The sequence below is a fragment of the Ctenopharyngodon idella genome, chromosome 5 (genome assembly GCF_019924925.1).
Source record: "Ctenopharyngodon idella isolate HZGC_01 chromosome 5, HZGC01, whole genome shotgun sequence".
NCBI lineage: Eukaryota > Metazoa > Chordata > Actinopteri > Cypriniformes > Xenocyprididae > Ctenopharyngodon > Ctenopharyngodon idella.
The window spans coordinates 9,260,642-9,321,589 of NC_067224.1; the positions used below are offsets into that span (position 1 = coordinate 9,260,642).

The following is a 60,948-nucleotide window of genomic DNA, read 5'->3' on the forward strand; positions in this document are numbered from 1 at the left end:
AAGCACTTGTCTGTAAGGGAGGTCTTTGGGAGTAAAATTAGAAGCATCTCAGTTACTTTTGTATCCTCAGTTCCCTGATGGAGGGAACAAGGCGTGGTTTTCTGATACTTCAGAAAAGGCCAATGAGATTTAACGAGTGTTATTTGCATGCGCCACTCCCCCGGACATACGGGTATGAAAGGAGATGGCATGCATCCACTCATTCAAGTTTGTGCTGAGGAGCCAAGAGCATGTCCCAGCCATCCAGCAGGTAGTTCAGCATTGTGGCAGAAGAGACACTAAGTCTCGTGCCCTCCATCAGGGAACGGAGGTTACAACAGTAACCGAGACGTTCCCTATGTGTCACTTCGACATGGTCTCGAGAACTAACACTAGGGGTCACTACGGAAAGCACCATAACCGCTGAGCCACTGCGTGCTAGGTAACAAGTGCACTCGTGGCATTGTAACCTACCCAGCGCCCCATGTAAACCGTGTAGTCCTTCATACCACTCGGGGAACGAAAGGGCAGTACTTACAATGGGAATAGGTCACTTCAGCCAAAATGTACTTTTCTGTCCTTCTTCTTTCTTTTTTAGGGAAATAATCCACGGCTGTGCAGACCAAAGCACTAAGGCAACACTCTTCCTTCCAGATGGGAGAACGAACACTATAACCACATCCTGCCCTAGGGGAGGTTAATATGTGGAGAATACATCACATGGACTTACCATCTGGGAAATACCACACGTGGAAAGAAGTCCCTGCGGTAGTTCCTACCTAAAAAGGGAGGAACTACTACAAATGCAGCGACTGGTGGCAAAGACAGAGCTCTGGCTAGGGGAGGACATGGTTTTACCATCAGGGAAACTGTAACGTGGACAATACATCATATTGGATTACCATCAGGGACTACACGTGGAGCACCTAGCCCCAGTATACAGGCTGATCTGAAAGGGCATGCATCACGAGGACTGGGCCTTCTGTCAAATTCCTCGTCTCAAGGCAGCGGTTGCAAGTTCACCACTTGGTTGTGCTTCCCTAAATACTTACCATCCACTGTGTTGTGATGTGCCGCTATGGTGGCCACATACACTTTCAGGGTGGAAGGGGACAACCGACCCTCCAACCTCTCTAGCAGGAAGGAAAGCACTGACCTGACTGCTAATGTCTGTGGGTCTTCCCCTCTGGAAGCACACCAGTTAGCAAACTGACTCTAGCCTGAGTGATAGTGTTTATCACCACTGGTGATAGCCCACTCAAGTCTTCGGCATCCAGAGGTCTGGGCACATATGCCAGATTATGCCCTGTCCCTGAGAAAGGAGGTCCCTCCTCAGGGGGATTCACCAGGGATGGGCTGTCGCAAGGAGCATGAGCTCAGAGAACCAAATCCTGGTGGGCCAATACAGTGAAACCAATCAGGCTAACTGGAGGAAAGGCATATTTGAGCAGACTCTGGGGCCACCTGTCCAACGGCACTGTAAGTCTTCGCCATCAGAGACAAAGTGAACTTACAGGCTCTGGACGGGAGCCTAGGACAGCTCTGCCAGATGGAATTGCACATAAATCCCCCATTTACCCCCTGACCGCACCACTGTCCATGGCAGTGGATGCATACCATATCCTTTTATACCCGTAAGTCCGGGGCAGTGGCACATGCAAATTCTACTTGCCAATTCTCATTTGGCCTTTTTTGAAGTTTTGTGGTGTTGAGGTATTGAGTAAGTATTGAGGTGTTAGGGGCTCCCAAGTGTGATGGCTAGTGTCAGCCCTCAACACCATGATGAAGTGACTGACAGATAGGGAACAGCGTCAAATTGGAACACATACTGTATTTGGAATTATAAACTATGATACTACACTTTCTTTTTCAGAAGTACAATACTATTTACAGTATGTCCAAATTTTCTGTATGCATGAAACACATAGACTTGAACCATTACCAATACTTGAATGGACTGCTAAAAGTTTACATTACGGAACGAAGTTCCGTTTTTTCCGTAAGTTGAATAGGGTAGGCGTAGGACATTTAGCGTAAGCTTTTTGAAGAATATGGAATCGCGTTCTAGTGGAAGCACTTGTGATGTGATCATTTGTGCCTATAAAGCATATACATTTTGATTTTTTTTGGAAAATGACCAATCGTTTTGCTAGATAAGACCCTTATTCCTCGTCTGGTATCGTTTAAAGCCCTTTGAAGCTGCACTAAAACTGTAATTTTGACCGTCCACCGTTTGGAGACCATTGAAGTCCACTATAAGCAGATTAATCCTGGAATGTTTTCATTAAAAACCTTAATTTCTTTTCGAGTGAAGAAAGAAGGACATGGACATTTTGGATGACATGGGGGTGAGTAAATTATCAGAAATTTTTATTTGAAAGTGAACTATTCCTTTAAGTAACTACATGTACTGTACTTACTATAGGTTTAGGATTAGGGTTTGGTTTGGTTTATGGTTAGTTGCATGTAATTATGCACAAATTAGTTATTACTATGGTAACTGCATGTAACATATGTAAAAATGACACTGTAAAATAAAGTGTTACCAAATAAAATGTAAAATGTAATTAAAAATGTAAAATAAGATCTTTGTAAGATGATATCTGGATGCCACTAGCTGAAATTAAACATGTAAGAAAAGGAAGTCATGTGATAACAATGTGACTTTGGTTTTAAATATTTTGTGCATGTTTCACATACTATTTTTAAAAATAGAAAGCAGTACTGTGGGTGTAGTACTGCTGTGTATATTGTGTAGTGTGCAGTATAAGCAGTAAACAAGAATTCCATTATTTTACAATAAATACAACCAATACAATTAATATGTGATAACCTTTGTATATATATATTTATTTATTGTATATATTATTATATATTTACACACATGGGCTATTAGGAAAAGTGATGAAGCAGGGAATTGTTATTTTGAACCGGTTCATTGGAATAAAGCAACAGAGCAAAGTGAACCAATTAATTTAAATAAACTAGGCTTCCCAAATCTTTTAACAAATCTTCTGCAACCTGAAAAGCATTATAGGTTTTTTTTTAACAATTAATGGTCTTCACTTTTGTGTCCATTTGATGCATCACAAAAATTGCCTCAATCATAGATATATGGATAATTGTGTGGAATTATGCCTAAAATGTGTCTAAGAAACTGAAACTGCTTGAATAAAAAGCTGTGAAAGTCCATTATGACCCTCAAAACAATACCCTGCAATAAATAATGCTCTGGAAACATCAGAAAGACAGCTAAGTAAATGATCTTACCATAGGCACAAGTTGGGAAATAGCTGATAATGGTTTCCCATAGAGAATATGAAATTGTTGGATCCACAACATCATATAAAATCACATGTAAGAAACAGCACGAGCCTGTTCTTGGCCTGTCTCATTCATCTGAGTATTTATAAAGACAGGCCAATTCTTCTGCTTAAATCTGTAACTGGCCACAAAATGAGTGTCTGCCTTTGAATTTAGAGTGTTCATTAATAGGATATTATGTGCAGCAGGAGTCCATAGTAATAGAATATTACACACATGGTCTGAGGGATCCTCACTGTCTCTGGGCTTGATGAAATATCAATATACTGACATCATACATTCTATAGGAATTCACTGATTCTTAAGATAAAGGAGAAAACACATGTTTTAGATGTTAGCTTTTATTATTTAATAGTACATTATTTTAAACTGATATATTTGTAGACAAAGCTAAAAAAAAAAACATGTAAGGGAACATTTTTCTAAAAATGCTACATTTATTCACTTCATAACTTAATTTGTGTCAACCCTGTCAGACGCATTAAAAAGCATGCTATTTTAATTTGATAAATCCAACAACAGTGTAAAGTCCTCAATTATGTAATAATGGTCTTTAGTAATGGAGCTAAGTGATAAAATACATTCTCTACATTTTTTTTTTTCTGTTTTCACACTGTTATGAACAATCCCTTTTTAAATTTTTTTAAATGTACCCTCCTTTTTAATATTAAGCATTGTAAATCAGGCCAAATATATACAGTATGTAAATAAAATCATGAAATGACATTACAATAATTCCCCATATGCAAAAAAAAAATATATATATATCACTATATAGAGTTTTGTGAGCACTTGTCAACTCCATCAGCTTACAAGTCAACTCTGTCAAACATGAAAGCTGACAGAGATGATGCCTGATGGATATCGAATATTTTTCCATTTTAACCATGTATTGCACAGTGGAGCAATTTTGTTCCACTGTACAATACATGTTCCACATACAATACAACCAACTTCCAGAACTACGTGTCCTGTGGCATCCACAATGAGCAGGAAATAGGAAAGGGTTCTTCAGAGTTAAAGATGCTGATGACACTGCCTGATTTATTCAGGATTATAAACAATTTTGACACAATGGATTTTATGGAAAATATAATTCACAATTTACTTTTTGCATTGTTTGATATCTTATAGATCTCTGCCTTTCAGTTTAAATATATATTTTTGAATTTGTTGCATTTTTTAACACTTTGTTTGGCAGTTTTACATTGTGACCTCATGCTAAGGACAGGTTAAAATACATCTATTTTCCTAGAATATAGCACGTATTTAAGATATTGCTTAATGATTTAAGACATGTAGGACATGTTTTGTCCCTTATCTCAAGATTCAGTAAATTATAAAGCAACAATGAAAATTTTTCAAAATATTGTCTTTAAGGTTTTTGTCTGGTGAAATAAAGAAAAACGAGACTAGAATATCACTAAGCTAAAATCACCCAAAATACCTTAGCAACTGCAAAGCAGCACACCCACATACCCATCACAGAAAACTTTTGGCATTTTTACATTTTCAAAAACAAAAACAACAACAAAACATCATTCAGTATGTTTATTAATCCATTTCCACCATGGGGACTGCTGGCTGGTCCCCGCAATGTAGGTGTACTCAGGTTTTACGGTAACACTTTAGTATAGGAAACACATATAAACTATTAACTACAACTTTTCCCTCAATAAACTCCTAATTTACTGCTTATTAATAGTTAGTAAGTTAGTTGTTAAAAGGGGGGTCTAATGCTATTTCATGCATTCTGACTTATTTACACTGTTAAAGAGTTGCATTTTCATGCTAAACATGGCCAAAGTTTCAAAACACGAGTTGGACGTATGACGGAGTATTTCTGTGCCAAATATACAACTTCCGGTTGTGGACATACGTTTTTTTTTTTCAAGTATGTCCCTTTATCACGTAATAAAGGGTGGAATTCCTTGTATAGGCACTTCTCCCTGATAAGCGTGCAAACACACATCACCCAGAGTAAGAGCATGCCCATCAACGCGCTTCATTCGGGATACGGAAGCCGAGAGATTTTTCAACAATGACTCTCAATCAGCTCCCTAGTTCAGTAGTCAGGGCACTGATCAGGGAGTCAGCCACATTCATTTTCACGATATACTGATTCACGACCTAGGGAGCTAGGGTGCTGATTGAGTGTGTTTTTGGTTGTGAGGGAAAGATAACCTTTTTCAGCTTCCCAAAGAACCCAGCGTTAAGGGAACAGTGGATGAGGTTTGTTTTTCCGGGGCAGCAACGGAGTTGCACCCGTATATTTGTTTGTTCCCAGAATTTCGGTGATGAATGCTTTGTAAACAAGTCCCAGTTTGGCGCTGGATTTGCAGATCGCGGGTGGTGAGTAAAACTGCATCAGATGTCTGTGTTTTGTTGGCAATCAGAGCGCAAGTGCATATAATGTAAACAACACGAACGTTTTTGTTCCTTTTTATTTATAATGATGTCGCAGCTTGCAGACAATCTCTACGCAAAAGCTCGTGACGCTTTAGCTCTATCCACGGCAGGCACCCCCCCTTTTTTTGGAAAGACTCGGTACAGCGTATGTATCTTTTATAAATATGATAAAACTAAAGACTTTTCAGAGATATGAAGGATGCAATACTACTCTATAGGTACTCAAGATTAACATAAGGCAGAAACTGTGTGTGATACCCCCCCTTTAAATTTAGGTATTGGGTAGGATTAAGAATGTAGAATAAGGTCATGTAGAATAAGGCATTAATATGTGCTTAATAAGTACTAATAATTAGCCAATATTCTAGTAATAAAGTCTTGTTAATATTTGGTATTATATTTCCGTTTGCTCATACAGACAGTATTTGATTTTTCTTACTGAATGGTAGTTCAATTTACAGCATATCTGCAGGAGACAGACGGTCTTTCTGCCAGCCAAAAGACAGTCAACAGACAGGTGGAGAACAAATGGAGAACAAGGATTAGAGAGCCCCTTGAAAAAGAGGGGAGACATGGAGGGAGGGTGGATTTTGTGAAGGGCTCTCTGAATCCCAAAGGACATGTGTATATCAGTCTATCTGGGGCTAATTCATGTCAGAGTGTGTATCTCATATCTAAAGAGAGGCCAGAGAGAGAGAGCCTGATAACTCTTCTCTACACTGATTCCTGTCTACCTTCCATATTTAAACTAGAAAGTGAAACTGTTATGCCTCATGTCGATGTCAACAATCAAAAGTATGAATAAAAAATGTGTTACTGGCACAGGAATATTAAAGTATATATAAAATGAATTTGCATTTTTGCTCTCTAAACTTGATTGCAATCTAAAACAGACATCCTCTCTACAATCAAATATCAATGATAATGTTTTTATTTGTGTTTATAATTTGACATCAAAATTAATTTTATAAATGAATGTAATAAAGCTCTCCATTTTCAGGCTGGGCAGTATGTGGGCTGGATCAAGGGGAGTTCTGGGTAATGGCACTATGAGTGTCCCAATCGTCTGAGACCCCTCACTAAATGACTTGTGAGGACAGTAATTGGAGAGGCGGGAGAGAGGTGCATAATAAGCAGCGGTATCAAACAGAGAGCAGAATAGAAGTCAATGTAAAGGCAGACACACAGGAAGCACAAGCAGACTGCATTCATAGAATAGAATAGACATGATGTCTTGCTGAGGAAATTAAGCAATTTTAGGACAAAAACACTTGATTTGACTTTAAGAAACAGTTCACCCAAAATTGTTAATTATGTCATCATTTCCTTACCCTCATGTTGTTCCTGACTTACTTTCTTCTGTTGAACACAAAAGAACATTTTAGGTAGAATGTTCACACTGCTCTTCAAAAGACTTAAAATACAGCATATGGACTACTTTTATGGAGCTTTATGGCAGCAGTTCCTAACTGGTTTTGCTTTAGAACATAAATAAATCCAATAGTATTTGTATGATCCAATTATTCAGTACCAGAATTATTTATTGTACACTAAATTTGTCCATAAAATCAAACATTTCAAATTATTAATATTAATACAACATTAAATACAAATAATAATTAAATAAAAAATATGTTAATCTCTGTAACTTATGTAATAAAACTATAATTTTGGTAATTGATTGCAAAAACCAGCCTGGTCTCATTGTTAATACGTAGGTATTAATACGTAACTTTCAAAGACACAAAACGTACATTTTTGTACGTTTAGAAAGGTGCTAAAACGTACAATATTGTCGTAATTATGGCACTAAAACGTAAAAATACTTACGTTTTTACAGCGAAAAAACGTAAAATATTTACGAATCTTTCTTTTCATAAAGATATATGTATAATTTCCATTTTATCGTTTTGTAGATAAATGTAAGATCCCTAATCCCCATCCCGAACTTAAACCTACCCATTTTATACAGAATGATAAAAGAATAAAACATAAAGAACAGAAATGTGTAGGAAAATGACAATTTTAGTGAAAATATAACATTAAAACGATATTTTGAGCCACTAATCCTACACCTACCCCTAAACCTACCCATAACCATTTCTTTAAACTACCTACTGTTATAAATAAAAGAATGACAGACAAACAAGCGTAATCACAATAATTTATTTTTTGCGAAAATGTCAAAAGTGGTACCAAAAGTAGTTGTGTGATGATGAGTTCCAGTCACTGTCCTCTCTGGCGGTAGGGTACAGAGCAGAACTTATTAATCCATGAAAATATGATAAATCCGGCTTCTCTCCGTGAAGGCGCGCACTCATTTCACATGTCAATCCACTGAAACACGGCATGTCGCAATCTGTGACGAAGCAGGTGAGAACCAATGAGCGTTTGATATCAGTGCCGTAAACCATGTCGTAACGCTTCTCGAGGGTGGCGCTACTTTCAAATTTGAATCATAACGAGCGCGAGCTTTGACTGTGACTGTCGCTGTTGCTGAGAATGAAGATGAAGATCGATGGATAAAGGGCTGAATTTGGATCTGTTCCTTACAAACATATGAATTCTAAAGATTTGGAGTACAGCGAACAAATAAAATATGTGATTTGTGAATTTATATGGTGTATCTTATGGTTGTATTGTCAGTCGCTGCATAAGAGAAAACGCCTTCTGTGTCTCACAGCAAACAAACTAAATATTACAAAATGGTTAAAGAATTACAGAAATTTTATTCATAAGGTTTCAAATTGTAGTCTTGTTTAACATTATGTAATCCTCCGAAACGAGCAGCACAAGTCACGAACAGAAATGTTATTTCATATTAAGTAGATGAGTAAACTGCTTTCAATAAATTCGACTAAAAACATCGTTAAATCATTAAAGCCACGATATTTAATATTAATACATGGGAATTCATATACATTCACACTTTACGTTACATGATTTACTTTTTTTTTTTTTTTTTTTTTTTTTTTTGCTGTTAATACGTAAGTATTTTTACGTTTTAGTGCTATAAATACGTCAATGTTGTACGTTTTTGTGTGTATGAAAACATAAGTAAATGTACGTGTGGTAGAACCACAATTTACGTAAAAATACATACGTTTTGTCATGAGATCACGTTGCAAAAACACATCGTGGTAGTCATATTTTCTTCTATGCTGTATAATGTTCATGGTTTTTGCTGGAATCTGCCTAAAATGAATTAACTTCTACCAAGTGACGCGTGATTCAAGTCTATTGCCTTTCTACCAGTGCGTTATTATATGGTTATTATATGGTTAAATTGCTTTTCAATGAATTCTCAGCCACTACTTCATGCTTTTTTACCCATTTTGAAGGTGGACAGTCCCAGCTAGTCATATATATTTTTTTGTATGCAAAACTGCAGCATAAACATTCTTCAAAATATCTCCTATTGCATCATACAGGTTTGGAACAACATGAGAGTGGGTAGAATTTTTTTGAGCTTTGGATAGCACAGGTGGAGCTGAATTTGAAGAGGATCAGATCTCTGATTGCGCACAATAAACAGAATCTGTAAATAAACATCCTTTTAAGCTTCACAGCTCACATTGCCCTGATTCATATGAAAAGCTTGATACATTACAAGAGGGAGGAATTAAACAGTGGCCCTATTAAAAAGAAGTGAAGTGAGTGTAAGTAGCAAGCTGAGAGTGGTGTAGGTGAAAAGAGACAAGGCAGATGGCAGAAAGCTGAATAAAATACTGCTGTCGGATCTAAGCCTATATTCATATGAGCCACCTACCTTTGATTTTCAAGAGGATTACACCTTGTGCTCAAATACAGAGCGGAGACAGAATGAGAATGAGGAGGTGCAGAATGCATTGAATGACTGCTTAAGGAGATCTTCATTCATACTAAATTCCTTATGTCTCATTAACACTAATCCTTATTAGTCTGTGAGTAAAGCAGGTCTGAAAGGGCCCGCGGTGGATAGGCGGACATGTGCCCCTATTGTGATGCAGCGTAGGGGGTTAATCCAGATCTTAAGGCTCGGGTTGAAGAGTAGAAGCCAGGTTACACCCATCCCCCTATTTCCCCCACTGAGGTCGGGGAGGAAAAGGACACTGCAATTGTGGTTGGCATAGTAACAGGCATGTGTAGCTCCAAACGTCAGCGACATGCAAATATTGCCATGAGGTGATGTTAAGGTAGTTGTAAATGCATTTACTGTATTAAAGGTAATTTCTATCACACTACAATTACTAAATGGTATTGCAAAAACTAATGTTTTCAAACAGGTTTACCAAACTCTCCCCCTGTCTACAGGTAGCCCCATCCCCATTGGTTGCCAACTTGGAAATTTTCAAACCGAACTAAAAGCCATTGGCTTTTTTTTTTTTTTTCTTTAGGGGCACTTGCATGTCCCAGCCCAAGTGTGTGATGTAAAGGATAAAATCAATGACCATATAATACATAAAATACATAAAATAATGGGAGAACATAGGGAAACACCACGAAGGAGATGATGGAGGAAGGAGCCATGGAGTAGATGATAGAGTGAGGAACCTGGGACTGACCCAGAGAGGAGCTATTATGAAGGTCATATCTGGGAGGAGCCATGATGGAGCTCTGGTGGATAGGCCAGGCGGAATCAGGGGATGACCGACTGAGGTGGAGCCACTAGAGGTGGGGACCCAGGCAGAGCCGAAGAGCCAACGACCCAGGGCAACACCACTGTACTGGAGGGGCGAGGGGAAACCGCAGGCTTGCATGACCGAGGTGGAGATGGGAATCCGGCAGACCAAGGTGGAGGACAACGGTGGAGCCGGAGGGAAGGAAGAGCCCAATGGAGCCAAAAGGGTGAAGGTATGAAGCATAGCCATAAGTTCAAAAGTCCATGGGCTTGTTCAAGATGCATCGCCACTGTGCAGACTGATCGGCATATGACATCAAAGCACACCTAGGCAGAGCTGGCTAACTGGAAGCCTAAGACGGATCCAAGCTGAAAGTTGTGGCCACGAAGGAGGAGCTGAAAGGCTGAAGGGAGCCAGAGGAGGCGGGGCTGAGGAACTGGACGGCGTCGGCAGAAGAAGAGGGAGTGGGGGAAGCGTGATTTTTTTTCCCCAAACCAGTTCAGCGGAAATCCCGCCCTGGAGCCAATTCTAAAGATTTCATTGGCCATGTCAATCACAGTAATGATTGCCTACACCAAACACTGATTCCTAAACCTACCCGTCACTGTAACCTCAGACAATGAAATTGATTGCAGGTCAGATTTCCGCTGAACTGGTTTGAAAAAAAAAAAAGAAAAAAAAAAAGAAAAAAAAAAAATCACGCGTGGGGGACCATGAGTGACGAAGGAGACTTGGAGCTGGGCTGGACCAGTGGTAACAGAGGTGACTTGGAACTGGGTGGGACCAGTGACGACTGGAAACTTTGAGATTTGCCATTATCCAGGTCATCACACCAACTTGTGGGGACCGAGTTCAGCTCACCCTCAGTGGTGGGAGTATAGGCAGGGCTCCACTCCATGCCCTTGAACTCCACTAACACACCCTCTGGAATGGACGTTGGTGCCGGCTCTCGCACTTGGACTCTGGCATAAACTCTGGCTCTACCTTCACGGCAGGCACAGGCTCTGAGGGGCTGTTTACATAATACCGTTTTCAACTAAAAACTGAAAACTTTTTATTCGTTTTGGCCGTTCATTTACAACACAACAGCATTTTGTTGGGGTGTTGAAATTAATTGTTTTTACGTTGCATCGCGATGCGGATGTGAACGATTCTGCATTGATGCAGCAATAGACCATAATCGATTATAGCCTACTGACATTTCTTTGACGTCATTCATTGCATACACACTTCTCGTGCTAACGTAAAAATGGCAGAGGGAGGGGAAACACAAAGGTGAGAACTAAAAAAGGCACCAACTATTTAAACATTTACAGCATGTGAGCGTGTGAGTATGTGTGTGAGTATGTGTGTGAGCGATATTGTAACTTAAGTATACTTGACAGTTTCATGCGCTTTTAGTATTACTAGTGTTTATTAGTTCTAAATGCTCCTGTCGTATGCTTTATTCAGACTTAAGTTTTGCCTGATGTTTGCTACATTCAGGAAGTGTACTTTCTTGGAGCAGATAAAATAAAAAGGGGGTTCATATATCTGACTGCTTGTATTGCAGTAATATTGAAAATTGAGGATGCAATGCATCGTGATGCATCATGGGATTGAATCAAATCATTGACATGATAATTGTAATTGAATTGATTCATGAAACCAGTGATGATTCCCACCCCTAACGTTTTGGGTGCCTGAAAATGCAAACTTTTGAAAATGGGTACTAGTTAAACACATATTACGTGTTTAGTCTATAGGCATGCGCGTTTGGAGTGAGCGCTCTGTAAAATATTGTGTATGTGCGCAGGTGTGCAGTCTTTCTTTACAAAGTGACATAGCCAACTACTGAACTGGCATGCCTAATACAGCGTTTTTAGTCATTTTCGCGGATCCGTGTTAACGGGGATCTTTTTGATTATGTTGTCATCTGTACAAAGAAAAAACTTTCCCATTTTTAGTACATTGTTGTCATGTAAACTTACCCTGAGTCTACGGTGAAAAGTCTGGTGAAAAGTCTGGCATAAGATCCTTGGGGGTCATGGCATCAACAATGTATATTCAATGTAATGGAGTAAAGAACAGCTGGTATTTCCTATTGGCATCAGTTGGAGTAGGTGATCATCTAGCCCACTCCAAAAGCACATCTTCAACGTTACCTCATTCCAGTGAACCTGATGGCAAAGTTCAATAAAGTCTTCCACATAATCCTCCAGTGAACATCCCCCTTGATAAAGTGACAAAAGTTGGTCCTCTGGATGAAGTGGAACTGCAGCTAGATCCATGTTTAAGGTTTATTCAGTTATTAACTATTTGCATCATTTGATTTTAATTAAATAATTATATTCTCAAAATGCATTTATTCAAATTGCTTTAAATTTTTATAATATTTCTGAATTAAGATGCAAGTGTATAATGCCACATGAATATGTAAGAATCAAAGTAGAATGTAAAACAGTTAATGCACAAAGCAAAAAAATAATTGATTTTAATCAATTAATATACTAAGGAGTTAAAATTCATACATTTCATGACCATTAAACCTGTTTGAACACAAAGAAAAATGTGTAAAAGACTGTAAATGATCTTCTACCATAGAATTTCTACCATTTCCATTTTATTTCTTTATAAAACATCTTCTCAGAATACACAAGAAAAGTCTGTAAAAATAGGGCCCAATGTACTGCGTTAGTATAAAAGAATTTTCTGTATTGATTTTTCACTGGTGTTTTACCCATATTTTGAATTGCACATTATATGTGGGTTGTGCTTTAAAGTAAATGTCTGTAAACTTAACGGATAATGTCCTGGCAAAAAAGTACAAGTTTGTACTTTTTTTTCTTATTTTCTGCTGATTTCTTTTCTTACAGTGTAGGGCAAAAGAAATATAAGACAATAAAAGCTGGAGATATCAATTAGAACTATCCCACATTTCATTTTCAATGGAACACAGCATAAAACCACTGAAAGAAAAAGAGCCACATGGCCTTTACCCACTTTTAGATGCCATCTGGGACCTGCGGTTCAACCCTTTGGGCTCCTCCAGAGTTCTTACCAGACAACCTCGTTAACGCAGGCCAGAAATTAGCACCTGCTGTTCTCTCGTTAGTGTTTGTGAGTGAAGTGTTAATGGAAGCCTAACCTGTTGAGAGATTCCAACTGTGAGATAAAGCAGAGATGGATAAGGTGAGAACATTGTATTGGAGGAAGCAGTACTTTGTAGATTGTCAAAAGTCACTAGTTATGAGCACTTCTTTCAGTGTTTTTCTTCTGACAATGGTCCAGATAACTAACTATGCATACTCAGTATCTATGTACTAAAGTTGGACAGATCAAGGGTTTTCAAAATATTCTTGAAGCCTCCCTAGCACTGCACATTTTGAATGCCTCCCTTAATTAAACTAGCATCAGCTGATTAAAATAGTTACTTTGAGTTACCATGGACTGAGCTGGGTGTGTCCAATAAAGGAGACAATGTGCAGTGCAGTGTTGGGAAGGAATGGTTAAAAACTCCTCCATCACAGTGTGGCCAAAAATATGACCAACACAAGCAGTCTTTCATTTGGGATCACAGTACTAATTTTCTTTTTATTCAAACCACAGCTACTACTGACAATTGTAAATTGCCACTACATACAGCATTTTACCTGATTAAAGTCCCAGTTTACATGACACCGTTTTCAACTAAAAATGGAAAACTTATGCGTTTTGGCCGTTACACGACAACAGCGTTTTGGTGGCCCGAAAACGAAAGCAGGTTTCAAAGTGCAAGTTTTTGAAAACGCTACTGTTGTCATCTCCTTTTAAACTGCAAAAACGCAAATCTGTGAAAACAGTGACGTCATGCACATGCGTATTACGTGTTTAGTATATCCACCTTATTTTTCAACACGGAAGTAAGGTGTTTTCTGTGAATGTGCGAGACTTCCGATTTATTAGCCGCTATAGGGAAAAGAATATTGAGAAGAATAAGAATATCAAAACTGTAAAAATAAGGTGGATAGGCACGTGCATTTGGCGTTTAACCCTATAATTTACATAAACCCTGCCCCTGAGAACATGCAGCAAAGGGGTGAGGCCATGTTATTGCAATACAGTACATAACACAAATGCAATAGCATGTCATAAAAGCAAGATGACAACATGACAAATTATAACCGTAATTAAACTAAACTATACCTGATCTATCTTCATGCAGCATATATTCTCTGGCTCTGTAGGCATCTTACAACAGTTCCCACACGAGCGATTTATAGATTATCATGACAGAATATGCAATCAATAACTTTAAGATAGTTAACTCCACATCAACTACATAAATTCATCAACTAACCATTCAGAAATGTCCTGTTGCATTCTACATGTTGTCACTTCTTCTTGGTTCTCTCCATCATTGTCCGACTCCAGTTTGAACATAAAAAGGTGAACATTTTCAGTGAGTCTATGTGAAGTAATCGGCTTTGCTAACAATACTAGCTCTTGAAACTCTGCCCTCTTCGTAGGAGCTGCAGCTCATTTGCATTTAAAGGGACGGACAAACACACAAAAATTGAGCATTTTTGCTCACCCTCAAAAAGTGACAAATTTAACATGCTATAAAAAATTATCTGTGGGGTATTATGAGCTAAAACTTCACACACACACACACACACACTCTGGGGACATCAAAGACTTATTTTACATCTTGTAAAAGTGGCATTATATGACCCCTTTAACAAAGTGACATCTCCAACTACTTGTCTGGCATGCATAATACAGCGTTTTTTAGTCATTTTCGCAGATCCGTGTGAACAGGGATAGTTTTGATAATGTTGTCATCTGTACAAAAAAAAAAAATCTTTTCCGTATTTGTCGTGTAAACTTACCCTCAGTCTCATATCATAAAATGGTGTGGTTCAGGGGGTGAATCTCATGAAAATCTCATAAAAAATGGGTTGTTCCCAACTCATATTTCACCCCATAACCAAAAGAAACCAAAATAAAATATATAAAATAATTTTCTGCATGAAGAAAATGTAATCTACTATTCAGATAACTTATTTTGCAGTGACATTATATTCTGTTTACTGTAATGCATCTGGTGTTGTATTCTCATTTTCTCATTTTAATGATAATTATGATTACTGGAATAAAGTTATTGCAGCAAAAATACTACAATGTAAAAATGTATTTTTTACAGAAAAAAAACCTGTAAAAATTCTTTGTTTAAATGTATGTTACCTTACCATATACAGGGAAAATTGAAAATGGTTTAACAGTGCATTATATGTAATTTCGCTGTAAAATACTGTCAAATTTACATTTTTTTGCAAGTAAAAACTATGAATTACTGTATAACTTACAGTGAAAAACATTAAAAGGACATTCCCAGAAGTCCCTTCATGAAACATCAAATATAATTATATCTATATCTATATCTATAATTATATTAAATATATATTATCTTCTTATTTTAATATAAGCTACATTAGGTTTTCCATTTTATGTTATTTTAGTTTTTTTTTAACATAATGATGGTGTCTATTTGCATATGTTTCTGTGCACCATATATAGGCCTTTGATTTTTGGCCATGTTTTATGGACAGGCCATAATAAAAAAATTATTAATTAATATTTAAATAATTAATGGGTGTTCAGTCATGACAACTCTTGGAGTGAATTATTTAACCAGCATTTATTGGCATGGGGCATAGAATGTAGGGGGAGACCGGGGATGGTTGTAACATTTTCTATATTTCTGTCTGTATCTTGGAGTTCTTTTAAGCTAGTGCGTTCAAAATGTGATTAAAACTAGTTACAAGTGTCAGCTATTAAATGACATAGCTGTTATCTTTGTAGCACAAACAGGAAATGTGTGGTTTAGTTTCAAACACGGGGAGTGAAATGTTACAATTCACCCCATAGTCTTGGTTAGTTGTAACAGACCCTGGGGTGAGATGTAACATTATGAAAAAGGATTATATATATATATATATATAAAAAAAAAAACTTCCAATGTGTCCAATCCTGCTCCTGAAGGGCCACCATCTTGCAGAGTTCAGCAACAATCCCAATTAAACACATCAGAACCAGCTAATCAAGGTCTACTAGGCATACTAGAAACTTCCTGGCAGGTGTGTTGAGGCAAGTTGGAGCTAAACTTTGCAGGACAGTGGCCTCCAGGACCGAGTTTGGAGACCCCTGACCTAGGCATACTGAAATAAATAAAAAAGAAGCATAAATACAACTAAAAATGTATTTGGGGTAGGCTGTAACATGCTTCATTTATGTTACAACTAACCCAGAGTCTTGTAGTAATGAACTAGCTCACCTTACAGCTAACAGCTAAAACATTGGCACTAACAACTTGCATAAAAAATATCTACACAGACACACAATAAACATAATTTAACTCTGATGAGTTTAACTTCAAAGCAGGAATTGCCATAACAAAAATAAATGAAGTAAAAGAGTTACTTTCTTACATCAAAATTAGCTTTTCTCCTCTAAAATCTGCTGTGTCTGCCACAGGGCTCTACTTTATCACATGTGGAATAAGGACTAAATCAAGCATGTGTGAAGTGAATCAGGTGATTTGTAACTTGCTCCTGATTGGAGAAATTGGAAGTGTTACAACTAACCTGTCTTACAACCATCCCCGGTCTCCCTCTACATATGCTTGATTTTGGCAGGCGAGATTTGCAATGCTGCTGCTTAGTTAAAAATAGCTTAGTTAAAATAACATACTTGCCGCTGCAAGAATATATAAGAACCCCCATAGCAGATCTCTACAGGTGGCACTGGGGAGGAGGAGGGGTACATGCTTTGCCACCCATTCAGAATTATCCCAGTATAAAATAAAAATGTAATGTATACTTGGAAGATGATAAGAAAAACAACATGGCAATACTAGCATTTGTTTTACAAGTGTGGGATTATGAACAGAAAAAAATAATTTACCCTCTGCAAATACTTGCTAAAATATTTAATTTATTATAATATAGGCTAAATTTAAACCAGTAAAAATGTTATTTTCTATATACACAAGGTTTTATTACTTACATCGGATTTTGTGAGTCGTTGAATGTTTGCTGGACATCAAAACACCATCTTTCTGTGCATTCCCTTCATTTAGACTATCACTGCCTCAGTAAAATCACCCCCTGCCAGAGTTTAAACATACACTGCAGCACACACACTGCACCATATCAAAATGTAATTAAATTATGAACTGATACGCATCAGAGCGGTCACGCTTATTTGTTTCTCCATTATTAGAGAGGGAGCGCTTCATGCGGTGAATATGAAGTAGGGTTTGTGTATGACTCTCCTCTCTTTGCTATGCGCCAGGGGCCGTCTACTCCAGCGAGACACGCTCATGCTGAGAAAACACATCTTCTGCTGGGAGCCCCTCTCTTAAATAGTTTTACCCTCTCTGCAGAGCATACGCTACATTATCTGTTGTGCTAATTGAATTGTGGGGAATCTCAGTGAGGATATTAGACTGCACGTGACAACAGCAGTGGGAATAATTAATGCTAACAAGGCCGGTCGAATTGTAATTGCTGGGAGAAATGCATATGAAACCTTGATATTTACTGACCAGAAACCTCCAAAAAGCCCTGGAGAGTAAAAGAAGAGGTAAGTGAAGTTATATGGATTATGAGCATGTGACTGACTTCATGAGAAGAAAACTTCCAGGTTCGTCAAACAACAGAACTCTTCAGTCAATTACTTACCACCTAGATTCATAGGTTTTATCATGCATTTTAATAGACTTCCATCTAATGCCGAGTTCACACTGAATGATTTTCAAAGTCGTCAGATCACTGTTCTTTTCACACTGCACAACTATCTAGGGTAGCTTTCAGTCGCTGCTGTGTGCACATTGAACAATGGATCGGCGATGGGGTTACACGTTGCATGAATTTACAATAGGAAGAATCGGCAACAACTCTGTCTGGTCCGCAAACTATGTTTCAGAACCAAACACACGAAAAGTGATAAGGAAATAACGCAAGGTCACGCATGAGACTGGAGATCGGAATTGTTATTAAAAATGTTAGCCCGCAAGAAGCTTGAGATCCAAATTGTCTGTGAACTAATTTGCTGTGAAAAGGAGAAAAAGAAAAAAAAAAGATTACGTTTAGCATGGCAAATATCTCACGGCGTCGGCCACGCATCATCGGTTCTCTCAGAGCACTGATTTGTCTCCGATTTCTGGCATTTGTTGGCGATTTCGCAAAATCTGCCGCCGAGTAAAAATCAGGCCTAAAATCGTACTGCAGGGGTCTCCAAACTCGGTCCTGGAGGACCACTGTCCTGCAGAGTTTAGCTACAACCAGTTCCAACACACATGCTTGAAAGTTCTTGTATGCCTAGTAAGACCTTGATTAGCTGGTTCAGGTGTGTTTAATTGGGGTTGGAGCTAAACTTTGTAGGACAGCAGCCCTCCAGGACCGAGTTTGGAGACCTCTGTCTTACAGTGTGAACCCGGCATAAGTGTTATGGTTACACAGGAAAGAGGATCTATTCTAATTTCTATGAGAAACGCAACAACTTCACAGCAATACATGTAAGGACAACAACCGATAGAAGACAACTGAAACACAGAGGCATATATACACTGGATAACAAGAGGCTAACAAGGAACAGGTGTGGTCAATGAATTGCCATGGTGGCTAACAAAGGGAAACTAAGGAAACAAAGGCAAACAGGAACAAACCCCAAGAAGTGAACAAAGGGAACAATGGAAACTATAAAAAAATACACTTTAAAATAAAAGTCCTGGAACACATAAAACACAGGGGAAATCGTGATACTAATGCCAAGTTTACACTACAGGACTTTAAATGTTGGCAGATCGCTGTGCTGTTCAGACTACATGACTTGCTGTGGAGTCTTTAAGTTGTTGTGGTGTTCACACTACGTAAATTATCTGCAACAGGGGGTTACACCCTACACGAGCTGACAATAAGTCTGTCACCCAACGACTTTATTTGAAAATGGACATTGGGAAGAAATTAGATTAAATTTTGAATTAAATTTAATTACAATTAAATTAACCTTTTCACATATAAGTTTAAAATATTCTGGCTGACCTCTCAGAGTTAAGGCCACCATTAGAATATTTTCTTTATTGTTTCCATGAGGATGGGTCATGATTGTCACGTGACACACCGCGGCCACACAGTATGACAGATGTATCGCTTTTCTCACCATGTCATCAACTATCTGATATCCCGATTCTCATATATTTGCAAGTGAGTGTTTTGTCATTTAAAAAAAACCTACATCATGATCTTGATCTTAATCTATAACGAGAGATGGGCGCTGCCTTGTTTGTTTGTGCTTTAGTTCAGAGAGTCCTGTCAGTCGGATTTATAGGCTACAGCACATGAATTTATCCATTTGTACCGAAATACATGTGGCCGGTGAACTGGGAGAAGAGTGAGCTTTATAGTTACTTACACAATGTGTCTGCTTCCATAGACATCAGTGTATATTTCATTGGCTGTTGCGTCGCGACACATGACACCACAGGATATGGTAACATAAACACAGAAGAAAAATGAGCAATTCTGCACTATTTGTGTTGACACTTTATGTGGCAAGCATTTGTGTATTTTGGATAAAATTAACACTTGTATAAGAGAAACAATAGAAATGTACTGCTTAGAAAATTAAGTCATTGTTGTTGACAAAAATGTGATTCCTTTGTACAGATGTTCAGATGTTTTTTTCTTCCATTGAAGCATTTGGATTCTCAAATCTCATTTTTTAAAAAGAAAAAAGAAAAAAGAAAAAAACAAACAAACAAACAAACAAAACCAGAAGCATTGTCTCTAATGAATTCTCACATTTTCACTAGTTCTGAGACTTTTGGACCTAAACATAAACATATATGAGTCTGGCTACATTTATAAATGAAAACCGAGTTTGAACAATTTTGCTTTTTTGTTTTGTCCCTTTCCAACAAAGTGGACTGACCTTGTCCCAGAATTACATTGGCTATTTTTTCAGAATTTACCCATGTCATATTTATAGCACACAGGGGAAATATCGCTCTACTTCAATCCTTTTGACAGAAAAGACTGTTTTGTTGACATCTCTTTTGTTCACAAGCTGAATCTGTTTTGCTTTTGTTGTATAGAGAAATTGGTATATTACATTTTATGCGTTTTGCTTTTTCAAATTGAGGACACATTATGGTATGTGGGACTCACAGCGAGCACCACTGAGGTGAGGGCAATTCATAAAACGTTCACTGTTCAACAGCTTTAATGACCTCCAATGGGTGATGTCTGTACTGTTTAGAACGTGTCTGAATCAATATGAGGTATAATTGGCTCTGATGGGACTTTATGACATGTTACTGGTGGGACATGACAGTGTAAGCACTCATTTGTGTAAAGGAGGCTTTCTGAACACAGTCACATAGTGGTGAAGGTACAGGTGAAGAGGAAGTGTGGAGAAATACAGCAATCTACCGTAATCACCTCTCCATTTTCTAAAGGAGCTCTTTATTTCGGCAGCGACCAATTTGAGGCTGTTTGCTTACTTATTAGTGTACTTATGTGCTGTTTGTTTGGTGGTGCTTACGAAATCATTTTGTTTTATTTTGCTTTTCATCTAGAAAATTGAGTCCAGCAGGTCATTTTGAGACATTATATACAGTATACACCATCTTATATTCATTGATAGAGCACTCAAAAAATGAATAATGAAATAGTTTATGTATATGAATATTTGATTTTATTTAAATAATCATATTTTCAAAATGTATTTATTCAAATTCTTTAGAATCAGCATAATTCTGTTAATTGTGAAAACAATTAAATGTAATCAGTTAAAAAGTATGAACATGGTTTAAATATGATTCAGTTAGTTAAAATAGATTAGTTAATATAGATTTGTTTACATATGTATATAATACATAAACCTGGTTATTGTGTATTTACCACTGTTTCTGTTTATTAGTACTATTACATAAATCTAATTCTTGTTGCATTTATGTATAACTGACAAATATGCATTACATTAAGTTTATTAGTTTACAACCCGATTTCCGGAAATGTTTGGATGTTTTTTAAATTTGAATAAAATGAAAACTAAAAGACTTTGAAATCACATGAGCCAATATTTTATTCACAATAGAACATAGATAACATAACAAATGTTTAAAAAGAGAAATGTTACACTTTTATCCACTAAATGAGCTCATTTCAAATTTGATGCCTGCTACAGGTCTCAAAAAAGTTGGCACGGGGGCAATAAATGGCTGAAAAAGCAAGAAATTTTGAAAAGATTCAGCTGGGAGAACATCTAGCAACTAACTAAGTTAACTGATAACAGGTCTGTAACATGATTAGCTATAAAAGGAATGTCTTAGAAAGGCAGAGTCTTTCAGAAGTAAAGATGAGCAGAGCTGTGAAAGAGTGTGTAAAAAGATTATGGAATACTTTAAAAACAATGTTCCTCAACGTCAAATTGCAAAGACTTTGCAAATCTCATCATCTACACTGCATAACATCATCAAAAGATTCAGAGAAACTGGAGAAATCTCTGTGCATAAGGGACAAGGCCGAAGACCTTTATTGGATGCCCGTGGTCTTCGGGCCGTCAGACGACACTGCATCACACATCAGCATGATTGTGTCAATGACATTACTAAATGGGCCCAGGAATACTTCCAGAAACCACTGTCGGTAAACACAATCCGCCGTGCCATCTGCAGATGCCAACTAAAGCTCTATCATGTAAAAAGGAAGCCATATGTGAACATGGTCCAGAAGTGCCATCGTGTCCTATGGGCCAAGGCTCATTTAAAATGGACTGTTTTAAAGTGGAAAAGTGTTCTATGGTCAGACGAGTCCAAATTTGACATTGTTGTTGGAAATCACGGCCGCCATGTCCTCCAGGCTAAAGAGGAAGGAGACCTTCCAGCGTGTTATCAGCGTTCAGTTCAAAAGCCAGCATCTCTGATGGTATGGGGGTGCATTAGTGCATACGGTATGGGCAGCTTGCATGTTTTGGAAGGCACTATAAATGCTGAAAGATAAATAAACGTTTTAGAGCAACATATGCTCCCCTCCAGACGATGTCTATTTCAGGGAAGGCCTTGTGTATTTCAGCAGGACAATGCAAAACCACATACTGCATCTATTACAACAGCATGGCTTCGTCGTAGAAGAGTCCGGGGGCTGAACTGGCCTGCCTGCAGTCCAAATCTTTCACCTATAGAGAAAAATACGTCAAAGACGACCACAAACTCTTCAGCAGCTGGAAACCTATATCAGGCAAGAATGGGACCAGATTTCAACACCAAAACTCCAGAAACTCATAACCTCGATGCCCAGACGTCTTCACACTGTTTTGAAAAGAAGAGATGCTACACCATGGTAAACATGGCCCTGTTTCAACTATTTTGATACCTGTAGCTGGCCTCAAATTTGAAATAAGCTAATTTTTTGCATAAAATTGTAAAATTTCAGAGTTTAAACATTTGTTATGTTATCTATGTTCTATTGTGAATAAAATATTGGCTCATGTGAATTGAAAGTCTTTTAGTTTTCATTTTATTCAAATTTAAAAAAAACGTAATTCCGTAATTCGTCTTGTATGTTAAAACTGTGTAATCCAACTGGATATTAAAATATTAAAATACATAAATCTTATCATTTTCGAGTGAAAGGTGAAATAAAACACTTTGCATTCAATCTGCTAGCAAAAACCATTTCCCTTTCAATTCACACTTGTTTGTTTACATAGACATATAGAATATAAGTTTAGAAAACTCATCAACTATGTCCTGTAAATTCATTATGTACTGCCAGATTTCAAGGTTCAGGTGAAATAGTAAGAATGATAGTTTGAATATCACTGATGTTGGTGACATAAACAGTTCAAGACAGACACACAAGCAGACGACAACAAATGTATTTATTTTTCCTAAATAATACAAAATACAATATTTTGGCTGGTAAGAAATATTTATGACTGGGCATTTTCCACTATTCATGTACCATGTACCTTGCAATCTTAGTAAATATCTGGACAGAGCAGATTTTAGCATCTAAAAATTAAGAACAATACCCAAACATTCACCCAAAACTCTTTCTTTTGATTTGATGTATTCCATCTGACATGTAAAGCTGTGATGAATGTGTATTTGAAGTGGATGCATAGTGTATCAACATTACTCTCGTCAGCCCCTGAAATCAATTCAGTCTAATTAACAGAAAGGGCTCTCCAGTATAGACACTGTCTCATTGACATGATGATGCCACTCAACCTGATACAAAGTTACCACAATTATGGCAATTACATGTGGATGATTGCACTCAAACTGAGCAGAGCTCCGAGAGACTCTCAGCTCGATTATCACTCTATTCCTACGAGCTCTCTGATGGAGGGCTGTGCTGATGACACATTAGGGACCCTCACAGGCCCTCTGACACACTGCCCAACATTACTCAGGAAATACAAAACACAAACATATTGCACTTTATTACACTATTCAATGGTCACATGGTGATTTAGTCTTTACAAAAGATCTTTGTTATGAATCTGTTTCAAAATCTAGTGAGTTAGCTTGATTAAAATGAACTTATCCTGGGTTATCTTGGTTCACATTTCACACTGCTCATAATTTACCTGGGTTAACATTTATTAAAATAATGAGTATTCATAAGCTGATGTTTCACATTTCATCCTGGGTTAATGTTCTTATTTGCAGATTTGTGGTGTCAGTGTCATTGATTGGATGAACGCAGCACGCGACCTGTTTATTTAAAGGCTCTTGCATTGCATATCCTTCTACTATTTATTGCCGACTGTACTTTTTTGTTTTTCCTGAATGGACTATAAAGGTAGGAATGAAATTGTCTCTTAACTCCATTTGACGTGTTTTCCATCTCCAGTTGACATTTGTCTCCTCAAACACTTGTGTAACTGTCCAAAGCATGTGAATATGAGGCACGTGATTGATAGACGTAACATTCTAACACCATGCCGTTTCACACTGTACAAATTTGTCACCGCAATGTAGGGTTAACCCTGCAAAACCTGTTCCTGTTCCCTAACTTGTTTTTGAACAGGGTTTCATAACCCCAGGTAAAAACTGCTTAATCTCACTTCTGAATTACAAGTGTGAAACATTCCTCCGGGGTTAAAAGCAGGGTTAAGAATGATGTCATACATCACAGTTTCCAGGTCCAAATGCTCTATCTGTTCGCAAAAACAACAAATGGTGACAATGTACACTCATGGTGTGCTGTAATATACTCAGAAATCATGATCCTAATCTTTATCTCCATACCAAAATCTTAGATGGCCAGACAGTGATTCATTTTTTTATGAATCGTTAAAAATTGGTGTCTGGGATGCCATGAGCTTGGAGACTAGTGTAGCTATAGTTTTTAAAAGCTTAAAAGCATAAATATGTGATAAGAAAAAATAGTGCTCATAAATGGCTGTCAAGATACTATTCTCAATTGAAACGAGTAACGGCATGGACCCGGAAACAGTATTCCTTAACTCACGACTTAACAAGCGGATAGCTTTTGCTGTTAGCATGTTGCTAAGCTAATATTGTGAAACTCAGGTCTAATGGATTCCAACAGCATTCGTCGCTATATTGTAACTCTATATGCCTAAAATAGCACACACATATTGAATAAAAAAGTCCAACTATTTTTATTGACATTGTTTGATACTTAATGAAGTGCAGCCTATTGTAGCCTAAATACATCAACATTTCTCTCAGCTCATCTACCATCTAGGTTTTGACACAGAGCTAGCTTGCTATAAGAAACCCTACAAAAAAAAAAAAAAGATTTCAGACTGAATGTGAGCAAAATAGCATTTATCACTTTTTCTTTTTTTTTTTTTCTTTTTTTTTGCAAGTGTATGAGCAGTTGGTTGGCAAGGATATAACTAGAAATCTAAAACAACAACAAAAAAAACATATAAAAAAGGCCCTTAGTGGTCTGGCTTTCTGACAACAACAATGTTTATTAGTTAAGAGGCTGGTTCGGGTTAATGGAGCATTGAGACAATAGGTTTGGCTATAAAGGGAGAGGGGATTTATGGTTAATGGGTCATAGCTGCCAAATGCTGGCAAGTCTTCTTTAGCTACAGATAGGAGTCATCTTCTCAAGTTGGCAGCCCTTCAGCCCCCCACCCAGAATCCTATCATGTATTTAACACCTAATCACCATAGAGAATAAGCCTTACTAACACTGTTATACACAAAACATTGATGGCAATTACAATGTTGTAATTGTAATTTCACATGGAAAGTATGTGAATGACAGTGAATGTTATGAGAAGGTGAGTTACTATTTAGCTACTAACAGAGAACAACATGTATTGCTAGTTTTGCAAAGTAGAAAAACAAAAAATGTACTGGTACTGTTCTGCTTGGACATTATCCATTAAAATCACAGACATTACTTTAAACACAACAGAATGTAACAAATAATCCAAAATACTGGTAATATTCTTAAAAAATAAATACAGAAATAGACAAGTGCTATTTTTTCTTTTTCTTACAATATACATATTTAAATAGAATTATTGTATTTTCCTGTATTGCATAAAAAGAACTTAGATGTATGAAATAAAAAGTACATATTTATGGAATAAATATTTGTATAAGAAACATTCATACTGAAAAACACATCTCTGAGGTTTCATTGAAATAAAGCACATCACACCTCTCTTCATCAATTTGCACTGGTAGCCAATTGCTGCTCGCATCAAATTCAAGGCACAAATGTTTGCCTACAGAACAACCACTGGCTCTGCGCCCCTATACCTAAACTCACTACTTCAGGCTTATGTGCCCTCCAGAAGCTTGTGTTCTGCAAGTGAAGGGTGCCTTGTGGTGCAAACCCAAACTTTCACTGACCTTTACCTTGACTGTTCCCTGCTGGTGGAATGACCTGCCTAACTCCACCCAAGCAGCTGAGTCTTTAGTTATTTTCAAGAAACAGTAGTTTAAGTTATCTGAGGTATATAGCAATAGAATAAAATTAAAATAATTAATCAATAAAACAACACATGTAACCACTGAAATGAGACTTAGGGTTGCATGGCATGTCTTTGAGAAAACATTGCATGTCATTAACAGGCCAAGCACTAAACAAAGCTACAACTTACAGAAATATAAGTGTCCAAATGAGCTGAAACACCACAGCAGATTAACGTTTATTTGCAACCTTCCACCCCACAGCTTGACCTCTCACACTGTTACTCATCTCACACAGTCTTGACTCGCAGCAGTGGCTGTGGTGACACTGGTGGCCAATGTGGCCTGTAATTGGGTGAAAGGAGAGACCAGCAGCCCCTCTATTAGTCCTCGGCACCTCTGCACTGTATCACAGGGATGCTAATGGCAGGAGGCGAAGTAATTGGACCTGTCTAGTCTCTCTCCAGTCACCAGTTCATGTTTAAAGTGATAGAATTATTAAAACACAAAGAGAGAACACAGAGGTATATCTTTACCGTGTTGAATGTAATATGCAATTATTGATTACAAAAACCTATTTAAAAAAAAAACAAACAAACAAAAAAACTAGACAATCTGATTGATGCTCAACCATTAACTCACTGCTAACTTATACTGTCCTGATTCAACCACCAAGTTTCTAAACATAGGCCATGCTCAGATATTTTAATGTCAAGTGTGGGAAACAGAGTCCAAGTGCAGAAAAGCCAGAATGTTTTTTTAGAAGTCTTTATTAGCAAAAAGTAATCAAAATAACCACAAACTGGGCAAAAAAAACAACAACAACAACAACAACAACAAAAAAACAGACTACAGCCAACAGGGCTGCAAAAAACAAAGACCAGTGGTAAGGCAAAACTAAAGTTTTTTTTTTTAAGACGCATGTCAATAATTTCAACTTTTACAAACAGTGCCGCTCATCAATGTCAGTTCCAAAACAGTGGACCAATCAGAAGAACTCGGAGGCGGGGCAAGCTTTGCGAGCTTCTGTTTACAGTAGCAAGTTGGCATGGCAACTGTTTTATTTGTTCTTTATTGCCGTTATTGCATCACGTCTCAAAAGCGTGTTTTTAGACGCAAAGACGCGTTCTGTGTGAACAAGCCCTAACCCTGGTTCTGAGGTAGTGTGTGACGTCATGACTAGGAAGCTATAAAGCCGAGTCAGGGGAGAGATAGCTCTCAAGCGTCTTTTCCACCTTACGCATTGCCCCATACCCCTGTTCATTCAACCCCAACATTGACGTGCAGTTCGATACTTGGGGGCTGAAGAATGGGCGGAAAATTGTTTATTCCATCTCGACACCTCAGTGTGGAGATCGGGGAAAAAAGGAAGCCCGTCATGGAGGTTGTGCTTTGCTAGGGAGGAAGCATTCATCGAGTTTGTTTCTTTGACGAACCACCTGCCTCTCAGCGGGCCATTCAATATTTAACTTGCTTGAGTAACAACCTCCACAAGCTCCTTATAAGCAGGGGAGGGAGGTGGCAAGTCCTCTATCTCCCTGCCTCGATACTGATACCTCCTCAGAGCTGGAGAGCGTCAATACCGGGTCTTTACTTGGGGAGAAAGTGTTGGACCAACGGGACCAGAACCTTGAGGAACATTGACAGTGCTCTGCTCCCAGACAAACAACAAATAAAACATGTGTATCCACACCCGTGATGTACCGTGGGCATGGAGGAACACAATTTAAATTACTGTTTGCTCACCATTTTATGTATTTATATCTTTATAATAGATACTATGGGACAAACGAACAATAAATAGTACAGATAATTTATGCAGTGCACTTGCTGAAGGCACAGAAGCTGACGTTGTTTGGTCCGGGTGTGCTTTATAGCTTCCTGATCATGACATCACATGCTACGGGATGACGTCTCGCCATGCCATTGGATTGATTTCACGCTTGCTTCCAGACGCAATCACACAGAGACAGCATCAACATCCTTCTCAGGGAACCAAACATGAAAATTTAAGAGCAAATGGCCTATGAAAACACTCACAAGCCAGGTGCTTACCAGAAAGATAACTCAACCTGTGTGCTCACAACAAAAGAAAAAACATGGAGCATGAATGTCCGGACCCCTAAACTGAAACAAAATCAAACTAGACAGGAGTACCGGAATCCAGACACCACACTCCGCACACACAATGCATCACATAGATGGAGGAACGGCTTGTGGAAGTGTGGAAACAACACAACTACTTCTGAGCCATAGCTTAGTGGGCAGAGCTATGCACATTGTGCAACAGTGCTTTGGGCGACCGGAGTTTGAGTCCCAGCTTGTGGTCCTTTCAAAATCCTGTGGTCCTCTCCTAATCTGTGAAAATTCTCCTTGTGTAATGCAACCAGATTTCATAATCAGTTAGGATTTAAAAACTCCTGTAATCTGAGCCATGGCTTTAGTCATTTATTCTATGATGCACAGTTTTTCTCTGTAACCATTTACAGTTATTAAGAAAACTCCACTAATTAATTCAAAATATTAATTTTAAAATATTAAGAAAATAAATAAATCCTGGCATTAGTTTACTATTGGGAATTTGTCATGTTGTGTCGCCCCGCATCCAGTGTAGACAGCATTAATGAATATAATGGGTTTTATATTCTTGCATCTATTGCATTGTCTCACGTCGTGCCACTTGTGTCAGTGAAGACCAGTACATGCAACATGTCGGAAGTGCGCCAAAAAAAAAAAAAAAACTGGCGGTACGCTAAAAATAAAGAAGTGTACTGGCCCATTTCAAGCATTGGTGAAGACACAGTATTACACTTTGTCCTCATCAAGCCCAAACAGACTATTATGTGCCCAATGAATCTGTATCATCACCAAGTCATGTGCTATTATATTCCCCATTATTTCCCTCAAAAACATCAACATTTAGGAAGGTTAAAACATACTTCATTACGCATGCTATGAATCTGAGATCAGGTGTTTCTGTAATGATTTGGTATCTGTGCTGGTAGACGGCTTGAGTGAAATCAATAACTGGCGACACCTGTCTACAGCACACCCGAGAAAGGATCTATCATAGTAGAAGCGTGATTTATGCCGTTAGAAGACAGATCAGGAGGACAGGCCACAGAGACAGATGAGGGCGGATGGAAAGATGCAGATAACGATAGATGCACATCCTTCCTTGCCAGAAAGTGTCAGGGAACAAGACTGCTGTGTTTTTTTCTTATGTTTCCTGTTCCCACCAGCAATGAAAGGTCTGTAACCATCAGTGCTTTTTTATCTCAAGCAATATGTGTGAATGTACACGCATTACTAAGTGAGAACTGCTAGCCATAAAATGAGTTAAGACACAGTGATAAATGGACAAATCATTGCAGCAGGTGAAGAAATACAGCATACTAGAATTGTAGTGGAATTGTATGGCAGTACAGTCTTTTACTATTATTATTTGTTTATCATTGTAATGTATTAAATTTAGAGTACCTCCCTACTACATAGTGTTCGATAAACAGTGTACCTCATACCTGTGGTCACTCTTCTAGGACATCTGTGTGAACCTGAGGAGAAATTACTTCACGTATCTGCTAAAAATAGTTGACACTAGTTGGTTAAAAGTAATGGTAATGTAAAATGGTTCAGAAAAATGAAGTTAGTTTTGGGGAAAACTCGTGGAACATTTTTTTCCAGATTTCACTTGGTTTGTTATGCCATGCAGATATATGTAGGTATTTAGACATAATGTTACTAAATGCCATAGACATTTGCAATATACTGTAGTATTTAATACTACAGTATATTAAAAATGTCTATATGGCTGTTACATGTGAGGCTCCCTCTCCGCTTCCTCTGGATCATTAGAGGGAGCTCTCACCAGAATATTGACTGTTGCATTCGGACTCTATTTCCCATAGGCCCTTGTATCTGGGACTGATTGCACACACACACCTGCAGTTCATCACATACACCACCATTGCGGAGTCTTGATTTGCTAAGGTGGTCAATTCTGAGCGTTTCTTTTGTGGATGGTTATTCTGTGTTTGATCTTGGACTGTTTCTTGTTGTTTGATTCTCTGCTGCCCGCCCCGGCTATTGCCTGTTTATTGGATTGTGATTGTAAAGGCTGATTTATACTTCTGTGTCGTACCTACAGCCGAGCCTCTGCGCCGTAGGCTATGTGTCTGTTTTCATTTATACTTCTGCGTCCTTGTCTGCGTCGACGTGCATGCAGACCACTAGTAGGCAGTGTCCACGGTAATGTTGAGTATCAAGGCAAAAGCTGAAGAAGAAGCAGCTTGTCATGTACATTGTCAGAGAAGCTTAAAATAGAAACGGCAGAGAAGCGGCAAATAGGTAACGACTTTTGTTGGAGTTTGACTGCATGTGTCCCCTGAAACAGAGCGTATTTCATTCCTATGAAAGTTGAAAACGCTCGCTCTTCTCCTATTGCTCCGCGCCAGTTTTTTGACCCGAGGGAGGGGTTCTAGCAGACCAATCACAGCGCTTGCAGTCCGCGTAGAATTGACGCGTTGTTACATTTTTGAAGAGGTGCACGTCAGGCTACATCGTAGGCTACGGTGGTACAAACAGCCTATGCCGCAAGCTAGGTGTAGCTAAGGTGTAGGCTGTGCGTAGCACGCGTAGCCTACAACATAGCCTGACGTTCACCTCTTCAAACATGTAACAACGCGTCAATTCTACACGGACCACAAGCGCTGTGATTGGTCTGCTAGAACCCCTCCCTCAGGTTAAAAAACTGGCGCGGAGCAATCGAAGAGTGAGCATTTACAAGTTCCATAGGAATGAAAAAATGCTGTTTCAGGGGACACATGCAGTCTACTGCAACAAAAGTCGTTACCTATTTGCTGCTTCTCTTTGTAAAGCCCCGGGTATACTTCACTTTCCGCGCCCGGTCGTGTCCGCGCATCTTTTAAAGTATACTAAACCACAAATGCGCGTGGATGGCTGAGTTCGACACATGCGCAGTGCAATTTTTTCTATACTCTTTACCAGACATTGTGTCATCAACGGGACATTCGCTGGGCAGGATCGGAGAAGAAAAATGCATCCACCATTGCAACATAGTTCAGAAGATACACCAAGAGAACAGGAATCAAAAACGATGGAGAAGGCATGCCTCTGAGTTTACTCGTCTTGTTTTTGAATCGCTCTATACACACTCTTCTTCGACGACTGCACATTGTGCTCAGTACTGTGCGTATTGCCACCTAGTGGACTCTTCTGTCCTGCTTGCGCATGCGCTGTTGCACGCGCACCATCCGCGCGGTCTCGAAATTTGGGCTGCACCGTCCGCGTTCGTGCACCGTCCGCATGACGTAATTTTCGTCATGCGGACGGTGCACGAACGCGGACGGTCGAAGTATACCCGGGGCTCAAGCGTCTCTGACAACTTACATGACAAGCTGCTTCTTCTTCGACTTTTGCCTTGATACTCAACATGACCGCGGACACTGCCTACTAGTGGTCTGCATGCACGTCGACGCGGACAACGACGCAGAAGTATAAATGAAAACAGACGCAGAGCCTACGGCGTAGGTCAGATGCAGAAGTATAAATCAGCCCAATGGCATACGCCATTTGGAGAGCAAAACTACGTGCCAGTTTCTACGTCTCTGTTATGGCAACATGATCTCATGAGTATTCGTTATGTATTTTACGCAAAGTGTGGTTTCATACACACTGAAATGTACAATATTGACATATTTTCAGCACTACAATGTAAATTACAAACCCGATTCCAAAAAAGTTGGGACACTGTACAAATTGTGAATAAAAAAGGAATGCAATGATGTGGAAGTTTCAAATTTCAATATTTTATTCAGAATACAACATAGATGACATATCAAATGTTTAAACTGAAAAAATTTATCATTTTAAGGGAAAAATAAGTAGAATTTAAATTAAATGGCATCAACTCATCTCAAAAAAGTTGGGACAAGGCCATGTTTACCACTGTGTGGCATCCCCTCTTCTTTTTATAACAGTCTGCAAACGTCTGGGGACTGAGGAGACAAGTTGCTCAAGTTTAGGAATAGGAATGTTGTCCCATTCTTGTCTAATACAGGCTTCTAGTTGCTCAACTGTCTTAGGTCTTCTTTGTCGCATCTTCCTCTTTATGATGCGCCAAATGTTTTCTGTGGGTGAAAGATCTGGACTGCAGGCTGGCCATTTCAGTACCCGGACCCTTCTTCTACACAGCCATGATGTTGTAATTGATGCGGTATGTGGTTTGGCATTGTCATGTTGGAAAATGCAAGGTCTTCCCTGAAAGAGACGACGTCTGGATGGGAGCATATGTTGTTCTAGAACTTGGATATACCTTTCAGCATTGATGATGCCTTTCCAGATGTGTAAGCTGCCCATGCCACACGCACTCATGCAACCCCATACCATCAGAGATGCAGGCTTCTGAACTGAGCGCTGATAACAACTTGGGTTGTCCTTGTCCTCTTTAGTCCGGATGACATGGCGTCCCAGTTTTCCAAAAAGAACTTCAAATTTTGATTCATCTGACCACAGAACAGTTTTCCACTTTGCCACAGTCCATTTTAAATGAGCCTTGGCCCAGAGAAAACGCCTGCGCTTCTGGATCATGTTTAGATATGGCTTCTTTTTTGACCTATAGAGTTTTAGCCGGCAACAGCGAATGGCACGGTGGATTGTGTTCACCGACAATGTTTTCTGGAAGTATTCCTGAGCCCATGTTGTGATTTCCATTACAGTAGCATTCCTGTATGTGATGCAGTGCCGTCTAAGGGCCCGAAGATCAGGGGCATCCAGTATGGTTTTACGGCCTTGACCCTTACGCACAGAGATTGTTCCAGATTCTCTGAATCTTTGGATGATATTATGCATTGTAGATGATGATAACTTCAAACTCTTTGCAATTTTTCTCTGAGAAACTCCTTTCTGATATTGCTCCACTATTTTTCGCCGCAGCATTGGTGATCCTCTGCCCATCTTGACTTCTGAGAGACACTGCCACTCCGAGAGGCTCTTTTTATACCCAATCATGTTGCCAATTGACCTAATAAGTTGCAAATTGGTCCTCCAGCTGTTCCTTATATGTACATTTAACTTTTCCGGCCTCTTATTGCTACCTGTCCCAACTTTTTTGGAATGTGTAGCTCTCATGAAATCCAAAATGAGCCAATATTTGGCATGACATTTCAAAATGTCTCACTTTCAACATTTGATATGTTATCTATATTCTATTGTGAATAAAATATAAGTTTATGAGATTTGTAAATTATTGCATTCCTTTTTTATTCACAATTTGTACAGTGTCCTAACTTTTTTGGAATCGGGTTTGTATTAATGTATTGACAGCACTAAAATGCAAATTATTTGCATATGAACAACTTTACAGAAGTACAAATGTGTACGAATCCTTATTTATGAATAAAATCGTAGCATTAATATTTTATTCTATTGTATTCAATGACATTGTTTTCAGTCGCATTTATCAAATGCAGTTTACTCATCTACTTAATATGAAATAACATTTTGCTCTCTTGTGACTTCTGCTGCAAACTCATTTCAAAAGATCACATAATGTTAAACAAGATTACAATTTAGAACCTTAAATGAATAGCATTTCTGTAATCGTTTAACCATTGTTTATCATGTAATATTTACTTTGTTTGCCGTGGGACACAAAAGGCGTTTTAGTCCTGTGCTGTGACTGACAAGAGAACCATAAAATATGCCGAAAACACAACATAAATTCAAAAAAGTAGGCTAATACATTTGACTTGTGCGCTGTTCTAATCTTTAGAATCATGCGTTTGAGAGGAACAGACCCAAAATCGAAACTTTATTCAGCGAACTTCATCTCTATTGTCAGCAGCGACCGCTAACGTCAAATCCCGCGCTCATTAGGCTACAAATTCAAAAATTGCTGCCCCAGGACATGTTTTATGCCAGTGATATCAAACACTTATTGGTTCTCACTGCTGCGTCACAGATCGTGACATGGCGTGTTCTGAGCGATGTGCATTTGAATGAGAAATGCTTGCCTTCACAGGCCTTGTCCCAAATGGCACAGATCATATGCTCTTACAGTGTTGTGTTACGATGGCCGCCGCTTGTCCGTTAAGTCCATGAGACCGTAGGGTGTACCATTTGCATTTTAGGTTTCAGAAGGGTGCTCGCAAGCGCCCCCTTTGCGGTCGATATGCGCCCTCAATCCGCACTTTTGCCGATCCCACACTGAAGCGAGCTCCGCAGCAGACTTCTTCCCAACAGCCAATGTGGCATTATGTCACGAAAGTGCGGACTTGTGAGAAGACCGGGAATGTTTAGGGTGCCATTTGGGATAGTGCCACAGAGTGGATTGGGATAAGATATTCAGCAACTAAAAGTGCGTACACGCCATGTCGTAATTACCGTAACGATTCTGAACTGTAAAAAGCCTTCAACATGCTTGTAGAACTTACAATGTGTAAACGCATGATTTTCTGAGAGCTATGACTTGTACCACATGGCTGCTGTACCACCTGACCACTGCGGATTTAAGGTGTGTTCAACTTAAAGCACCGCTGTGCAGACCGATCGGTGCATGACATTAAAGGACCGCAAGAGTGATTTAGAAATATACAGAGATTTATTTACAGTAATTATAACTTAAATTCTGCTCTGTACCTCATACAAAACTATTATATACCACCAGAGAGGACTGCGACTGTATATAATAAATTATTGTGATTTAGCTGTAAATAAATACAAATGTTTATGTTTAAACGTTGTCAATATGTCCATATACACAAAAATGTACGTCTTGCACTTGTAAATGTTATGTATTAATATGGACAATGAGACCAGACTGGTTATGACTATTGATGTCTTCTGCCATTGATTTGTCAAACATTCACAGCTAGACTTAGTATATACATTCCAACTCGTCATTTCTAGTACTTGGTAAAGTAAGGTGTCCAATATAAATTAGATCACGTATTTACTATTGTTTTTTTTGAGAAAGAGGCCACTTACTTTGTTCACAGGTAGGTTTGCAAGGATCCTGTACTAGAAATATCATATAGAAACTGGCGAGCTGTGAGCAAGTACACGATGTAAATGCAAATCATTTACGGCACAGTCTGTCTCCTCCTGGCTCCGTGCCATAGCAACCACAGTCTCATTTCAAATGTGTCATGCTGCATTATCATCATACACACACATGCAGGCATTCACACACACAAGTTTACAGTTCAGTGTTCTTTGTCATCTTTTGTCTGACACTTTGACCAGAAGCCAAACTGAATGACAGAGCATATCTGATGTCTTCCTTGGTTTTCAATTAAATTTAAGTGGTACCAATAGTTTAATAAACCAAGAAATATATTTTGTAAAGTCAATAAAGCATACATTACAATAATGAACATTTGTACAAGTTTCCCCACATACAAGAAAAAAAAGAAGAAAATCATATAATTGCACTAAGGATACACTTAAATTCTTAAAACTAATCCAATGTAATTACATCTAATTATATTTAAACATTTATAAAGGACTAGACCTATCCACATAGGCATTAATCCAGGCAGTATTTATTTATATGTCTTTTAGTAATTTGGCACATTGAATAATTATGGAGCCCAGTTTCCCTCTAGGCACATTAGAGAGAAAACGAAGATGAAAGGGAGGGAAAGAAAATTGATGAATGCCAATGACTTGTATTTTGTTACAAATGGATTCCCTTAACTAGATTGAAGTGACAACATAAAAACACAGCAGGTCATTTTACTATTTAATGCAAAGTCTTCAATATACACTTATGCAGTATCACTTGCATTGTAAAATATCCCCCCCCCCCCCCCCCCCCCCAAAAAAAAAGAAAACACAATCAAAATATAATATAATGTAGTAATATTATTCAAAAATACTGATCAATTAATTAAACAATATAACTATACTTGACAAAAGCTGAACAATACTTTCAGTTGTCCTATTCAAAATTGTCATATGCAAATAGTTTTATTTTACAATAACTTTAAAATGTACTGTTTTTTTTAAGTGAAGCTCAAATGCAATAATCATCTATTAGGCTCCACATTTAGCGGAATCATAGCACACCAGCTCAGTCAATTTGGCCTGAACTTCTAATGAACAAATTAGCTAATAACTCACCATCTGTAATGAACTAAAACACTGTCATACAAAATTTATGAGGAATTTTCATATGTGCAATGGAGTTGCCTCATTTAGTACATAGAGCAAAGGAGGGTGGACGAATATGAGCGATTAAATGTGATACAGACAGACAGAAAGCTAGCTAGGTTGATTGATAGATTGATAGATTGATTGATTGATTGATTGACCATAAGACTCTTTTGGTCCTACTGTATTTTCTAGAAGAACTGAGAATTTCCCTCAGCCTTGACCTCCAGCTATCAGTGCTGGCAGGCAGCTTTTACGCTCGGCTGTTCCATTACTTTGCTCCTTTCTGTGGCATATTAAACAGATTAATAGAACTGCACTCTGGGGAGGGGGAAATGCCAGTCAATCTAACCTGCCCACACAAAGGCGAGAAAAGCAGACACACCCGCGACTCATCCTGAGAGCTGATAAAAGAAAGACAAATGTCACATGAGAGGAAAGTGGAACTCAGCGAATGTTGACTTTCGGCTTCAATTTTGTAAACAGAGGAAGAATCAGAATAATTTGCTCACTGACAAAGTACCAGTGAGAAGTGGAGACTTTTAACGGTCCCTGCTAAGGCTAGAATCACTGAAACTTAGCTTAAAGTTTTGAACAAACCACTAACAACTTGGTTTGTGAGAATCCCACACTAATCCCACACCATTTGTTCTACAGTCTTTCATTTAAATAATCATCTTTTCAAAATGCATTTATTGAAATTGATTAGAATCAGCATAAATTATTGTGGAAACTACTTATTCAATTACAAAAGTATGAACATGGTTTTTAATATATAGCTATGAAACAAACAATATTAGTTAAAATGTATGAAAAAATATATATATATATTGATGATAATCCTGTTTATTGTGTATTTTAAACTCATTCAGTTTATTAGTATACTATTATAGAAATCTTACCTGTTTCTTGAACACACACACAAAAAAGATATTTTGAAGAATGTTGGTAACCAAATAGTTCTGGTTACCATTTACTTCCATTGAAAGGACAAAAAAAGAAAAGAAAAAAGTCAGGTTTCCAGGTTTGGATTGACACGAGGTAGAGTAAATGATGACAGAATGACTATCCCTTTAAAGATATAAAGTTGTACAAGACCTAACAAATAACACCATTCCAGAGCATCCCAAAGACAAAGTATCATTAGTATCACTGAGCTATTGTATTTTCCATTTCCATGTTTTATAAATTGTGCTTTTATTACTTTTTTAATTTATTGTTTATTTATTTGCTTTGGCAACTTTTTTCCAGTCAACGTTTTATTTTATTTACATGAAAATGTTCTTTTATGGTTTTAGTTTAGGTCTGAGAAACATTAAAAAGCAATCAATAACCAAATACATATACTTAACTAAATTTATATTACTTAAATTGAATCAAAACGCTCTGGAAATGCAATGAAACTCTGCTAATGAAATTTAACAACTGTCCCCACACTCCATGAACAAATCTCTGCTTAATGCTGAAGAAAGGATGCTTGAGCCATTCTATTTGTGTTGAGAGGGTACATAAGACAAACAAGGTTGGGATTCAGTGGTCTAAATGATCTATTGTGATTATTAGTATTACAAATCCACAGATCTGTCCATCTAACTATTGGAAGGAATAACAAATTGGCTGCTTGATGAGACACATCAGCATATAGCTGTTTCTGTCACAAAGACCTTCAGATTACTCTTCCCTGTAAAAACAATAGAGTGCTTCATTACATTCAATCTCATCTAATATCTCCCTCTCCCCTGCAGCTATGGGTAAAATGAAAGTGAGGTCTAACTGTCTATAGTATTAGCAGCTTAATCGTCCTGTCCTGCTCCCCACAGGCGTGCCAATCGTGCACATTTTAGTTTAATTGTAAACCATCTTGGTCCATAACCCGCAGTCAGCACCTCGCTGTGAAGCGTGAAGGGAAATGGAGGTGTGAGATATCTTTCAGTGAACTTTACGTAAAATGCTGCTAGATGTAACTGGTCTAGCACCAGCCTCCATGTGTCAAGCCCTCATCTTAATTCTCACAGGAAAAAAAATCAATGCTGATGTCTACTATAGTCAACACAGAGGTATACCCACTACTAATATACTATATATGCAGTGCCACCTGCTGAACTAACTTATGTACTGCTGATTATATGGAATACATAAGCTATGCACTCTATGCCCTATTATTTATTTCATTTCTGCAGTATAGGCCTAAATACTGTATTCCACAATACATTGCACTTGCCTTCATTTCCAGTGTGACAAATGAACCATGAAACATGAACGTCTTTTTCTTGACTAATCTTATAATCATTGTTTTGTAGGTTATCATAGCCCATTATCTACAAGTTAGCCTACTACTATTTATTGTTGTATAAACCATGATGTTTACATTTTTATTTTAACAACTAGGCAGTACAGAATGCAGTGCAGTTTATAGTACACTAGTATTACCGAACATTACCTTACTGCCTAACATTACCAGGACTTCCACTATCATTCAGAGGTTTGGGGTCGGTAATGTCTTTAAAATGTTTTTGAAAGAAGTCACTTATGCTCACCAAGGCTGCATTTATTTGATCTAAAATACATATTACAATTTAAAATAACTGGTTTAATATTTTTTAAAATGTAATTTATTCCTGTAATGGGAATGCTGAATTTTTAGCAGCCAGTCAGTCTTCAGCATCAAATGATCTTTCAGAAAACATGCTGATTTGGTGGTTAAGAATTTTTATTTTTTTTTAAATGTTAAAAACAATTACTTACTATTTTTTGTGGAACCAGTAATTTTTTTTTTTTCCCTCAAAATTCTTAGATTAATATAGAGTTCAAATGACAGAAATCTTTAACATTATAAATGTCTTTAGCATCACTTTTGATCAATTTAATACATCCTTGATGAATTAAAGTATTAATTTCATAAACAAATGTATTGTCCCAAAACCTTTGAATGGTATATAGACCTTATGTAGCCCCGCCCCTTTTCAGCGCTGCGCTCGTTGTCTTTTGTCTTCCGTCTTCCGGTTTGTATTTCCACAGCGAACGTATTTATGAATGAACTGTTCGTTTTAAAATCTTCCTGGTCGACTGACATTTGTTAAGAAAGCTGCTTTAAACATTACAATGCTCACGATAACTTTCATTAACTCTACAACAAGTAAATCCACTTCACCAGCTAATTATTCTATGACAGCGATGCCATAGAAATATACAGAGCTACCGCGAAAACGGAAGTTCAAAGACAATAATATAAAAATGGCGGCGCACTTGTTTCTCTGGCGCATAAGGTCTATAGTATACATATATATTACTACCCCTACATTTTGACCCCAAAATGTTAAAATGCATCGAAAGCTCTTTAAATATGTAAATATTTGTAACATTTGCTTCTTTATTGTCGCATGTAGGTGCACTAGCTTCAACAAGCATCCTACAAAGCTCGGAGATATGGAATTTTATATTTAAAGAGTAAAACGTATAGTTGTATATTCCTGTAGTTCAAACATAGCATGTAGCAACATTCACAGGGAATGCATGAACTGATAAATTGTATGCCTTGAATACAATCCATAAATGAAAATGTACAGCATGGGTCAACTGGGTATATAAACTACAAATTATTAACTACATATTCAGCTTTAATGGGAATTTTCAAAGAATTATCAATAAATTTATTCAAAATAGAATTAACATGAATTTTCATCCATTTTCATGTGGCAAATGTTTACAGTGATAAAGCACAATAACTAATTAGCATGTTTCATGAATAATAATTGTTTTATACATGTATGTAAGTACCTAGAGCTCCTGGAAAACAAACCAAACTCCTTGTGTACTTGTGCACACTTGGTAAATAAAGTGCATTTTGATTTTGATAGGATGAATAATTAAACATTACCCCTCTGTTTTTAAAAGCACGTTTTCCCAGAGATGATAGAGACCCTGTAAAGTGCAGGCCTTGTCTTAAACAAGGTGGTCATAGTCAGTAACTGGACCAGAATGCATCTACATCCTCTCTTTATCTGATCAATGGGCCTCTCCAGACTCTCAGACTGTTAATTGATGAAGTAATCCAGTCATTAATCACTGTAGGGGGCTAATGAGAGACGTCTGAGTAAATCATGCTGCTGCCTTGTCGTTGTTGCCATCATCAGCAGCTTCCTGTGCGTGTTGACAGAAGAGAGTGCAGCAGGATGCCTGGGAGAAGGAAAAACCAGCAACAACTCCATAAAAATATGCTCTTAATAATCCATATGTTTCGTTAATTTATATTCATAGATGGAGTCCTGAAAAAAATTATATATATATACACCGATCAGGCATAATATTATGAGCACTGACAGGTGAAGTGAATAACACTGATTATCTCTTCATCACAGCACCTGTTAGTGGTGGGATATATGAGGCAGCAAGTGAACATTTTGTCTTCAAAGTTGATGTGTTAGAAGCAGGAAAAACGGGCAAACGTAAGGATTTGAGCAAGTTTGACAAGGGCCAAATTGTGATGGCTAGATGACTGGGTCAGAGCATCTCCAAAACTGCAGCTCTTGTGGGGTGTTCCCGGTCAGCATTGGTCAGTATCTATCAAAAGTGGTCCAAGGAAGAGACAGTGGTAAACCGGCGACAGAGTCATGGGCGGCCAAGGCTCATTGACGCACGTGGTGCGCAAAGGCTGGCCCGTGTGGTCTGATCCAACAGACAAGCTACTGTAGCTCAGATTGTTTAAGAAGTTAATGCTGGTTCTAATAGAAAGGTGTCAGAATACACAGTACCAGAATACACAGCATCGTAGTTTGTTGCGTATGGGGCATGAAAGCGGGACAACCTGTCACTCATATGACATCACAGCAATAGCAAACCACAACAATTCAATCATTTCTGATGGACACAATCAAGTCCCGCCCTTCATTTTTCTCAGATACACTTCACAATAGGGAAGAAAAGACTATCACAACTTCTGTTTCATGCCGACTTTAAACCAATAATAAACCTTTACAGGTGATGTTATTCATTTTTAATTTTTAGCATTTTTTCTTAATATTTACTAAAAATCATCCTGAGCTGTGGTTAATTTCTAACAGGAAAATGTTAAGTCAATACCAGCAATTCAGAGCAAAATTTACATAAAGAAAATCATACCTGTGGCTACAGACACATTGAGTGACTCTATTCCAGGGTGCAGGTTTCTGTGTGGAGGGATGGTGAGCAGGACGTCACACAGCTGACGCAGTTCTGGAGACAGACCGTCACCCTCTCCACCTGATAGCACAAACAAAGACAGACTAGCATTTAAAGAACACAGAGAACAAAACAATTATCGGTCCAAATAAGTTTGAACACATACCCATTAACAGCAGTGTAGGTCTGGACATCTTGAAATCTGAACATGGCATAACAGGGGATTCAGGATTGCCTTCCTCTAACCCAACAGTGCCGACTACTTGCCAACCTTGTTCCGCTTTCACCTTTAATATCATACAAAATTGGTTATAGCCATTAAAAAATGGAGTATGAGATGTGTTTCTCAAAAGGACTTGACAGACACAGTCTAAACCTCAATTGTTTCCTTTAACTGCCCTCTACAGAAAACTTAGAGTTATAAACAGGTCTCATCAGATAATTTTCAAATTTTCTATTCCATTTGTAAACTAAACCAGGGTTTTTTTTTTAAAGTTTTGATGAACACCTTGAAAATTACCTCCTTCTTAAAATATAAAGACAACTACAGTATATGTTTTAATATAAGCTTCTTTTTTTTTTATGTAATGCTGTCACTGTTTGAAGATTTGTTTTTATCTGTTACTATAAAACAGTCCAGCCATGATTTCACTTTCTGGTTTTTGGGGAATTTCAGGACTTCTTTCCAGTTTTGTATCTCAAAAAGACAGAATTTGCTTTTCTCAAAAATTGTGGTGATATTTGCAGCATTTCGGTGTTGATTTTCAGGGGAAAAAAAACACCAATAATCATTATCTATTTATATAATTAGTATTACTGACAGGAGTAGCAACCTGTAAACTGTTTTGTGCTTAATTATTACAATAAATTGTGAACAGGTTGAAAAAACAACAGGCATGAACTTGCCTGCCTCAGAACTTTCCTTTTAAAATGCCATTTCTTATATAAGCTAATTGGTGTCAAAGTCCTATTGCTCTGTGTGGCTGGTCTATCCCTGGTCATTTTACAGAAGAATTCACTACACTTGAACATTGATTAATTTGTATGGGCTCAGAATTTGAATTTGCCATTCATTTTTTTGGGATCGCACAATCCTGGAGGGATTGATCAAAAACTATGGCCGTCACAAGAAAGAAAACACAATTAATCTCATGATTTCCGACCATTTATTCTTTCTGACCAGAAAATGTATACTTTTTTTTTTCAACTTTATTTCTCAAAAAAAAAAAAAAAAAAAAATATTGCAGACCCCTAGAAATTCCCTGGACCCCAGTCTGTAAAACCTTGGACTAAACCACAACTGTATACTTTAACTGCCCTCTACAGGCCACACATGTAAACACAGTGAGGTGAAGTGGAGTGATCAACTTCCAGACCTTTATCATATCTTTCAAATTGCTGTAGCCAAACACCTCCATGACCTCCATCACACCAGCACTGGCTTTGCTCACTGTAGGCGTCAGAGGACAGCTAAAAAAGAGAGCAAATAATCAGAAGCAAATATCAATGGTTCATACAAAGTAACAGTTAAAAACACATTTTAATTTAACCATAACCAGTCTATATGACCAAATATACAAATAGTGTTGATTTTAGATCCTACAGTCCATTTAACAATGTTATAACACACATGATAAACACAAAAGCCTCTTTTCACCCCACCTGTTTTGAATGCTGCTTGCAATCCGATCCACCCCCAGGAAGTAGGCAGACCGCAAAATGGCACCAAGATTCATCGGATCCTGCACTCCATCCAAAACCAGCCATAATGCCCTGTGATTCCTCACCTCATGAGATGTCATTGGTCTTTCCACATTAACAAACCCAAGAGAACTTGCCTGCAGACACAATCCCTGGTGCACCTTTCCACCACACATCTTGTCAAGTGTTTGCTTACTGACTCTCTGTATCTGCACACCACGTCTGACAGCCTCCTGACAGACCCTCAGAATTGCATCTCTCTGCGGCCCCTCACCGTTCTTCACAAAAAGACGACTTAACCTCCTTCTACCCTGAGTGAGGGCCAGCAAACACGGGGCCACCCCGAACACAATCTCCAACTGTTCTTCATTTGACTCTATTTGGATATGCCTCAAAATCCTTTTAGTTTCTGACTCACTGAAATCATCAAACCTTAGTTTCTGAAGTTCTGATGACACTTTTCTCTCTGTTTTTGAAGACGGAGCTGCTTGAGATGGTCTCCTCTGTGTTTTTGTTGATTTGGGAATATCGTCTCTGGTAGCAGTATATTTATGCTGCCTAGACACAAATGTCTTTTTGAGTTTCTCATCTGACTTTGAAACACCGCCACTTGAAAAGAAAAGTGCTGCATGTTGTGTTAAAGATGCTGGTTTAATAGATAATTCATTCAGCCCAACCAAACATCTTCTATTCCTAGTTTGGTTAGAGACTTTGAATGCTTGGATACTCATTTTCCATACCTGCATATTTGCGTTTAATAACTTGGTAAGGTATGCCTCAATAAACAGCATAAAACAGCTTAAGATAGGCTGTTGGTTTTTAAACAGTCTGGCTTGTTGTTTTTTCTTATCAACTGGTCAGTTTGGAAGACCAGTTGACTGACACGTAAAACCAGCTGAACACCAGTCTGGCAAGTCCGAGAGACCAGCTAAGAGAAGCAAACTTGGTTTAAGAAGTCGGTTTTTAGGTAGCTGCTAACCAAAAAGCTAACTTGCCCTTCAAAATCAAAGTATTAACAACGTTATTTAAACATTAAATGAAGCAGAATTTTCTATATTAGTAAAATGCGATATATCTAAAGAAGCGACCTCAAGCATATCTATACCACTATATTCGTTGTTCAACAACCAATATACAACCACGTGGAACAGCTTTCAGTTCATTAGCAGTTGTCAATGTGGATGCGTGGAGTGTTTTTACAACCGCTTCTGCTCCCAGATCAGCTGTGGTTACTGGCCCCGTTGCTGTGTACTGCTTCAAGCAGCGCTGGCTGATTTGAGAACAGCGTATTTATATCCGTACCGAGCATGCGCACAATTGACTTCCGGCATCTTCCGTTTGTGTTACTATGCAACAAGACGCTCTGATGTGTAGTATTAACTTCCTACCCGAGTGTTACATTGAGAAGTAAATCAGTTTAAAACTTCTCCGCTTTTCCATACTTGGCGTGTGTTTTTAATAGTAGCCGATGCAAATGGTACACTAAAGCTAAAGACTTTTATCTTTTGAGGCTGAGTGTCAGATATGGCCGACGGCTGGTGCACTGACACCGGAGAATCGGTTTACCGTTCCCGGGATGCAGTTAAAAACTTACGAATACGGTAAGTTACGTCGCTTGAGTGTACTTGACATCTATAACAAAAGTATACACAGTATTAAATATATAATAATGTCTTTTGGACATGGCAGTACCCGTGCTATTCCTGAAATTACCCTGTAGTGCCATGTAAATACCATGGTAAATGAATTTCAATTCCATTGTATATATTCGTACCCTGATACTTCGATAAATATTGTATATATCGAAGTACCATGGTTTTGCCATCTCTACTGCATCATACTACTGCCAAAATCTCTTTACTTTTATTTTAAATGATTACTAAATCGTTTACGTACCACTGTGTTTTTACATGGTACTCCAAGTCACTAAAAACAATACCTTTGTGTTATGCCTAAAAACATGGTATTACCATGGTACTTTTTTTGTTTCTTTTTTTAGAGTGCGCATACAGCGTGTGACCTCGACAGCTGCTCTGTCTCAACACCTCCATCAGCAAATGATTTCTCAGCAGGAAAGAGGAGTTATAGAGCTGGAAACCTTCAGCTCTCAGACACGATCAGCCTCCAGTATGTGAAAGACACAGATATAAACCTGTTAAAAAGAAGTTACAACAATTACCTGGTATATTGTGGTAAATAATATTCACTTTCTTATTCTAATACAGCCACTGATGAGGAGGAACTAGTGGTTGGCTGGCAAGAGAAGTTCTTCAGTCAGGTAGGCGACTAGTGTGATGGCAAAGCTGTGTGCTAATAGACAGTCTGCAGGCTATCTGTTTTCATGGTGTATTTGATGAGTTCTGCTTGTTATTCATATGCAGTATGAAGTGGACCTTTACCAAACAGAGTCAAACTGTCAAACGCCACTGGAGCGTCAGTATCACACAGAAATCACGACAACTGAAAGATCCAAAAGAAGGCAAAACCAGCGCATTTTTACCTACACAGATTTTGATCGCTTTTCCAAATGGGAAGAGGTTGGTTGACTAACCCTAACCCCTAACATAAAAATGAAAAAAGAAAACATACCCAGGTCATATTTCACCACAAAATCAAAATAAAAGAAAAAAAGAGAAATGTTCGTAGCACTTTATTTTACACTTACAGTGTCCCTGTTACACATCTTAAATGTATTTTTGCCCATACAGTGGAAGTCAATGGAAATCAAAACTGTTAAGCAGCTATCAACTGTTACCAACATTCTTCAGAATTCACATGCCCTCAAAATCTTTAATCAATTACCTTCCTTTGCCTCTTGCAACAACATTTCATCTCTTCTCTGATGATGTGTTCACTGGCACAAGTGTGAAACAACCTGTCACTCACATGACATCAATAGCAATAGCAAACCTTAGCAAACCAATTAATTCCTGATGGACAAAATCAAATCCCACCCTACATTTTTTCTTGTTTGAAAAGCTTTTTTTGCTTGGATATACGTAATAAAATCTTCCGTTTCATGCTTGATTTTAAGCAAAATATAAATAAATATTTGCAGTGAAATATGACCCAGACATGATTTTAACAGATTTGGTGAGATTCACCAGTAGATATATAGACTACATATGTTTTTCAGTTTTCTGAAGTTATGATTTTATTGGCAGCAAGCTCAAAGTCTGCTGACCCCAACTCAGTCAAAGCCAACCTTCTTAGCAGAACGCATGGCCAATGTTAGACACAGGAGACAAGAGAGACGTCCTGTGTAAGTGTACCTATAAGCATTTCTGTGAAATTTCTGTGAAAGTCGTATCATATTTTGGAAGTTAAGAAGATTTACCTGTACATAATTTGGATTTTTTTTGTTTTTGTTTTTTTTTTGCATAATTTAGAGAGTCTAATGTTCCCAAGTCACGTTTAATCACATGGGAGCCTTCAGAGGAGTTCATTAAGAACAGCCACATCATCAACACACCAGTGCAGACCATGTACATCATGGGAGATCTTGGGCCTTCAGGGAAGTAAGTGAGACAATGATACTCTTCATTAGCCACTTAAAAGGCTCATATTATACATTTTATTATAATTTATTTAACTTGAGGTCCACTTATAATGTTATTCAAGGTATTTTGCATCCAAAAATGCATTATATAGTTTAATATAACCATTTTCTACCAGCAGACCAATTTTCTACTGTACCTTTAAGACTTCTATGCAAATAATCTTCAGAAAAGTTAAAGACAAACTCCTTTATTTCACTTTTAAGTTCAGAATTAGATTTTTATAATATCACCCATTTAGAGTAATGTGAAATAAACAGACATTAGTGTCCATTTTGCAAGAGAATGAGATCTGATCTATCAGCTGACTGAGCTGACTGTGTCTTATAGGTTGGGCCTGAAAGAGAATGAATATATATTATGCACCATAAAAGCAGACGGTAATGGAGTAATCACACTAAAACCAGACTTTAACAACAACAGAGGAGCCTACAGGCAAGACCCACCAATTTCTATTAATTTCTCTTAAGAATAATGTGGGGATGAGTTCATTGTGATTACAAAAAGTGTATTTGACTTTCACTCCAGGCTGGAAACAGAGGGGGAGAAGAGAGAGGTGTGGAGGCTGTATCTGGAGAATGCCTCATCAGACATTCATGCGGAGGAGAAAGAGAGAGAGCAGCGCATGTACAGAGATGTATGGCCAATTGCCCTTGCTTAGGATTAGTGGTTTACCATACTGTATAGACCAGAGGGATCCAATCCTGCTCCTGGAGAGCCACTGACCTGCAGAGTTTAGCTCCAACCCCTATTAAACACACCTGAAGCAGCTAATCAAGGTCTTACTAAGGCCCTGTCCCAAATGGCACACTTCTATGCACTTTCGGTCTTGTGGACTTACAGTGGCTGCCGCGTGCGCGTGTCCGTTAAGTCCACGAGACCGTAGGGTGTCCCATTTGTCAATTTTAGCACCCCCTTTGCGGCCGATATGCACCATCGATGCGCACTTTTGCTGAGCCCGCACTGGTGCGAGCTCCACGGCAGACTTCTTCCCGACAGTCAAAGCGACGTTACGTCATGAAAGTGCGGACTCGTAGGAAGGCCGTGAGGGTGCCATTTGGGACAGGGCCTAAGCATACTAGAAACAGAGATGGTCTTATTATTAGGAGATACGATGGTCTGTGGCTCTACCATTGGAGAAAACATAACAGCTAACTTGGATCACATGTGCCTTGATAACCAATCACATTACAGCCTTAACATCATTGAATTTCACTCAAGAGTTCAGAGTTGTGCGACAGTCAATCACTGTTTGTGGATACCATAGAAATGAATGAGAAGTGCCCTAAACTAGTGATGGGAGAAATTAAGCTTTTCAAAGCTTTGAATCAAATGAACCAATTGCTTCGCAAAATGATTCACTGTTTTGAAGCATTCGAAACGCCACACGCTGGTGACCCCTGCTGGTCAGATCAGTGGAAATGCAACAAAAACTCAGGCCAAACATGTATAAAAACACCTTTTACAAACACATCACAAATGTTTTATTGAAAGTAAGATCTATCAAATACAATTAACTAATCATCTAATAAGATTAAATATCAAGTGTCTGTGTAATATGTGTTATTTTATCAATTTTCAGGGTTTTCTTGTTTTGTTTGTTCCATGGATTGCTCAGCTAAACAGGCCAATAAGAGACTATTAACTACTATTATTCCTTTTAATTAAACTAATGTCTAATTAAAACAAATGTATAAAACTGATCAGAGATCAGGTAAACCCATAGACACTTGTTTAATGGTTCGCCGCTGGGAGGCGATCTCAGTGAATCCGCAAGATTCATGGGTTCACAGAGAACCATTGACATTTCGAAACGATTCGAAACAGTTATGACGTAACGAAGTAACGTTTACTAAAATCACGTGACTTTGGCAGTTTGGTATATGCTCCAAACCACTGATTCGTAATGGTTTTGAAGCCTAATGAAGCAATGTTTCGAAATCGCCCATCACTACCTTAAACTGAATCCTACCGCACAATTGTCCATGACTTCTCTTATAAACCAGCATTTTTTTCGGTGTAAACTTTAAAAATAGATCAATCCAAAACTAATGTTTAAGAGCAAACATGTTGAAGATTAGCCGATGGGCTGTCGATTCATTAAATGATAAGCTATTTCCTCACAACAGCGGTTTATTCAGCGTAGTGAAGCCTCTCCTTCATTGACATCCATTAAAAAAAACGGCCTCTGGTCTCCTTCCCTGTGTACCACAGCGTTAGCAGGCGTTACACTTTTATTTTCTTTTTGTTTTTGCTAACCTTGCAGGCTTGTCTTCAAGTGGCCTTGCAGAGCAAATTTCCATGCAGGTGTGTTGAGGCAAGTTGGAGCTAAACTCTGCAGGACAGTGGCCCTCCAGGACTGAGTTTGGACACCCCTAGTCTAGACTTTTAGCCTCCTGCTCCAAACCCTAGAGAGCTGCCTCACTGTATGCTACCTACATAGGCAGTTAACTTCTAAGGCAGAATCCTAATGGAAATGGAATCTCAGTGACTGATTTGAAATACTTCTCCTTAGCAGTGACTAGTAACGGTCATGCACTCACACTACACAAATAGTCATAGTTGATTCACAAAATGTGTCACAAATTGAATTTAACCTTTTTTATTGGCACTTTGCAGCACTGAATATAATTTTTTTGTAAAATGTTTATATTTCAGTTACATTAAAATAAACTTTGTTCACCATCTGGGCATTTGGTTTTGGGATTGCCATATCTGCAAGGGATAAATATGGTATTTTGACATTGGATTTTGGCTAAAACAAGATGTAATATGAAAATGAAATTATAAAAAATACATTTATTAAAATATTTTTCATTAATTGAAACAAAGCTAAATAAAATCAAATATAATTATTAGATTAAAAAAATAGAAATGTTGCAACTGTGGAAACTAACTGAAATTATAATGCATATAAGAAAATTACCAAAACTTAAACTAAAATTAAAATAACTGAAAATAAAACCTAATTCAAAATATAAATAAATACTACAACAGTATATAAACAATACTAAAATAACACAGTTTGGAGCTTGACTTTTAGCATCACCCTTCACTTTGGGATGTATCTAGACAGTTTGGAACAGAGTCTCAATGTGACATTCTTGGTAACTAGAAAACTCTGTTCATTGAAGCATCTTAAACTGCACTTACTGTACATACAGCATCCCTGGAGCAATATGGAATTCATTGGCTGGCCCAAGACTCATTGGTAGATTGCTAACCATTGTCTGGTGGATTCATCATTCACACACATTCCTTTTTTTTTCTTTTCTTTTTTCTTTTAGCTGTACACACGTCACAAAGATTACCTCAACAGCCTGGTTGGCCAAGACTTTGAGATGGTAAGAATCACAATTCTTATGTTTAAAAAACACAGGTTAAAACGTTAAAAAACACTGTTTAAAAAAGTAAATCTTTCATTCTGATTCTCCAAAAACTTCATTTAGCCACCTCCAGGGATACTTCGCCTGATTGCAAATGGAGAGATTGGTGAGTATAACAGTTATTATAAATTAAAAATTAGCCCAGATTTGCTGAAGGGAAAGCAGTATAACATCTATACATTATATGCACATTATGCATGCTTAAATTGTACAGTGTCTGGAATATATTTTTAAATTTTAGCACAAATTGGGTCTCAAAAGTTACTGTTTGGATCATAATATGGCAGTTTTTCTTTTTAGTTTCTGCTCAGGGCTATGAGTATGACAATCTTTATGTCCACTTCTTCCTGGATTTACCAAACAGTAAGTCAATCTACTCTCATGCACACACAATGACAAACATTATTTAAACAGTTAAGCCACACTTATAAATGTATACATGACATTGCTTTTGATGACAAAATCTAACCAAGTGGCATTTATAGTTTTTAAAGAAAGCACACTTTTCAAGCAAAGCGTTTTGCAAAAATGTTTGATAAGTTTTAAATGATAAAACAATAGTTATACTGTTAAAAAAAAAAAATACAGATTCTGATGGTTAAACTAATGAAATGACATTCAGACATTTTAAAGGGATAGTTTACCCCAAAATGAAAATTGTCATCATTTACTCAACCTCAAGATGTTCCAAACCTGTATGAATTTCTTGGTCCCACTTTATATTAAGTGGCCTTAACTACTATGTACTTACATTTAAATTAATCATTTGATAAAAGAAGGTATTTTGAAGAATGTCGGTAACCAGTTGATGGGTCCCATTGACTTCCATAGTATTTTTTTCCATACTGTGGAAGTCAATGGGGCCCTGGGCCTGTTCAGTTACCCATATTCTTCAAAATAATCTTCTTTTGTGTTCAGTAGAAGAACAAAAAAATCATACAGGTTTGGAACAACTTGAGGGTGACTAAATGATGACAGAATTTTCATTTTTGGGTGAACTATCCCTTTAAGTTACTGTATTACTGTTTGTGCATTTTCTGTCAGTAAATCATGGTGTTGAGTTTGTTCTATGTTCTTCAGGTTGGTCCAGTGTTCCCTTTCAGTGTCTGTCTGGTGTGACTCAGACATGTCGCACGCGCAGTGTGGGAAAGGTAAGCTGCCATTTTAGACCCCATCAACCGGCTCTGTGTTCATGAAACTGTGTTAAGCATGTTCTCTGTTTTATAGGAGGATGTTGCATTCTTCTCCTATCCATTCAGCTTTGAGACCTTCTTCCATAAAGAAGATGAGTCTGATGGTGAGATCTTTGATTGACTCAGAATATCTGTAACTAAAGAATGGAAAAAAAACTTTACATAGACAACCACCTGATATGAAATTGAAGTACCACTGTCAATACATTTTCAGTGAATAAACACAGGTGCTGATGTTCTGTGCAGGGTCATTATCCCAGTGGCCTGTGCTGTATTTCAAAGTTCTCTCACTGGATTTTTGGCAGCGCTACAGAACTGAGGGCTATGGATTCCTGGTCATTCCCTCAACGCCAGGTAGGAGTCGGACAGTCTTTTGTTTGGAAGTATTGCGTGTAATATAATGATGTTCAATTCATCAATGAATCATTCTTTTGATTCTGTTCATTTTAATGATGCATAACCGGACTCACAAAGCAATTATTTTGTTTGGGAGTAAAATTATTTGATAAAAATCATAAGCAGGGTCAAAATGAAAGTGACAACATCAAATTGGAACACATCAATTTATATTAAAGCTGCAGTCCATAACTTTTTTTGGTTAACAATTATCCAAAATAAATTTTTGAGCAAGTACATAACCAGCCAGTGTTCAAAACCATCTCCTTAACTTAGCCTGATTCACAACAGTAAGCTTGTAATAATGTTTCCTAATCCAGATGGTACTGGTGGGTTTCCGCGGGAAATTTGAGCATGCAGCCGTTCGTCTTTGCATCATTACGTCACGTCTGTTTACATCAGGTGTGGGGAACATTGATCTTGGAGGACCATTGTCCTGCAGAGTTTAGCTTCAACCCTGAAAAAAACACTCACCTGCCTGTAACTTTAGTAATCCTGAATACCTTGATTAGCTTCAGGTGTGTTTAATTAGGGTTGGAGCTAAACTCTGCAGAACAATGGTCCTCCAAGATCAATGTTCCCCACCCCTGGTTTACATGAAGAAGGAGTCCCAGCTAGTACGCTATATGGCATGTGGAAGATGCTATAGGCGGCGGATCATTTATAGCCTTTTCTCACAGCAGCTGCAATAATTAAACTTATCATTTTGATGGTGGATTGTAATCCAGAAAGGTCCAAATGACAATCATCAGTGACAACTGGAGATTCACCTGTTGTCAAAAGCAAAAGACTTTGGACTGCAGTGTGCCTACAGAAATTGAAATCTACAGGTAACGCTAATACACACTAAATACACATAGTCACGCAATGCTGATGTTGTTAACATGTACAATTTGAGAACAAAATATAACCATAATAATAATTTGCATGGTCTGATATGATATGAGGTAAATGATTGTTAGATTTAATCACCATTGGCAGCGTGATTTATTGTTTTTTTTTTTTTTCTTATGCAGTTGGTCAGAACAAAAGTGTCAGACATGTTACTTGTTCAGATGACATTTTCCGGTGAAAATTCTTATTTTGGTCATATTTCCAAGACGTAGAATCTGTGATTCTGAAGAACAGTATCCACACTGGTGCGGTGACTGACAGCAAACAAACATTAGATTCATCCGTGCTGAGGAGCCGGGCCGATGCAGAACCCATGTAAAGATGATAATTCCAAAAATAACTGCAATTGCAGGTTTCAAGCACAGATGGCGATAAAGAGGCAAAACTTATGGACTGCAGCTTTAAATGTCATTTCCTCAACACTATATAGGACAAACATTTCTTTTGAGAATGAAGTACTGTATTGTGTGCTATAATAATGCCCCAATTTGTAACCAGCATTTACGAATCATTTAACATTTGGGAGTATAATTAGGATATGGGTGACCTATTGTCGAACTGGGAAACTTACAAACGTTCCAAAAATTTAGGGTCAGTAAAATGAGGGACATTTAAGTAAGGTAATGCATTAACTAATGTTAACATATGAGACCTTATTGTAAAGTGTTACCAGCAAACAAATACACATGCAGTAAGGGATGCATGTGTTAGAAAGTAGTTCATCTCTGATGATTGTGCCCATGTAGTTTATTTACAGTGATTAAAAAAAAAAAACACTTTATTAAATACATTGCTCAAAAAAATTAAAGGAACACTTTTTAATCAGAAAATAGCATCAAGTCAGTTAAACTCCTGGGATATTGATCTGGTCAGTTAAGTAGCAGAGGGGGTTGTTAATCAGTTTCAGCTGCTTTGGTGTTAATGAAATTAACAACAGGTGCACTAAATGAGCAACAATGAGGTGACCCCCAAAACAGGAATGGTTTTACAGGTGGAGGCCACTGACATTTTTTTCCCTACTCATCTTTTCTGACTGTTTTTCACTAGTTTTGCATTTGGCTAGGGTCAGTGTCACTACTGGTAGCATGAAGCGATACCTGGACACTACAGAGGTTGCACAGGCAGTCCAACTCCTCCAGGATGGCACATCAATACGTGCCTTTGCCAGAAGGTTTGCTGTGTCTCCCAGCACAGTCTCAAGAGCATGGAGGAGATTCCAGGAGACAGGCAGTTACTCTAGGAGAGCTGGACAGGGCTGTAGAAGGTCCTTAACCCATCAGCAGGACCGGTATCTGCTCCTTTGTGCAAGGAGGAACAGGATGAGCACTGCCAGAGCCCTACAAAATGACCTCCAGCAGGCCACTGGTGTGAATGTCTCTGACCAAACAATCAGAAACAGACTTCATGAGGGTGGCCTGAGGGCCTGACATCCTCTAGCGGGCCCTGTGCTCATTGCCCAGCACCGTGGAGCTCAGTTGTCATTTGCCATTGAACAGCAGAATTGGCAGGTCTGCCACTGGCGCCCTGTGCTTTTCACAGATGAGAGCAGGTTCACCCTGAGCATGTGACAGACGTGAAAGGGTCTGGAGAAGCCGTGGAGAACGTTATGCTGCCTGTAACATCGTTCAGCATGACTGGTTTGGTGGTGGGTCAGTGATGGTCTGGGGAGGAATATCCATGGAGGGACGCACAGACTTCTACATGCTAGACAATGGCACCCTGGCTGCCATTAGGTATCGGGATGAAATCCTTGGACCCATTGTCAGACCCTACCCTGGTGCAGTGGGTCCTGGGTTCCTCCTGGTGCACGACAATGCCCAGCCTCATGTGGCGAGAGTATGCAGGCAGTTCCTGGAGGATGAAGGAATTGATACCATTGAATGGCCCCAATGCTCGCCTGACATAAATCCAATAGAACACCTCTGGGACATTATGTTTCGGTCCATCCGACGCTGCAAGGTTGCACCTCAGACTGTCTAGGAGCTCAGGGATGCCCTGGTCCAGATCTGGGAGGAAATACCCCAGGACACCATCCATCGTCTCATTGGTTGTCAGGCATGCATACAAGCATGTCGGGGCCATACAAACTACGGAGTACCATTTTGAGTTGCTGCAATGACATTTCAGCAAAATGGACTAGCCTGCTGTATCATTTTTTCACTTTGATTTTCGGGGTGTCTTTGAATTCAGTCCTCTGTAGGTTGATAATTTTCATTTCCATCAAACGATGTGGCATCCTTTTGTTCCTAACACATTACCCAGTCCATATCAGTATAGATATCCAGCATGATATTTTCCCCATTAAGATCTGATGTGTTTTCAAAGTGTTCCCTTAATTTTTTTTGAGCAGTGTATATTATTTTTGTGTGATATTGACAGCTGTTTAGGTAATTATTTTATGGCACCAAAATCTTTTTTTTTACTTTACTGTATTGAAAGGCTTATATAAATGTGTATATATTACATGAAACAAACATTTTTATTACATTTTTGTTCCTGAAATCCACCCTTCTGCTGGGATCAGGATAATCCTTATTTATGAATCAAAGGTATCCCAATCTCACTAAAAAGTTTTGAATGACACAAACTGACGATTTGATCCAGATCAAAACCAAGATTGGAATTTTGTTTCAGAATCCTTTTTCTCTTTTGAACAACCCATTTTCAAGATTTGATCCAATCCAAAATCCAATCAGATTACTTTTGAACAATTGGGCCCTGGATATCATATATGTAATGAATTGTAGTACAAGTACATTTTATAAAGTATATTTGTATAAGCTTGTTTAATAGTGGCTTTGTTATGCTCTCAGGTTGTCACAAAATGACTTGCCGCACATGGAGACCCATCCAGCTCGGCACGGTGGCTGAACTGAGACGCTTCTTCATTGGCGGAGCGCCTGAACTTGAGGACATCAGTTATGTCAGAGTACCTGGCACTTTCAAGGTGATTCATTATACATTTTGTGCTGTGAAGTTTTGTATAAGCATGTCCATTAATTCAGTTCACTTCTATTTTTAGGGAGAGCGAATGAGTCGCTTTGGCTTTCGCACTCAAACCACTGGAAGTGTGACCTTTACTCTTAATTGTATCCAGCATGCCAGGTTTGCCAACACAATCAGTGAATAATGCATTGTGTGACTGCAGCAGTAGGCTACTATTTTGTCCCTTTGAGATTGTAAGAGCTTGTTGTACTTTATTCAGGGCTTTTATTGATGCCAGCACCCTGAAGAAAAGGAGACAGACTGTTCTGGATCAGTTGGGAGGCCACAGTCAGCAGGGCTCTGTCTATAATGTTCTGGGTAAGGCAAGTCTAAATAATTTCAGTTAGGACTTTTATTGCTATTAATTAGTGTTGTTTGCTGAGGTAATTTCAAGGTAAGTAAATGTTCATATTTAGGATTTTAACAAACCCCTAATTGTTCCACTTATTTCATCCCACCCTTTATGCTACGGGGATTAGTGATAACTCAAATTATGCATTTTGCTGAGGATTCAGTCATTTTGTCTGATTTCTAAGAAAAGTAATGGTTCACCTTACACTGTGTCTACCCCAGACATGACACGACAAAAGCAAATAGAACCCATTATAAAGAGTGATGCTGTCTACACTGGATGCAATGCAAATTCCCGATGGTATACTGATACCCCATTCTATTTCTGACATACTTCAAGTGCTTGCGCTACTTCTGATGTGAAGGACAAACGGATTTGCAGTGGTCACATCCAGTGTGGACAGCTTCTAGCTGTTGCACCGTGTAGACACACTGGTTCTCAACAAGGGGGCTAGGACCCACTTGGGTGCCTTAGCACACTTCCAAAGGGGGCTGCAAGATGCCTTAAATATATTATTACATTATTATATTAAATGACTTAAAATATGAAAAATAAGCATTAAAACAAAATGAAACGGCTAAAAATCTAAATGTTATATGACATATTTCTCATTTCTCAAAGTGTGATTTTTAGACCATGAAAAAGTTAAATGAATAAAATATTTTTTAAAAATCGAAATAAAAAAGTAATAGGAATTTATATAACGAGTATACATTTTTCTATTTATGTCAAGCTATAAAATATCAATAGCGTAGAGATGTATAAAACATTGTTCACACAGAAATCACTTTCAAACTAAACCGCTTTCTGTTGGTCAGCGTGATGGATTTACGTGACCATCTGGAAAATGAATGAAATTGTGCAAAATCCTATTGGAATGACTGGATTTTGCCAGCAAAATTTTGCTGTGCATCAGTAGTAAGTTTATTTGCTGTGCATCTGTGCATAAGTTTGACTTTCTCTAACTGAGACATGGCAGAAACCAGATTACTTTTTTCATCTAAACCAGTCTGTTCCCCCAGGACATGGTTATGTTTGTAAATCCCGTGTTACGGGATGGGGAGGGGGCTAGCGATACTTTATAAAGAGAAATTTAAAGTATCTCAGTTAACTTTGCCTGCATATTCTTCTTTTGAATCAGTTGCCTTAAAAATTAATTGGACGATTTCTACCATCCTCACAACTATTTACCGCACATTGATGTGCCTTGCTAAATCTGATTTCTCTACTGTTGATGAACTAGTTTCATATTACAATGATGGACTGAATATGATTTCAGATGATTTTGCACCTGTGCAACTGTTTCATTTGTACATTCAGCTCCTTGGTTTACACCTGAACTGCATGAACTTAAAACTAAAGGGCGTAGGTTAGAGCGGTTGTACGTCAGGTCTGGCCTCACTTTTCATAAAGAAATGCTGAACATATTCAAAACTACAAAAATGCACTGTCCAAAGCTAAATCTGATTATTACTCCAACATAATTGGAGTCAGCAATGGGAACTCCAGGTCTCTTTTCTCGGTGGTAAACAATATTCTGCGACCTCCTGATTCTTTGCCATCTGATATGTATTCCACTGATTATGTGTTCACTTTATGACTTTTTTGAGTCTAAGGATAAAAATGTACATCAGCAATTACTTAGTGGTATTTTCCACCATGACTCCTGTCAGTCTATCTCTCATGCATCTCCCCACTCTGTTTTCTCTACCTTTACACTACCATCTACTTCAGAGATAGTGGGTCTGATAAATAAATCTAAATCTTCGACTTGTCAGTTAGACCCCCTACCAACTCCTTTAGTGAAAGCTTGTTTACCAGCCCTGTCACCATTGATTACTAAAATTGTTCACGCTTCACTTGTTTCTGGTTCTGTATCTCCATCTCTTAAATCTGCTATTACTAATCCCATACTTAAGAAACCAGGGGCTGATCCATTTAATTTTGATAATTTTCGTCCAATTTCAAATTTACTGTTTATCTCTAAGGTAGTGGAAAAGTGTATTGCAATTCAAATTCACGAACATCTTTCTAATAATAATTTGTATGAACAATTTCAATCTGGTTTTCGTCCCCTTTGATACTGTCTCACATAAGATATTTCTCGACAGGTTAGCTACTATTGGGATTACTGGCACTCTTCTGTCTTGGTTTAGGTCGTATCTTTCTGGACGCACTCAGCATATTTAATTAAAAAGTTTTAGATCAAGAACATCTGCAGTCACCACTGGTGTTCCCCAGGGTTCTGTTTTGGGCCCGCTTCTTTTCATTATTTATATGCTCCCTCTTGGTTATATTTTGAGGAAACATGGTATTCATTTTCATTGTTTTGCGGATGACACCCAACTTCACCTGTTTGCCAAACCCACTGGTTCTTTTCCTCCACCATCTTTGTCCAGCTGTTTAGCTGAAATTAATGATTGGCTTTCAGCTAACTTCCTGAAGCTAAATGGCAACAAAACGGAGGCCTTACTTGTTGGCACTAGATCTGTTTTATCAAAATCCACTATCCTTTGAAAATCAAATTAATAACATCACGCAGACTGCATACTTCCACTTGCGTAATATTAACCGTCTCCGTCCCTTTCTCTCAACCAATAATACAGCAGTTCTTATTCACGCACTATTCACTTCACGTATAGACTACTGTAATGCTCCTCTCACTGGTGTTCCCTCTAAATTGCTACATAAGCTCCAGTTGGTTCAGAATTCTGCAGCTCGTGTTCTTTCTAGAACACCTTCTACTGAACACATTTCTCCAGTTCTTCAGCATTTGCACTGGCTTCCAGTAAAGTATCGAGTTGAATTCAAGATCTTGCTACTTACTTACAAGGCACTTCATAATCTTGCACCCCAATACCTTACTCCACTTCTTCATGTTTATACTCCTTCACGTGCTCTCAGATCTTGATCTTCAATTTCTCTTGTGGTACCTCGGATTCGACTAACTACCATGGGTGGCAGATCTTTTAGCTATGCTGCCCCCCGCCTATGGAACTCCCTTCCCCTTGATGTTCGCAATAGCGATTGCCTGCAGACCTTTAAAACGCGTCTTAAGACATATCTTTTTATACAGGCTTTTTTATAATATGTTTCATTGAGTCTTTACTGCACTTGTCTTGTGTAGTGACCTGTATTTTTATTTATTTTTTTATTTTTTTATCTTTGCTTGCTTGTGTGGTGACCTTGGGTGTTATGAAAGGTGCCATTAAATAAAATGCATTATTATTATTATTAAATGAGACCACACCTTTAGACGTACATTAAGGCAGAAACCAAAACATGCAATAGCTATACACCAGAATATCATAGTGACTTGGTGGGCTCTTTTGATTTGGCCAGTAAGCAACCATCCAGCAATGCCCTGCTAACCACACAAGATACGCTAGATACACCCTGGCAACCACCCACAACACCCATGCATTGTAGTGCAGACTTCAAAAAATTAAAAAATCTAGTTTCTATTGACTGTAGTACAGAATGCCAATATATCAGATTATACTGGACATATTTCTTTTCTGATTTGGTGTGTTTGTGATTTCAGAAGCGTTTCAGAGGGCCCATAAGCGCATGCAGGAGGCAAGAGAGACTTTACCCAGAGATCTCATCACCACCTCTGCACAGTTAAACTCAGAGTCTTCTGCATAGAAACATTACACGTTGAATGTATATAATAATGATGTTCATAGTATTTGTGTTTTATATTTGAATAGTACATTTTTTTTTTTATTGTTTGAATTTTTCAGTTGTGTCTTATGTAATAAGAATGTATTAAGAAAGTAAATCCTCACTATTTTTGAGAAGAATTTGTTTAATAAAGACATGGTTATTGTACATATTAAAACAGATTGCTTAGTTTACTTATCAAGAATGAGGATATTTCCAAGAAATTCATATTATGTATTCATAATATTTCACAAACTGAATGGTGTGCTTGTGCTATCATTTCACACAAAGTTTTTTGTTTAAATTAACATTTAACAATAGATGTAGGGGAGAAATGTATTTGGACATTTTCAGTTTTGTCAGACATGAGTCATGTTCAAAGTTAATGTGATAAACTTGAGGGGAAATGACATACATCCACTTATGGCTTTGAAAGAGTTGGTTTAGCTGCACAAAAGGCTCAGTTCTGAGAGAAGATCAAGCATAATTTATTTAATTGCAGATGTCACTTAGTTTAATATATTATCTAAGGCAGCCAGTGGGGCCACTGTACATGCACATGAGTGAACAGCAGAGGGCACCATCTAATCTATAAACATAAGCCACACATCATAAAACATGGTAGGTAGGTCATTGATTCATGGGAATTATGATACAGTTACTTAGCTCTCTGCAGATTTGTTCTGTACAATTTGTGCTGCCAAATTACATGACAAAATTATTAACGTAATCCATTACATTATACATTTAAGGTAATATAATCTGATACTTTTAGATTACTTTTGACCAAACTCATTTATCACATACATTGATTTGAATAGGATCTTGTACTATAATGATATAAAAATACAAAGAGAAAGAAAATATATGCCATTCTTTGTTATCAACAACATGAAGTGCATTAAATATTATATTATGTGAGGGTTTCCCAGACGGGTTTGTGATGGAACTGCAGGGCGTTCATGAGTTTAATGTAAAGCTATTAAGTAATTACATTATAAAAATGAAAAATTAAAATAAATTATTTTAAACAAAGATGAGATATTTTATTTGTTTACCTGCATGAAAATCTCTGTGGTTACTTCAAGTAGGCTGTAAATAAGAAATGACATAAATTTGTACATTTTAGTGTTTGAAAGACAAAAGCCTTCCAGAGACAGTAATACATTGTTAAATTACTTACTGAGTCTTAATTCAATCCCTTTTTTGTAAGGAGTTGATTAGATATGCAATGTTGC

At 38.0% G+C, this 60,948-nt stretch overlaps 2 protein-coding genes across 3 annotated transcripts; one reads left to right on the plus strand and one right to left on the minus strand.

Annotated features, from left to right (window-relative positions):
- Nucleotides 1–40,039: 40,039 nt before the first annotated feature.
- Nucleotides 40,040–44,483, minus strand: mrm1 (mitochondrial rRNA methyltransferase 1 homolog (S. cerevisiae)). Its single transcript, XM_051892910.1, has 5 exons — nt 43,243–44,483; nt 42,957–43,050; nt 41,747–41,867; nt 41,542–41,661; nt 40,040–40,599 (listed from the first exon to the last, which is right to left on the minus strand). The coding sequence occupies exons 1-5, from the start codon at nt 44,070–44,072 to the stop codon at nt 40,553–40,555; spliced, it is 1,212 nt and encodes a 403-aa protein (XP_051748870.1). The 5' UTR covers nt 44,073–44,483; the 3' UTR covers nt 40,040–40,552.
- A 144-nt stretch (nt 44,484–44,627) lies between these two features.
- mks1 (MKS transition zone complex subunit 1) lies at nt 44,628–60,745 on the plus strand. Of its 2 annotated transcripts, XM_051892907.1 has the most exons (18): nt 44,632–44,882; nt 45,281–45,408; nt 45,507–45,559; nt 45,663–45,818; nt 46,446–46,543; nt 46,671–46,799; nt 47,169–47,273; nt 47,367–47,475; nt 50,126–50,182; nt 50,288–50,330; nt 50,525–50,587; nt 51,305–51,375; nt 51,452–51,521; nt 51,664–51,771; nt 55,521–55,654; nt 55,730–55,812; nt 55,913–56,010; nt 59,589–60,745. In XM_051892907.1, exons 1-18 carry the CDS (start codon nt 44,806–44,808, stop codon nt 59,690–59,692), a joined length of 1,686 nt encoding a protein of 561 aa, XP_051748867.1. In that variant the 5' UTR covers nt 44,632–44,805; the 3' UTR covers nt 59,693–60,745. The 2 variants fall into 2 exon arrangements, with proteins under 2 accessions (XP_051748868.1, XP_051748867.1); XM_051892908.1 differs by lacking the exons at nt 55,521–55,654; nt 55,730–55,812; nt 55,913–56,010; nt 59,589–60,745 and adding an exon at nt 52,542–52,570 and having other exon boundaries at nt 44,628–44,882.
- Nucleotides 60,746–60,948: the final 203 nt, after the last annotated feature.

What these genes read in the sequence shown, in the direction of transcription:
- mrm1 (XM_051892910.1), bottom strand. Translation starts at nt 44,072, where the DNA reads ATGCTGTTTATTGAGGCATACCTTACCAAGTTATTAAACGCAAATATG. An exon ending in GCAAGCAGCATTCAAAACAG is followed by an intron (nt 43,051 to 43,242) that starts GTGGGGTGAAAA and finishes TCTCTTTTTTAG; the next exon opens with CTGTCCTCTGACGCCTACAG. An exon ending in ACCTACACTGCTGTTAATGG is followed by an intron (nt 41,662 to 41,746) that starts GTATGTGTTCAA and finishes TTGTGCTATCAG; the next exon opens with GTGGAGAGGGTGACGGTCTG.
- mks1 (XM_051892907.1), top strand. Translation starts at nt 44,806, where the DNA reads ATGGCCGACGGCTGGTGCACTGACACCGGAGAATCGGTTTACCGTTCC. An exon ending in AGCAGCGCATGTACAGAGAT is followed by an intron (nt 47,476 to 50,125) that starts GTATGGCCAATT and finishes TTTTTCTTTTAG; the next exon opens with CTGTACACACGTCACAAAGA. An exon ending in GGTCATTCCCTCAACGCCAG is followed by an intron (nt 51,772 to 55,520) that starts GTAGGAGTCGGA and finishes TTATGCTCTCAG; the next exon opens with GTTGTCACAAAATGACTTGC.